Source organism: Glycine soja, chromosome 17, assembly GCF_004193775.1.
Source record: "Glycine soja cultivar W05 chromosome 17, ASM419377v2, whole genome shotgun sequence".
NCBI lineage: Eukaryota > Viridiplantae > Streptophyta > Magnoliopsida > Fabales > Fabaceae > Glycine > Glycine soja.
In genome coordinates, this window is record NC_041018.1 from 8981552 (window position 1) to 9053640 (window position 72089).

Here is a 72089-nt window from a genome sequence, read left to right on the forward strand (position 1 = left end):
GGAGTGCTTTTGCTGACAGATCTCATGGTAAGATTCAACAAGTATATATGAAAAGTTCGATCCATGTTAACATGAGACGATCCAACAGTCAATGAGAAAAGTCATTAAAAAAATGAAAAAGATATGTATGCTAGCATAGCATCTATCAATAATACCAATAGGAGGGTGATGATGAAGCAAAGCGAGTTATGTAGAATTTATTACGCCAGACATGGAAAGGGACTGGAGCTAAATGGGCAATGGAACAATGCTATTAAAATGGCTAAATCGACAAAGAAGAGATCCTAATAATGTTGTGACTTTCTCATTTTCTTCAGTACCTTTATATCTCCCAAGACTTTTTCTTATATATATCTTGTTTGTCTTTTACAATAATTTGGTCTGAACGAAAAGAATTATTTTATCGATGTAATTACCTTCAAGCTACATCTTAAATTGATAAATTCTAATCAGTTTGATCATCCTAGGTCCAGAAATTTAAACCCATGTAATGTTACTAATATAAAGCATTCAACTGCGGAATGAAGACGGTTTTAGCTAGGTCTCAAGTATAAGTCACAAGGTTCATTTATTTTTTCCAAAAAAGCAATAAAAGCTAAAAGCGTGATGTACATGTATATAGCAATTTTAGTGGCTCTTAGGGTTTCAACTGTCATTTGATGTAACTGTTTCGAGGTTTTATGATTGATTTGTTTTGCCCATGGAAACAAAAGCTGCGAGAAAAAGTCGTTAGGAGAAAATTAAAGACATCCCAAGCTAACTTTTTACCACCCAAAATGACAGCAACATTTACTTGATAGTACAGTAAATATAAAATGCGCTGAAAGAAATACCAATGTGTGTGCGATGCATACTATAATCCATACAGAATATTCTCAGAATTCAGAAATGTGATTACGATGCATATTTTATTTCATTTTTTTTTGTTTTTGAGCTAATGAATTGCTAATTTGTGCCACCTATCTAATTATAAGGCTCAAGAAGAGTGTATGAAACACACAATGGGAATTTTTTAATTAATATATTACTCATACAATAAACTTCAACACTTTTGACAATACTATTTTTGTCCGTTAATTTGTGTGACATCAATCATTTTATTGTGCTTTTCTCTCTCTCTTTTTGTTATATATACCAAAAATGTACAAATTTATGATATAAATATATAATTTATGCTTCCCTTGTATACTTGAAAAAAGCCATTAGTGCAAGCATAATTAATAAATCCAGTATCATTCCTAAAAAGAAGATCAACAAGAAAAAGAAGAAAGTCATGTTTTCTTTTCTTTTAAACAGCTATCATTCAGTCAAAAAACAAAAAACAGCTAGCTATTGTTAAAATCTCTGGAGTTATGGAAGAAAGTCACACACCACTATACTACTATTTAATAAATTTTGGATCGCCCCCCTCGTCCGCTGTGGAGTTGCAGGTTTGTCTGAGGATGGGAGTGGTCACTCTCATTCTATCATAATGGTATATTATATATTGTACAGATTTGGTAATGCGGCCAAAACCTTTGCTGTGTTTTGAACTTTTGATACTTGAATGCACTTGATAGTTGATATGCAGTGGATTCTATAAAATTCCATATTAAATGATAACTATTTTAAATTATAACTAAGTATTGGAAATTCCTTTTTTTCCACACCTCAAAATCTGACATAACAATTATAGTTCAGTAAAATTTATATTCTATATTCTATATTTAAACATTTATTTGTGACTCACTAGACTGCTGCCTTTTCTCTTTTTATAAACAAATACCTACCCTAATTGATATTTATAAAAAAATCTAGCACTTTTGCAACATTGAAGTAATCTTTTTTATATTTTGCAAATAATAGGTGATGTAATCAAACTTAAGAATACTAGTTTTTTTGTCTGTTTTTTCATACCCATTTTACAATATTTCTTTTTATTTTTTTCACGAGCTTGCAATTTAACTCATTTATATAGGTTTAATGAGTTATAATAAATCCAGGTCCACACGAGACTCGTTACTCTAATTAAACTTAAAATTGAAGTGCATAAATTACAGTTCAATTTTCTTTATACCCTATTATTTATACTTATTTTACATGTTTCTTTAATTATTATTTTTTAACTTTCTATTTTGACAGTTTATTTTGAATCCCAACTCGAGTTAACTTCTATAAAAGAAAAAGGCTGTCTCATATATATATATATATATATATATATATATATATATATATATATATATATATATATATATAATATGTTATGCTTCTCCTTCGAGGAAGATATTCATCACCTATATTTTATCTTGTCCGATGACAAACCAAATTTAGAACCCAGTATGTTTATGCAGTTTGGATATTCAGTGATTTTTCCTAATAATATGTCTACTCATTATGCCTAATAATATATTTGGATTAAGTGTGTCAACATATAGTTGGGACTTGGGATCCTTCTTCCAACGTACTGTGATGTCTTTGCCCTCTTTTACTAAAAATAAGTAATAATCTAGCTCTATTTTAAGGAAGGAGAAAAAGATGTGGTATGTTTGTTATCTTATTTGGCACGTTGTGGTATGATATATTTGGATTATGCATAATAGTATTTATTGTATTTCAAGTTCTTCCTTTTGATTTCAATAGTGCATACTTTATACTTGATGAAGATTAGATTGTGGACATGATACAGGATCAAGACGAGTTAATGCTTATTTTCTAATTGGTGTATATATGAATCGTATAACTTGTCTCTTTTTATACTTTTGAAATGAACTTATAAGACTTTTATGGGTTAATTAGAGTAAGTCTTATATTTTATTTTTTAATAATACTTTGTCAATAGAAAAAGTATAAAGAATTATATATTTATTATTGGTATATTTTAAAAATAATTATTATAAAAATCAATAAATTTATCATACACATAATAATTTATAATTAAATAATAATAATGTAAAATTATTTGTCAAAATAAAAAACTTTTTTTCTCTAAATTTAATAATTTTCTTTTAACCTTTCTGTCTTTTTCCTCTCTATACTTGAAGAGGTGGTAGAAGAAATTCATTTTTGTGAGAATTATTGGCCACTTGAAGATGGTTTTCCAATATGAACTAAAAACCACTTTCTTTTCCTTTCCCGGTCCCAGCATTCCCTGACTGCCGTGGGCACTACTAAAACTACTTTTTTCATCGCATTGCCTTACCTTACCCTACTCTCTACTCCTCACTGCTTAATTCTTCGGATTCCAAACAAGCCCTTCATCTCCCTCTCTCTACTCTATTTCAATTTATACTACAACAACCCCTAATTCCCTCAACTTTTACTGTCCTCATATACTTATATATATACACCTCCCATACACACCTCAGTATCTAACCAAGAAGAAGGGTTTTAAGAGAGAGAGAGAATAATTAAAAGGCCCTTGCCTTCACCTTTGGTGTCCAAGATATTGCTAGAGAGAAGAACTAGTTGTTCAATTAGCTTCATCCATCTTTCTACCTCCTTAATTCTCTTTCCCTTCTTCTTCTTCCACCCTTCTTGTGTTTGAGTACAGAAGCTTGAGATCAGACATGTCGAGCTGCAGCATCGATGTTGCGCCTGAGCAACTCTGCTACATCCCCTGCAACTTTTGCAATATTGTTCTTGCGGTATCTTTGATTTGAAAGCTCTTTTACAATTTAGTGGGAGATCTGATTTTCAGCTCTTGCATGCTACCTAATTGATATGATATGTTGCTTGTTTTCAAATGTCAAACTAATGTACAGCACACACACACACACACACACTTGGTTGTTTTCTTCTTTTGCCTCTTTGTTTTCTTTCACCTGTTTACATCCAAGGATAAAAGAATTCAATCAGATCCTGAAAAGGAAGCTACGCTGGGTGTGTGTGTGTGTCTGTGTGTGTTTGCGCTTTTGTGAACCAGTGGGTGTGTTATTTTAATTCTCTCTTTCTGGGTTCCTAGTTTTTGTTACAGTCATGTCTCCATCTCTGGACTTTTTTTTCTTTTTTTCCTTTTTTTCTCCTTCTTTTGCAGTCAAAGAAAAGTCATACCCTGGAGGACCTCAAGATGGTTACACACACACACACAAACACATACACACGGTGTTTTCCCTTTCTCGTTTGAGCAAGTTCGGTTGAGGCTAATTGTGCCAACTGTCCTGGCTAGCTGTTTTGAGAAATATGATGGTTTCCTCTTGAAAACGCCAAAATAGGCACTATATGTTAAAAGTGTTGATAGGACTAGTCCTCTCCACCCTTTGAAATCCCATCTCTAAGTTGTAACCTAATTTAACTTCAGCTTCTGCACTATACATCCAGGTCCTTTCTCAAGTTTGTAAAAAGGAAAAACGAAAATGTAAATCTACTCAGAATTCCCAGTTCTAACACACATAAGGAAGAAACCCTTGATGGTAGCACCTTACAAGTTGACAAGTTTTTTTTTTCCTTTTCAAGTAAAACCAAGCTGCACCCTTTTCCTCAAAACCCCACTTTTTTCAATTTATTATTTTCCCCGTTCCCCCTTTTTTCTTTTACAAGATCAAACCATCCCTAGTATGTAACTATGATCCAGTTATATTTAACTTTATTTTCATTTTCTGGGTTTCTTTTGAGTTTTCTTCTTTTATAATGGAATAAGGATTGAATAATATTGTTATGGGTGCAGGTGAGTGTTCCATGCAGTAGCCTGTTTGACATTGTGACCGTTCGATGTGGGCACTGCACCAATCTATGGTCCGTGAACATGGCCGCCGCGTTTCAGTCACTGTCATGGCAAGATGTTCAGGTGAGGTTCAACTAATTACTACTTAATTATGATAAATACTCAGAACTACTAACTAAAAGAAAAGTATGTACCGCAATAAATAAATTAATAAATAAAATAGGGTCTTTGATTTCTGGATCCTAGGGTAGGGTTTCTGGTAGTTATTCATTTTGAGAAAATCGAAGGCTCTCTTCTCTCTCTGGTAGGTTCTGTGTGCTAAATCGAGTATTTCAAAGCAAGCATGTCTGTTATTTCTACCTGAGAAAGAGTACTGAAAATTAAACCCTAGCTACCTGCAGCCGCCATAAGCAAAACCTATTCCTTTTTCTATTTTCACTTTTAGTAGAGGCGTCAGGGCCTGTCCTAACCCATCAAGCAGCTGAAAATAATATACAGCATCTCTCTCTTCGAGATTATATTTATATACCTTGAGGATTGATTTGATTGACATGTATGTATAAGTGGGAAGTATATATGTTAGCCCTTAGCTAGGTTTAATGATTTCTTTTCAAGATCCTTGTCCTCTCCAAGGCAAGCACACCCCTGCGGATCAGATGACTCAATTTCTTAATTTTTTTTTAAAAATGGTATCTTGGTGTAAATCCCTAAATTCTGGGTTTTTCTGCAAGTACTTCATTCATCTGATTAGTTGCATTTCCTGTCTAACTGCTCAGTGATATTAAAGTCACTTTCGTTTCTCTCTATGAGAAAGCCATCATTATTTCTTCTGGTCTGAATCACAGTTAACCCACATTTGCTGCTGCCAGAGATACCTAGTCAGTTATTTATTTATTTATTCACCCTATTTTATTTCATGCAAACTACCTGGTCCCAGTTTTGTTATTACATTGGAAAATTAATTTTCAAACTTTCTAATATAAAAATGTTTTAATGTAAAGTTATGATTATAATATATTTCGATATAGATGGTTTCAAATTAATTTGTCAAACATAAACGAAAAAAAGGTTTTAAAAAAACATTTAATAAGTAAAAAGTCAAGAGTTCTTCATTTTCTTTATATTTTGAGAAAGCTAATAAGTCATCATGGTACGTCCACTTTATTATATATTGGCATGGCTAAGTGTTGATGCTCCTAGTCCTAGCTAATTAACATTTTAATTTTCAGGGACCTGGGCAGTGCAATCCAGAGTACAGGATTGACACTGGCTCCACGTCGAAATGCAACAATAGGATTGCAATGCGTGCACCCACCACTCATGTAACTGAGGAAAGGGTTGTGAACAGGCGTGAGTATATATTTGCCTTTTTCCTGTTTAATATCCAATCTCAAATTCATCATAACCACATATACTATATAGCTAGTTTCTTTTCTTTTTTTTATTTTTTAAATATAATCCATGTTGTTATCTACAATATTGATCTGATCATGAGTTGTTTTTCTCTTTTCCAGCTCCCGAGAAGAGGCAGCGCGTACCTTCTGCTTATAACCAGTTTATAAAGTAACTTAATGCTTTACAAATAATTTTACTACATATATATTCGATGTAATTGGTGCATAAAGCAGCTTTGAAACGTCTTTGTTCTTACGCAGGGAAGAGATTCAGAGGATCAAAGCCAATAATCCTGATATCAGTCACAGAGAAGCTTTCAGTACAGCTGCAAAAAACGTAAGGACCAGATCAAAATTACTGCAAATATTTTACCTATTTAATTATGTATATAATCATAATCATCTTGAGAAAAACATAATAACTTATTGTTTCTTTTTTAGTGGGCTCATTTTCCCCATATTCATTTCGGGCTGATGTTGGAGAGTAACAACCAAGCTAAGATGGATAATGTAAGTATTAATTAAAGCACAATTATTTCTCTTCATATCACTTATATTAAGAGATAATAATTATGATCTCCCTCAGTCAACATTGATTTGATTATATGTATCATAGCTAGGGAATCAAACCCTTGTTCCTTTTCTGTTCTTTCAATTAAAAATAATAAACACCTCATCCAAAAAAAATTAGAAAAAAATAGTATCAATCAAGAGAATTGAGTATTACTTTTTAATATAACATTAAATGTTTAACCGGAGGTTCAGGAAAGGTAAAGGAGTAAATCTTAAAAGAAGAAACTATCTCCATAAAAAGAAAAGTTATAAAAAATAATACGTACTTTCAATATTTATTAAACCCTGATCATTTATTATATTGCACAGAACGTAAATATTATAGGATCTTTGGTACACAACTTTGGCTGATTAGTTGATATTTTATTTCAGGTTTCTGAAAAGCATTTAATGCCAAGGGCTGCGCTATTGAATAAATGAAGGCTATCTTCATCATATCACAGGACTTGATCATGAGTTTCATTTGAGTCTGTCAAGTAAACAATGTCCTGACCTATAATGAGTTTTAAGGACAATCATCTCATTTTCTTCGTTAGTGTACTTGTTACTACTTACTACTTGTTCAATGGATGTTTTCACTTAATTTGAAGCAAGAATGCTAGTTTTCCTTGTTATCTTACAATAAGTTCTATCTTCTACCTGATTGAGATCAAGATAAAACATGTATGCTACTGTTTTAAGCTCGATCGCGAGAACAATTATCCTTATCTTTTTTGGGTGATACGTACTAATAACGAGAATAAAGTCCGAAAATGTTACAATGTCAAACCATAAAAACTATATTTGGAGCAAACTATATTATGTATTTTTTATCGCGAGAAAAATATTGAAGAAAAGATAACGAGATAACGTTTTGTTAAAAAATTCATATAGTAGATAATTATAGCAAATATATATTCAATACATACTATACCCACCTTTTGTTTCTCTATAAGAAAATCTTTAAGTGTATTTTTTATCCGAATTTATAAATAACATAAATTCATTATCAAATTGATGCATTAATTATTAAATTTCTTTTAAACCATGATTTTATCGTGAAATTTATGTTAACGAGGTACTCATTTTTCATATAAATGGATGCATTCAAACTTGAATAATTAGTTATAGGAACAATTTTTGCATGATAAACGGTTATTTGTGCAGAAAAAAATCATTGGTTAGGATTAGAAATTATTAATTTAGTGTCATTAAATACATAAGTCATCTTTAATCCTACAGTATTCTTTGAATAAAACTTAAATTTATGTATCAATTAATTAAAATTAATTGATTTAAATTTTTATTAGTATTTTTTATAAGCATTTATTTTATTAGTATTGAAAAATTAATTATATGTTTCTTATGTGTGTGTGTGTATATATATATATATATATAGTTAACTATTATGCGAAGTTGAACCTGAGGTTGTCGATCTGTCCACCTATTCATAATGTCTTGGTGATTTTGTGAAATAAATTCTAGAATTGAAAATCAATTTCAAGTATGTTGAGTCGTCTTGGAACAAAAGATCAAATATTAATGTCAATCATTAATCACTAATAAATATCACATGCAACTTAGTACATACAACTACTTACATATACTATCTCACAGATTTCTTTCCTGAACGGCGTATAGTAGCATATAATAAAACCAACTTGGTTAAATTAACTTACATAACATGTGACTATGGCACTCTCAAATATAATTAAGTGGGTATTTGTCCTCCCAATTTGATGAATTTAGGTCGCAAATATGGTACTGTATAGTTAACTATTATGAGAAGTTACTTTTACCACTAGAATTAAAATAATAAAGAATATGTTCAAAAGGGCATGAGTAACATTTTTCATGAAAAAATATGCTTCAAACTTGACATATTTTCATTTACCCAGAATCTCATATATAATTAATTAAATCCCCCACTAACTAAATAAAAGATCACTAAAGGTAACTTCAAAAGGTTAGAGATTTGACATTTTCATAGTGGCAATCTTAATGGAAATTCTTAAAATAATGCTTATTAGTTTCTTTAATAACGGAATTTACGAATGCTTATTTATTAATTTACACGTGCAAGTTTCAGCAATGGGATGCTACAAGAAATTAAGCATTATTTCTTTGAATTGCTGAAAGATTTCCAAAAGTACTCGTTTTTCGTGGAAGTTGTATAGATTGTTTCAAAAGAAAAGGTGATTGTAGAGTTAGGTTAGCAATATAGCACTTAAGAAACTAAGCTCAAAGGGCAAAATCTCAAGTCCTAGAGTTTCCACTTAAAGAGAATCTGACCATATTATTTCATACATGAAGATATTAATCTCATACAAAAAATACCAGTACTTAAGAATATTAATTATAAGAAAATATTTTAAATCATGTAATCTAATTCTCTTACCTATTAAATAAATAACATATTAAATATTGATGTTTTGGGCATTAAAAAAATAGCTTCAATTCGTTGTGAATTTTTTCTTTACAAAATATTACTGTTAGAGAATTAATAAAAAAAACACATACATTTTCTTTAGATTTTATTGGATTTCAACTGATGTTAAAAGAAAGGTGGAATTCATCTTCTTTCGGTTGCCATCATTGGGATAACAAATATCAAACGTTCACGAATCTAGGTTTTTAAATGGCCGGGTTTAGTTAGAGAATAAAATACCCTTTATGTTCCTTTTTTCGCTTCTCCAATTTAGATATGTAATGTAGTTTGTTTTTTTTGGTGTGTGTGTATAATGTTTTATGAAATGGACGGGGGAAAGACCAAAAAATAAACGTTTCTTTTTTACTTTTCAAAGTAAAATATCTAAGACAAGATTTGGTCCTGTATCAAGCACACCCCAACTCATAAATTAACAAAGGCCTTTTCGAAAAGGAATTTTTGGACCACAATTTTGGCATTATGGCATCCCCATCTCAACACACAGGAATCTCCATGAAAGCACTAAAAATGAAGCAGCTAGCTACTTTTGCAGGTTGCTTCAAAAAATTGGTTAGAACTTTTATTACTATTGAGTATTGAGCATTGACCAGCTTGTGTGTTGTCCTCCCATTAACAAACTACTCGCGGACAAAAGAAAAAACAGATATCACAAAATGATGATCGCCATTGATGGCTTACAAATATCGCCAAAACTTGTACAAATAAAAGTTGTGAAAAAGTTAACTATAAGTTCGAGGAAATTAATCTCATTGGCGGGAACAAAAGAAACATGTTTCATAGGATAATAACGTTCTACGAGCTAGCATCTTATAGATTCTATGGGTATATTAGGAAAAAGATTCACAACCATAGAGTTTCTTTTATAAGAGTTCTTATTATAGACCCTACTGCTGATGGATATATATAAGAAAATTACAAAATTATAGTACATTTTATTTCAATGAAATGAAAAGAAAGGTAGCTTATTAGCTAGCTAGGGGTGGAGAGTGAGAGTGAACTAAACAAGCTAGACTTTGAGCTTGTTATAAGAAATGAGAATATTAGGGTGTATGGTTCTATATATACTATATACTTTTTAATTTTATAAATTTTGATAGTATAGGAAGGAGTATTATATATTATTTATATTGATGTTTGTCATTCTGACAATCAGAATCTGAAACGTCAAAATCATGTCTGTTAAGCATTGATTTCTTTTGAATGTCATTTCATCTCTGACTTTCCCAGCCCACCACTTACTGCCATAGAGAGCCACAGCAGAAGCAGAGCCCTTCCTTTTAGCACTCGCCCTTGCCTTGAAGTTAATGCCATTTTTGTCTTCCAGTAATGCTACGTATCAAGTTGAAACTTCGCCTTATGATACATCGCAACCCTTCTTAATTAAAACCATTTAATGCATCATATCAATTTATTACCCTATTTATTATTTATAGCTAGATTGCACATTTTAATGCCATCATATCAATTTACTACGGTAGTATTTATTTATAGATTACACATTTTAATGCATCATAGTAGTATTATTTTTTTAATGCTTCTTACATATCTTAAATTTTATATAATTTTTTTTATTTCAAAAAATTTAAATGATTTGTATTCCAAGAAATTACCAGCATCAGGGGGTCTGGACCTTTAAAGAGCATTTATAGAGATATATATTAATTACTTATCAGTAAGATTTTCTTATCAACAACGAAAATCAAATCAATTTTATTTTAGAATATAAATTTATTTCTTAACATTTAGATCAACTTTATTGACAATTTTATATAAATTTTAAAACACCATATATGCGAATTATTCCACAAAGTTATCATTCAAAAAATTGATTAACGTTTTTTGTTCATAGCTACCGGCTATGTATCGACTGATTACTGGATTTAGATAATATTTTTAACAACATTTAACTACGAATAAGGTATAAAAATATGTAGAAACAAAAAAAAATGAGATGTACAATTTGGTACTACCAGATAGCCAGGGCATTTATTTTATTTTATTTTTTTCCGATTTAAGAACTAAATTTTTAATTCGTCTCATCAACAAAAATATTGGTCCCCCTTTATGGACAGGGCATGGGTTATCTCCGGCAGTTCCGCCGCCGGGCATGGGAACATCTGATGCCTGAGCTACTCAATTCTTACTTTTCTTTTTCAATAACTTCTGTCAAACATTTTATTTATTTATTTCACTTCGTCCATTTTAATAAAATTTAAGCGTATAAGAAATTAATGTCTAAAACGTTAACTCTTTAGTTATTGTTTCCTATATATTGAATATGTGGATTAGAGTTGTCAATTTGGCCTAGTTTAACCTAGTTGGTTGGCTCATCTTTTTTGAGTTGGATTAGGTTAAAAATTTTCTACTTCTACTCAATCCATAGCATGCCGAGGGGCCAACAGGTGTTCTATAGACCAATTTTTTAAAAAATATAAAAAATTAAAAGTTCCTATTAAATATAAAAAAATAAGTAAGTTGGATCATATTTTTATTAGACTCATTAAGTATTTGTAGAAGTACTTACAGATATAAGAGTAGTAAGTGGTTAACAAAGATTCTCACATCAATAATGAAATTTAAAATCACGTTTTTATGATATATCAACATTTGACTTTTACAAATTAAATAAATCTTTATTGATAAAACCGGATAAAATATGATAGAACTGAAGGTATTAAAAAAGAAATGTTCTAGTTTCTAGTTAAGAAACTTAGTCTTACCTAAATAGTCTATACTAATAGCACCTAGAAGTAGGAATCCTAAGATATGATGCAAAAGAAGAGTTTGTTTGAGGAAGAAGAAAGCAAGGGAAATTGATGATGATCTTTGGTGGGGTCGAAGGAGTGGGGGAGTTATCTAAAAACAGGAAAGGAGTTGATTGAGTTTGGGTGGTAGTAACACGTGATTCCTTTGGCTTTGGGGGTATGGCATCCCGTTCCTATCGCACCTTTAATCCAAATTCTTCATTTTTGTGATAACCACACTTACGCGTGGCGCTTCCATCTTGTTCCAACCTGTGCTGTCTGTGAGGACCACATAATACAAATAAAATTTCACAGTAACATAACATTCCCTTCTCTCCATGAACTTGTCACTCAGATGCTTGGCATCACCATCACCACCCCAACATGGAAACCGGAATGTGCGCCCATTGCCCCCCCTCAACACATTGTATTGTATTCTAGCTTTACTCTATAATGTCAACAAAGCAACGACTAATTACTAAGTGTGCAAGTGTACATGTGTGTGTTTTTAGAGCATTTTTCAAATTAAACACATATTTAAGAACTTATAATTATTCTTCTAGATATATTTAGGTAATGAAATATATATATATATATTAGTCATTCGTTCCAATAACAATTAGTCATATGATTCCGAACAAACTTTATTAGTTGTTTGAATCTAGAGTCTTCAAAAGGACTTTACCAAATCAATGCCTCGGCCAATTTGGGTTATTCTAATATTATCACAAGTATGCCTATACAAATACCAAATTGAAAATGAAAATGAGATCTTTAATTATTGTGGATAGTGTAATCTTATTCAGCTCAATCCTAACTAGTTAAATGTAAAATATAATGTTTGGATATCGGTTTTCTTCTTGGTGGATGACTATTGGATATTGATCGGATGTGTTTGGATATTAGTACACCACTACACCTACACTAAGAAACAAAACTAATTCGATAAAACACCAAGAAACAAAAAAGAGATGATAAAGAAAAACTATTTACTATTTAAAAATTATAAGTTGCAAAGGTGTTTTTTTTAAAAAAAATATATTTTAAAAACACAATTAAAAAATATTAAAAATATAAGATAAATATGTAAAGTAGTCAAGATTAAGTAGAAAAGGAGTATTTTTTTAAATGATTTAAAAACTTAAGTTGTTGACATTTTAATATAATTTTTTAAAATTGAATAAAGTCATATTTGAAGAAAAAAAATCTTAACATAAAAAAATCATAATTTAAAAAATATTTTTACTGCTTAAAATCTTTTAAAATAACAAAAATAAGTATTAAATAATAGTGACGTTAATTGTCAGTTAGAAAAGGAGAGTGCAATATAAAATTTTCTGACATTTAAGGATTAAGCTTTAGATTTATAATATGAAAGATTGATTTTCACTAATTTAATCAAATCATAATTTTATTAGAGAATAAGTACCAAATTTTCTCACATTGTTAATTGGTAAATTAATGAAATAGAATTAAGTTAATTAATTTTATATTTTCTAAGAAAATCATGATTTTCCTACTTAATTCCTTATTTTTTCTATTTCAGACATTCATAAAAAAAATATTTACCAAATAATTTATCTATTGTTTTCACTTCTCAATTATTGTTTTTAAATATCATAAACTATCCTCTTTTTTCTGAATAAAAAAAAGTCCAATTCATGATATTTAGAAGGAATAAATGAAAACTTTTTATCTGATGAGCTATCCTTTTGATCACTCTAAATATGTTGAATTAAATTAAAAAAATTTTATATGTAAGAAAATATATGGAAAAAATAAACAAAAGAAAAACATTTAGAAGCAAAATGTTTATGATTGAGTCATTTAAAAAAATGTGGAACAAAATAAAAATTTATAAGCTTTTGAGAGATAAAAAAAATAATTAAAACAACAAAATTTCGACTTATTTTCAACTTAAAAGGTAAATTAGAAACTTAATTAAACCAATAAAATATAAATGAATTATTTCATTTTTAAACATAATTAGTTATTTTCAAATCTTTAATGCTCCATTGTTCACTTACGTGGTAAGGGATGTCCTAGTTATATTTTATCCCAGTCGAATGTTCATTTTTTATAAATTAAAAAGATAAATCACCAGTTCACAACCTATTTCTCTGTTCAGCCTTGATCACAAAGAAGCCAATAACGTGGCCAGAAAACCTGTGAGACCGTCACGCCCACAACGCACTAACGTTTATGCTTAATTCAGTATCCAAGGTGGTTTCATTGATACGTACGAATTCCACGTGAGTTCAGGTTTGAATGTTCCATTACCTGCAAACCTATTCAATTTACATCATTACAAAGCCTAACGATATTGTTCCAAACATTCTTCATAAATGAAATTGGGCCTTCATATAACCCAGAACATGCACGCTGTAAATGCTAAAATATGATGGGCTCTTTCTTCCTGCACCCTCAAATTTCTTCCTCACCTCTTTTACATTCTAAAAAGGCTAACCGAAACGTAATTTTATCAGCAAAAAACTTGGAGCAACCAAATACTCAAAATCAAATACAATGCTAATAATAGCTATCATCATCGTCTGCATCTCTAAGGTCAGTCATCTCTTCCTTATTTTTGCTTTCGCCACTATTGTAAACCTATTCTTCTTCATCTTCCATTTCTTCATTACCATATCTTCTTCTTGTACTTGTGTTACTCCCTATCCTCTTCTCTAACATGGAACTCTTTAAAATGAAGTAATTTGATAATTGAAAATTTCTCACATACTCAAAGATACTCCAACTCCACTCACATCATGACCAACTATAAGTCAAATTTAACACTTTTTTTTTTTTATCAGCAAAGAAAATATCATTAAGGATGAAGAAAAAGGTTCAAGCTTGTGGTTAGTGGTAAGTAATAACAGTATGTAGATACACATACACTAAACAAATAGTCTTCCCTCTGGACCATACCTCTCCTAAACAGACTTTAAAGTAATAATAATATTTGCTATTACATGCTAATTCTGTGTAACCATGGTCCTCCCAACAGAATTTATAATTTCCATCCTATGCACCCTGTTACCCTGCGCAAAATAAAGAGCAAAAGTTTGTTGATTGATACGTGCCCCTATGTATGCAAATATGGAGTATGTGATCCATAGTGTTATGGCACTAGTTTACCACTTCACCGGTTGTTCGATTGAACTAGTCCAGTCCGGTTTCTTAATTAAAGAGAGATACTAATACAAATCATATAGAGAAGGTAGATGATGCAGAGAAATTAATCAAAATGAGAAGTTTGACAAAAAGAAAAGCAAGCAAGAAGGAAACTTCCTACAATGGGTATGGAAGTGGCTTAAGCTAAGCTGGCTAGTTATGCTGACGTGTACAAATTAGCTGAGCTACTAGTGATGAAGGGATGTACAAATTGGTTAACTTTGTTACAAATAGTTAGAACTGTAACTTTGTTAATTGTTATCATTAGTGTAAAACTATAAATCCTTTAAAAATTAAAATGGATTGTGAATTGGATTCGATAGTGAGGTATTGATTCAGAGGAGTTCATTCCTTTCTTGATTGAGGATATTTAATCAAGGAAAAAAAATGATTTCAATGACTTAGTTCCTATACTTTCGGTCAAGTATATTGAAGGTTCCATCACTATGTCTAGAATTTTTTAGTCCTGTGACAAATTTTATATTTGAAAAATTATTAATTAAAAATCAATTATTAAACAATTTAAACATCTCATTCAATAATAATTCATTTAATCAATATCTTTACAATATAATTTATCTTAAGTTAATTTCAAAAAATAAATATTTCTTTTGAGAGTGACAATAATTATTAGTATTATTAATAATATTATGTAAACATTACATGTAAAATGAATTAATTTTTAAAATATAATTTAACATTTCTAATAAAATATTGATTTTTTAGTACTTTTTTATTATATTTGTTTCACGAAATAATTTAAGATCATTAATATCAAATTAATATTTATCAAAACTTTCAAAATTAATATAATTTATTTTCTTTTTTCAATTATTATGAACTAAAAGCTTGGAAGGGTTCCAAGGCAATGGCCTTATTAACCTTGTCATAGTCACTATTTTCAAAGTTTCAGTACTTTTTATGAATTTGACCCTTAAAGTTTAAATATGTGGATTTAATCCTACTTCTTTAAAAGTTGTTTATGTCTTTTAAAATTAAGAGAGATTAAATTTACATGTTTTAAATTTCGATGATGAAAATCATCGATATAAAAAATACAAGGACCTTACTACATTTGAGTCAAACTACAAAGAATAAAAACATATTGTTTTCTTTAATCAAATATCCACTTCTCAATTAAAACATTTAGTATTAAGAGGACGTAAAGAGGAAATAATATAGTCAAGTGAGAAATTGAACACTGAAATTGATCTTCAGCGGCAGAACAGAAGAGGAAGACCGGCAATGAGGACACAGCCGCAGAGTTATTGGCTGCGGTTGTCACATTTTGAAGTATATTTTTCTAATATTTATTCCATGAAACATCCCAAAAGATTTTTTTTTTCATCCCCATTTTTTTCTGTTGAAGAAATCGATTCTGGCAAACAGAGCTTCGAGGTAATAGTATCCAAGTATTTCATATTTTTCATTTTATGCATGTTATGTGAAAGGTAAAATTATACTTTTTAAGTTCCCCTTGTTGGTCCTAAAAGTTTTATTAAAAACAATTTTTGAATTGTTGATAATTGAAAAGATTTAAATTCACAATGAAAAAGTTTTATATTGTTATTTAATTAAGATTTGTTATATACAGTAAATTTATTAATTTTTATAATGATTATTTTAAAAAATTATATCTATGATTTCTAATTAGTTAACAGTATAAAAAAGTATGCTAACAATACACAAAAATTAAATTAAAAAAGAACATACTTAAACGAGACTAGTAACTTGAAAATTTGAGATGATCATCAATATCATCAACTTGCATGAATTTCCCTATTAAAGCAAATCTTCAAAGAACTTGCTTTATAGGTTTCTTACCTTTTTCGAATTGGAAGCTTGTGTTCAGCAAAGTCTCAACTCAAACTAGTCTCTTATGAATTAAGAAGATAAGATCCACAATAACACGAGATCCCAATAATTCGAATAATCGCCAACTAGCTTGAATTTAAAATCCCTTTAGATATGAAAAATAATCACTTAAATGATCTTGTTATAGGCAATTTTGAGTAATAATTTCATTGTCCAACTATATTGTAATATAGCTTTAACAAAAATCATTTTATGAAGGTTTAAATATGAATTTACTTCATATAGATGGTCTGATTTAGTTAATTAAACATAATGCATGAATTAATGTAAATTTCTCATACCTGATTCAGGATTAAAAAAATGAATTTAGTCCCTATAATTAAGTTTATACTTTTTTAATTTTGATTTTTATAATTTTTTTTCTTTTTTAGTTTTGTAAATTTATATTTTTTCAATTTTAGTCTTTAAAGCAAGAACTAAAAATGAAAAAAATTAAAATCTTAAAGAAACTAAAATTGAAAAAACAAAAACTTATGAAAAATAAATAAATAAAAAACTTAACCAAATTGGCAGGCAGAATTTAAACTACCTAGCAGTGACGAAATCGTGCATAGTAAGTTTTGTTCACTCCAAAAAAGTCTAGAATCTTTAATCTATAAATGTTCTTAAATAATAGCAATATTAACGTATCAAATTATTATTAACTTACCGCACATGATTCACTGCTTGTTTGTTTCAATAGAACAAGAACTAGAAGAGAATGCTATTCAACATGTCAAGTTTCATCCACCCAAAATGCGTAGGGAACATACCGGGTCTGCATAAAGACTAGAACGAGTAACCAAAGAAACCAACAAATATTCTGTGTATAGCTGATAGTGATACATTCCGCGTTGACACAGAAACACTTCAATTAGTTGGTGGAAGAGCTTTAGCAATTTATTTGACTAAGGAAGAAGGTGCTAAATTTGGTAGCCCGAAACTACTCAAATAGAAATTCGCATTTTGCAAGATGTGTCAAGCATTGGCGGGTATGGTATGGTATGGTATGGTATGATGAAAAGCAGGAATTTGATACTGTAGAAATATGAAGAAATGGACTTAGCGGCCAGACAAAATGACACCCCTTTTTTCAGATAAAACTAGTGGGTATCCACAAAGTTAAACCACAAATTCAATTGATTCGTAAGAAGTGGTTGGTTACTCTCTTTCCCTAGTACTCAGATTTCTTTTTCTTCTTTTAAGCTTAAAGGAGTCTGGCTCCGAACATGGGACATCATTTTAAGTTTGGCTCAACCAATGATGTGTTTGTACTAAAGAATATTCTAATTCACTGCCCAATGAAGTCTTGACAGATGTATGTGATACTATGAGATAAGAATAATTGGGATTTAAAAGGACAAAGGAACTTCCTTTTCACAAGATAGCTCTCAGAGTTACTTTCCCTTCTACACTCATTCCTCGGTGCAGAGGATTCTTAATAATAATCACTAGCATGCTTATCCTTAGATTGTGCATATCTATTTACCTTCAAAGTTTACTAATAAGTCCATTTACTTTTTTGTGCAAATTTGGTGACATTTCTTATACTTCTTGGAATAGGCTTAGAAGCAAACAACCATTATTACTAGATGTTAACAACGTCAATCACAAACTCACATGGGACATCCCAAAATCACGCCACTTAAAATCTTAATGGTAAAGCTCATTTCAACTGGACTGTGTTTAAATGGTGATCGCATAAGACAAAGGGGCAAAAGCTTTGCCCTCCAAAGATAATCAATACCATTAGGGAATAGGGAATATCACTTAATTTTTGTTAGTTTCTTATGTCACATTCTCCTTTTCAACCATATTTAGTAATAAGTAGATAGAAAAAACATGAATGACTACTTTTGTCATTTTCTCACCCAAACCACCCATAGTTTCAATCCAATAATACAAACTTTTGTTCCAATCAACCTAAAATTTGGCAGTTAGCACTTCAAATATATTGGTTTAGGCCTTGTTCCAATCCAATAATGGTAAAGCTATAAGCCATTATTTATAAGTTCCGTCTTTTGTGGACTTGTCAATGCTTTCTACCTTACTTTTTTTTTTTACTTTATTAATTAATCAGCCATGTGTGAAAGACATTAGCAATTTAACCATGAGAATTTGATATTAAGAGATAAGAGATTTATGTCTAGGAATCCTATAAAATCACGTGATTTTCACGTAGAATTATGTGTGTCTAACATAAGATGGTAATATATATAAAAAGAGAGAATTAAAATTAGACTGTATAATTAAACATGAAATGTTAAGATTTAATGTCATATGACTACTAAAAAAATTATGTGAGTTTTTAACATTAAATTTTAATCCTTCATTTATGGTTATATGATTTATATTTAATTATTTTATTCTCATATAAGATATTTTCTCTCTCATAATTAATATATATATATATATATTCCAAGCCCTTAGTTTCAGATCATTTTCTACGACTATTATAGAGTATTCAAACACTTTTTTTTTTATTTCTTACAAGTATCTTCTTTTAAAAATAAAAACATAGTTAGACACTAAACTAAACGTACACTTTTCTCTTACAAAGATTTTAACCTTTAGTTAAAGGTCGTATTTAGATCCCATAAAGAATCACATTGTACTATATTATGAGGATTACTTTGGGTGGGGGAGTGGCCTCATTTATGTAGCGTAGTAGTTACTTCAGCATAGGAGATTGGCTGTCCAACTTTTTACTATAAGAAATACTGTGTAAAGTTGTTTATTTAGGCTAAGCACATAATTTGAAAGCATACCGAGTCACAAGATTTTTAGGTTGATGACGCAATTAAGGCTGAGATTTCCGTATCAAACATGAAACCAAGTTATGACCTTAATTGAGTGAATAATGGATCATTGGCCTGATTCTGGCTACAGATGCAAAACACACATCATTGTCTAAGCGACATTATTTTTAAGGAATATGACCACGTAATGATTGCTCTCTCAAATTTATTTGATTTTTAAATTATATTGGAAGAAAAACTAAAGTCAAAACTATGGAACCAAAAAAAAATAGTTAAACTTGACTCATGTTAAATAATGCAATATGGAGGGCACAATGCTACTGCTCTTAAAGTTGATAAATTCTGTCCATCCAGTTTGTATTACACATCGTTAGGTTTAAGTCTCTTAGCAATCACTGTCATCGAGTACTCGTTTGTCTCCTCCACTGACTAAGATGAAATAAAGAAAAGCTCCACAATCTATCACTCATACAATTAACCAAAAAAATAAAAAAGAAAGAAATTGATGCCTGTTACTATTTGGTGATTTAGGCAACATAGCACTTCGTGTTAAACTTTCTTTTGCAATGTTGTCTTGATGCAGTGCTTTAACTGTGATTGGTGAGCACCATGGACCTCAACAAAGCTACCACCATGTGAAAAAATAAAAAAAAGAAGAAGAAAAAGCCTGGAATAACGGCTAAGAGATTGACCTGAACTGTATAAATTCTCTCTGAAACAGTATCAAATTCTGCTGAGGTAAACTAGCAATTAACCGAGTGACACGATTCAAGGGACCCTTTTTTCTTTTGTGAAATGTCACCCTTGACAAGCCCCTTCTCTGCATGACTCTATTGACTACTCTCACTATAGAGTGAACACAGCCGTTGGTTGGTGGCATATTATTGTTGTTGATTTATTACCTTACTTTTTAACTTGTTCTCAACATCTTTTGCTTTGCAACTTGTGGATAACTCTGGTGCAAGCAAGACAAGGCTTATAGTAAAAGGATCATTATCATGAATTATCAAGCATCCAATTTTTATGTTAATTGAGCGTCAAGTACTAGACATCTTACTCTTACCCATGTGTGACCGTATGACCAAAAGGTATATCTAATATCACCCATTCGTTGCTGTCCCCACAGAGCACAAATTTTCTTATTCATACATTAAGCATATCGATCCATGTCCAACTCCATCAATCAAATGCGTTCGTCTGTGTGTGTGCGTGTGCGTGTCAGTGTATATATACGTATGAAGCCTAGCAAAAGTGTCAACTAGTCCTAAACTAGCTCCTAGCACAAGTAGAAGAACTACCTCACTAGTCACTACCAGTATCAACCACCACTTCCTCTTATATTCCTCACCCTCTCTCTCACTCTATTCAAACATCACCATAGTTTAGCACTTGAGTTATTATATCAACCACGAATGTCCACAAGTTGAGAAGAAAAAAAAAGTAGCAAAAGATGGAAGCTGTTAAGTTGGTGTCTAGTGATCCAAGTGAGAGACCAGACACATACCGAGTCGCTTACATAATTCATTTCTTGCTTGGTGCTGGCAACTTGCTTCCTTGGAATGCCTTGATCACTGCAGTGGATTACTTTGCCTACCTCTATCCAACAAAACACATAGAAAAGGTTTTCTCTGTGGCCTATATGATTTCATCAGTGATGGTGCTTCTTGGGATGATCAGTTGGGGGGGTTGGAGCAAAACAACATTGAGGCTGAGAATGAACTTGGGGTTCTCCATGTTCGTTATGTCTCTTATGGTAGCACCAGTCATAGACTGGACCTCAAGCAGCACCAAGCTCAATGAGAGACCGAGTGGCGCCTACAGCTTGACGGTTGCAGCAGTGGTGATATGTGGTTTAGCAGATGGCTTGGTGGGTGGAAGCTTGATAGGATCAGCTGGAAAGCTCCCAAAACAGTATATGCAAGCAGTTTTTGCTGGAACTGCTTCTTCAGGTACCAAGGCAATTCATTCTGTGCCCTCCAAGTTCAATTCACTTTCTTTAATTTCCCCTTTGGCAGGCTATGTTTTTCTAGATTTGACAAAATTCTCAGGAATATAAGAAGCAGCTTATATTAGAAGTAAAGAAGCTCCTCTAAACAATACCATGATGTGTACTTTTATTCTTTTGAGGATATACATGCTTTTAAAGGTTGGGGAGAAAATAAACTAATGCAGATTCCTGGGTCTTGGTTTCATAGTTTTTAACTAACTAAGCACTGTATCTATGTGACAAGATCTTTTCTTGTGTATTTAGCATATTCTTTCATCTATAATCTATAAAGTAATCCTATCCATCTAGTAATAGAACCATGCTATTACTCACACCAACTGTCTCTTAAATATTATAAATAGTTTTGAAACTATGACTGACCTTGCTGTGTTTCTTGCTTAAATAAGTTGTACTTGGTCAGCCTCTAGTTTTCAAATGAAACAGCTAATTCCTTTTATGCAGTAAAATTAAATATCATAATCTATATAGAGTAAATTCAGTTGTAATTTTGATATCTTGATGTTGTCAAAGTTTGTTCTTATACAAATAATTATAGTCTTATTTTTTTCTTGGTGACAGGTATTATAATTTCGATCTTGAGGATAATAACCAAGGCATCACTCCCACAAACCCCAAAGGGACTCAAAATAAGTGCTCACTTGTACTTCATGGTTGCCACCATTTTCCTCCTATGTTGTATTATCTTTAGCAACTTGCAGCACAAGTTACCTGTTATGCAGCAGTATCATCAGAGGCTTCATCAGGAGAGCACCGTATGCACAGGGACAAAATTTTGGGCAGTGGCAGGAAAAATCAAGGGGGCAGCGTTTGGAATTTTCATAATCTACATAGTGACTTTGTCTATTTTCCCTGGATTTATAGCCGAAGATCTTGAATCCAAGATTCTAAGGGATTGGTATCCTATTTTACTGATAACAGTTTATAACTTAGCTGATCTAATGGGAAAGTCTTTAACTGCCTTCTATGTTATGCAATCTATGACAAGGGCAATATGGGCAGCCACAGCAAGACTACTATTCTATCCACTCTTTGTAGTGTGTCTTCATGGACCAAAGTGGCTGAAAACAGAAGTACCAATGGTGGTTCTGACTTTTCTGCTAGGATTTAGCAATGGTTATCTTACTAGTGTCCTTATGATTTTAACACCCAAGTCAGTGCCCTTGTCAGAATCTGAGTTATCTGCTATTGTCATGACAGGGTTCCTTGGGTTTGGCTTAGTTGGTGGTTCAGTTCTTGGCTGGTTCTGGATCTTATGAAGGCAAGTTGTGTTGCAATAAAATGAGCAAAAAGGCAGTAGTAGCATTCATTGTAAATCGTGAGGCAAGAAAGCCTTAGTAGTTACCTTGCCCCGACTAGGTTGTGTTTGTTTCTTTATTTGTTCTCTGATGTCGTGAGTGCCATATCTTAGCATGCCAGAACATGAGAAACGTGGAGGTTATTAGGAAACTTGTATGTAGGTTAGAAATGTACTGTAAGAATCCGTAAACTGAATGGAAGTTAAGATCTGCGTTAATAGAAACAATATTTTCTTGCAACAAATGCAAAGTTTAATATAATTTAATTTGAATTTGAGTCTAATTCAATTTTAAAAACTAACGCCTGAGACCATACAGCTGTCCACACTCATGTTATTTTGGACATATCATTACAAAATATCCCAACACGTATCGCTCACCTTGAATATTGAACATCTCAAATGTAAAATTTATAGAGTTGAACATTTAGAGGTAGTCCAACAACAGCATAATAACAAGTAGCACCATAAACCTAACAACAATCAACAAGACAGACTTATGATATTTATTTGAGCTTAGACCTATCTCAACCCAGAAACTAACTAAGACAAGAGTTAGCTCCATTTATATACACCATTTTAACTATGTCACTACATAATTGAAATCTCCAACACCAACCATATTCAGAATTCGAAAATTTGCAACTGTCTTGCTCCCTACTTGTCAAGATTTATCAATTATGAACATCTCAAAACCATCTATATTTTAAAAACTGAATGACAAGGGTTGGATCAATCACAGCATTTTCCACAAAACAAAACACGAGAAACAAATGCTCCATTTACGAAAATAAAATTCCACCAAAAACACCTGCAGATCTTGATTTGTCCCTTTGTTACGTTATGCCAGCTATCTGCACGTGTGGATAATATAACTCCGAAACTGTGCAAGCAGCGCTATTTGCACGTGTTGGACATAATACAAGCATGCCAGAAGAGAACGATTTGGCAAATCAATCAAACGGACAAAGGAAAGGAGAATATATATGTCCCTCGTTGGTAAGATTTATGAACCATCTCAAAACCTTCTAAAGGCTGAATGGCAACTTGGCAAGGGTTGAATCTATCGCAGCAGTTTCACAAAGCAAAAACACAAACTAACGCATGCTCCATTAAAAAAACATAATTGGCAAATATAAGATTCCACCTAATACACCTGTGGATTTTGTTTTGTCCATATGTTATGCCAGTTGGGGAAGGGCTCAGAGTTAGATTGGTTTTTTTATGAGATATTTAAAGTGAGTTTGAATGAGTATTGAAAAAAAATTAGTTTTGAATTAAATTGATTTTTAAATCATGTAATAAATAATTTAGAATCTAAATTAATATAAATTTGAATGGTTGTGAATCAAATTTTATGAGTTCAAATCCAATTCAAAGGCCCGGCGGACACACTTGTGAGAGGGGCCTAAAACAAACTTTTCATAGAAACAAAACATCTTTGTTTTATAAAAACAAATAGCAAAAAAAATAAAATTATAATGAACCTAAAGCTTGAATTTTAGTATCCTTATCCTTAGACCAACTCTCATCCAATACCCAAATCAATTGCAATTTTAAAATCCAAACTAAATTACCCAACCAATCCAAATTTCTCTTTCAATTTGATTGGATCGACGACCACTAACTCCAGCTGCCTAAAATATCAAAATTCCAAATCTGCAATCTTCTTGCACGAGTGAATAATATAGCTCCAAAAACTGTTCAAGCGTTTTTCTTGGACATAATACAAGCATGCCAGTAGAGAAAGATTTGACAAATCAAACAAAATGCAAAAACGAAATTAAGGAGAATGTCCCCGCCATCTTTTATTCTCCTGTATCGCTACACGAATCTACAATTGATGACGCAATGGACAAAAACCATTACAACTGTTCTCATCGGCCAAAAATATTACAAGGTTAAGGCAGTATAAACAAAAGTTAGAAAGTTATATATGGAAGCCAGACACCAGTGGAACCAGCTTAAGAAGCAGCAGCTAAAGGAGGAGGTGGTGGTGGAGCAGCTCCATGTAAGAAACTGGGAGATATTTCAGAGTAATCTTCTTGCACTTCATCATCTTCCTCTTCCTCAGCGTCCCAAAGAAAATGAGCGTAAGATGCCAGAACATAACTACAAAACAAAGCAGGCGTTTCATTAATTCACAGAATGAGTTAAACAACAACTACCATAGTAGTACCATATAAGCATTTTAGGGCTAACAGAATCTTTTTCTGATGTACAACCGTGGAAATGAAATTTAAACCTTAAACCTGATGTAAAGTATTCAAACTTCTTATCACTAAGCTAGACCTAACGGGTTGACTAACAGAGTTTCTGAAATGTGTTTGGATTAGGTCCATATGAAAAATAGTCAATTATTTTTTTACAGTGAAGGCAAGGCAAAAAATAATTGCTTCTAACTTTTTTTATGGTAGCACCGTGATTTTGTAGGATAAAATTTATTCTTATATGTTATCCAACCAATAAGGGTCATCCATCCCACATCAATTATTTAACCAAAATTTGCTTCTTTAATATACCAGGGTTTTTTTAACCTTTATTCAAGTGCCCATTTCAAACAGAAAGGAAATTTTTGGCATGAATACTGTGTCAACACAAATAATACTCGATAATTTTCCGTATTCAATTCATGTAATCATTTTATTCCAAATAACTTTTCTTCAATTTAATTATACACTATAAAAGTTTTTATACAATGAATCAATTACTTTTTCTTTGAATATAGTAATTATTAATAAAACAAATCAACAATTTTTCTATATATAACAATCTACAATGATATGGCAATATAAAAAAAAAAAATACATCATCACTCAATTTTAACTTAATCCATCATGTACTTGGTGTCCAAACACGCCATAAACATATGATGAATAATGAATAATCTCAACCATAAAGAGAACAACCAAGAGTTTGATGTTTGTTACCAGTCATCAGGAGCTGCTTTAACCGCTTGATCAAAATAAGTCTCAGCACGCGAAGCATCCTTTTGGCTCTCCCATATCAAATCTGCATACATCGATAGCACCTTCCCATCATTCGGATTCGCCAATATCGCTCTAGAACAGTACTCCTCCGCTTTCACATAGTCCCCTCGAACCTGCCATCAAAGAAGCAACTACGTCCTCATCCATCCACACGCTTTAATCTAAAAGTAATAACTCAATTTGAAACAAACCAGCTTCAATTTTCACGTACCTCTTTCAAGTACCTCGCGTAGTTGCCAAGAAACAGAGGGTTCCCTGGATTGGCTTCAATCATCGTCCGGTAATACAAGTCTGTGCTATCGTTCCCGTTATTCGAATCCCAAAACCCCGAACCTCCGCCGTCACCATTGTCCCATCCACCGCCGCCGCCGCCAACTCCGCCTCCTTCAACAACCGCAACGTCTCCATCGTCCGACTCGTAGAAGGAAAACAAAGCGGAGCCGAACGACGCCGTTTTGGAGCGCGCGGAAAGATCAGTCTCCGACAACGCTCGCGTCATTCTGCTAGGCGACAGCGAACTCAACGACGCGGAGAGCGTGAGCGAGCGCGTCCGCGGGCTCCGGTGAAGGATTTCAGGTTCGTGAGGCGAATCCTTGGGGTTGAGATTCGAGTGAGGGATGCGAGAATTGAGAATCGGCGTGGATGAGCTACGAAGAAGCATTGTCGTTGTTGTCATGGATCTGAAGATCTTGGTTGTTCACAGTGAAATGAAACCCTATTTAATAGAACACTCGCTGACTCACGCATCGGAGAGGGAGGTAACAGTTGATTCACGTGAAGCGGGACCCGCATCTGAGATTTATAACCGTTGGATTGGGTTTTGACGGTGGTGATGCTGTGAAGAGATCAGGTGTGGTTAGTGAGAGAGAGAGAGTGAAGATTTTTTAAGGGTGACTGGTGAGGCTGGGAAACGTTGAGGCACATTCGACTATGTTATGGGTCTTGGTTCAGCACCGCCGCGGAAGATTATTTGTGGGTCCCGCTCATGTCATTTCATGCTTCATAATTGTATTATGGGCTCTTTCTGTAGTCCAGATATTTTTTACTACAAGGCACTGTTGATGTTATTTCATGTTAATAATTAATAGTACTATTGGCTATATTCTTTTAGAAAATAATTTTTTTTGTCTTTGTCTGAATTATTTATAAAAAAAAATTATATATTTTTAAAAGATTATGTTTTTAATTTGTTTTTTTTAATGTAAACAAATTAACCTTTTATATATAGTGATTAGAATGGCCAGCTAAAGTTATGACATCATAAAACTATTTTGAGTTTTTGACTGCATAATTTGTTTGCTTTTAAATATTGGCTATAAAACATTATAATAGTGATAGCAAATTATGATATGCAATAATATTTCTTTTACTTTACTGTGTGACTTTTGCTTGAATTATTATTTTTGAACTAGTACCTTATAAAGGGTCGAGGTTTAATTCTTAATTGTTTTTGTTTTACTGCAATTCTTAAATGTTGAATACCATGAACTCAATTATTCATAAACGAACAGTTTGAAGCATGTAATTTCACACCGTTCTTAGTTTATTTGTGTGGTGCACAAGCTTTTCAGGACATATTGTTAACGCAAAAGAAGTTTAAGATTTTTTTTATTAGAACAGAGGAGTTCAGAGATGAGAATGTAAAGAGGGAGGCACGTCCAAAATTTTTTGCAATCGTGTGTATACTTTAAAATAAAGATTTATTCTATAATAATAATTAACTAAATTTGGAATAAAACCATTAGAAAAGTGGACACAAGCCTACTAAAATGGGATAGATAATGATCAAGACTAAAAATGGAAATGGAAACACAATATCTTATTTTAAATAAACATAATTTGAATTTAAAAATTTTCAAAGATGAATTAATACAAAAACAAAAAAGTCTATGGAACTTTGCGGTTTTGAACAATGTTATGCAGCTTAAAGAATTTCTACGCAATCATTAATTTGATGCATATATACAGACTTCTATAACCCTTGTTTACGCTACAGAATTAGGAAGTGCTACACAGTCTTCTTTTAATATTACACGACCTTTCGTCAAATAAATTTTCAAATATAGTTTCTATTCAAATATTATGACCTGACCCGAATTGCTAAACAACTACTACGAAGACAACGTGACCCTTTCTTTATTCACAAGAAAAATATTAATGCCAACATATAGTTGAAGGTAAAAGATAAACAATCAATATGTTGTTAATATGCTAATGTATTATAATAATTAATAATTAGTTGCCGACGATGATATTCTTATTTTTATGTTAATATGTTATAAAATCTTGTCAAAAAAAATTGATATATGTTATAAAAAGCCATGGATCAATTCTTAAATGCTGGATAGCACATTGCACGAAGGTCATAAGTAGAATGTCACATGCATACATAACAATTCTTAAGCATTGCGTCACTTAAATAAACAAAATTATGAATTTGAATTATTGTTTTCATCTAAATAATACAAAAAAAAAATCTTTTATTTCCGCTCATAATATCTTGGCATTTAAATAAAGATTTAGTGAACACAACAACCACAAAGCCCCAATCTACTTATCTACTTAAAGCTATAAACAATGCTTTAGGCATCAAAGATCCATGGAAGAAGAAAAAAAATCTCTTAATCGTGTGGTGGAAAGTTTCCTTCTTATTGGCTATCAATCAAATTCAAGCACCAAAGGCACTCGAGAAGGAAAACCCCAAACAGTTGTCATTAATGAGTGTTTTAGCTTTTTCAGAGTAAAAACTATTGATTAGTGAATACTATTGGGCAATGAATGAGATATTCCTATGCGTTGCCTAACCTCAATTAGTATTAGTGCGGTTCAAGAGAACTTTGCTCTTAGAAGAGGTCTCCGCCAAGGGACCCTATGTCTTCTTATCTGGTTGTTTTTTTATGGAAAAATTAGCACACTTAATTCAAGAGAATGTGGATAATGGGTCTTGGCAACCATTTAAAACTTCCAGGAATATCACTCTCATCTCCTATTTATTCTTTGCCGATGATTGTCTTCTTTGTGTTTAAGCGAGTTGCTCTCAAGTCAAACTGGTGCAAGATATAATCCAGAAATTTTGCCTGGCTTCTAGGTTAAAGATTAACATGCAAAACTCGTTTCCTTGCTTCTAAAAATATTCGAAGGAGCAAGATTGATAAATTTACTTCTATTGTGGGCTTTGGTCATACTACTAACTTAGGGAAATATTTGGGTTTTCCTTGATTGGCGGGTGGAGTCAAGAAGAGCCACTTTGCTTATATCTAGGATAATATTAACAAGAAGTTGGCAGGTTGGAAAAGCAAAACTCTTAATCGAGCAAGTAGAGTAACATTGGTTAACTCTGTTATGTTGGCTATTCCCATATATACCATACATAATATTTGTCTCCCTGAGGGAATTTGTGACTCTATTGATAAATTTTTTTGGAATTTTATTTGGGGCTCTCCTCATGCTCATTGGGTGAAATGGAGTACCTTGACTCAGACGGAAAAAAAAAAGAAGGAGATAAGCTTTGGGTAAAGATTCTGAAAGATGAATATTTTCCCAACTCTAATCTTTTTCGCGTAAATTTAAAAAAGGGTTCATGGTATATGTGGAACTGTTACGAGCAAAGGAGAAGGGATCTTGGATTCCATGTCAAGGTAACCTTCATAAACTATAAAATTTAAACTGAAATTTTGCTTGTTTATTTCCTCTCATTCATGAGTTATTTATACAAGCTAATACGGTTTGAAGGAATCAAAAGGCACAATTAATCCTAACAGAATTGTTCCCTGCACTATCCTAACAAATTTTGTTATGGCCTATATGCCGTTATGTCCCTCAATGTAGTGCTATTTTGTTACAACTTTTCTCCTAAATACTAGTGCTAAGTATCCTAATCTTTCACATAGTTGGGTTTTGATATCTTCCCTCTGGGCCTTCCTTCATGTGGTTCTGCATTGCTATTGTGACTTCCTTTTTCTCAATTGCTATCAGCACCAGTATTCCTATCAGCTTCTGTTTGCTAACAACACCCCCACTATGAAATCCACCTTGTCCTCAAGGTGGTAAAGTTAACGAAGCTTGTCCCAGTCTTCCCATGTTGCTTCCTCAGGTGACAGGCCAATCCACTGCACTAATACCAGACAAGTTGGGGAAGCTGAAGAGTTATCCATTTTGGAAGATAGAATGAATAATGGTTATGCTATTGGGTGGTTGTTGGCAGCATGAGTTGGTAAAGGGTTTAAGTCACAAACTAATGGTCCATGATGAGGACGTAACAATGAACAAACACAGGGTGGATCTTTGAATTAAGTTAGTTTTCTCAAGGAAGGAGATGGAAATTTTACTTTCTCAAGTTAGTTTTTCTTTTTTAGAGGAAGTTAATTTTTTTTTTAGTACACCAAAAAATATTTTGTTACTCTTATTAAACTAAGGTAATATACAAAGATTACTAACTCTTTGATTCCATAAAATTTATCTGAATATTCACAATGATTAACTAAATAACTTTTACTCATTTTCAGGAAATATTATTCTTGTGATTCATAATTTTTGGGTATGAAAAAACTTCTCCTTCTCAAACACCCCTTAATTTTTTAGGGGCTGTTTGGTTGATTTATTGGAGAGTTAATTTTGTAGAAATTTTAAAAATTTTATACGGGTCCCAGGTTCTTTGATTTTGTTATAAATTTCATATAGATAAGCATACACTTGCGTATGTGATTTTGTTTATACATTTAATCGAACCATTGCAACTTTATTTATGATTATCTCATATCTTTCAATAACCTAACTATATTTTTTGAGAGATCTTTAGAAATGTCTGTCAACCTTTGCAAAAGAAAATCTTACATTTCCGTTATCAAAATTCTATGTTGTATTTTTAAGGCATCCTTATCAATACCAAATTCTGTATTTTGTAATTTTAGTATATTTTTTAGTACAAAGATGTCTACCAAATTCTAAATTGATAAACTTAAAAAATGAAATAAAATTTTTTGATAAAAGAAAATATAGTAAATTTATACATGAGTTAAATTGAATCAAAACTCTAATACTATCATATTTATTTTTAGTCTATGTAAAGTTTTTTTATAGTTACTATGACGTCAACATTAACCTATTTTTATAATGGTGACTATGATAAAAACTACAAATAAAAAATATAAATTTATAAAGATTAAAAATTAAAAAGAAAAACTTACAAGAACCAAAATAAAAAAGGTTAAATTAGTTTTTTAGTCTTCTAATTTATTATTTAGGTTCAATTTGATCTTTTATTTTTTTCTTTTAATTTGATCCTCTAATTTTTAAAATTGAGTCAATTTGATACTCTATTTTTTTTTCAATTTAATCCTCTAATTTTTTAAACTAATTTATTTTTTTAGAGATATGCATTTTATGGCGGTTTAAAACTATTTCCTAACGATTTTAAATCACCACAAAGTGTGGTTCTTAAAAAGACCAAATTAAATCAATTAAAAAAATTAAAGAATCAAATTCAACTTAAAAAAAAAATTAGAGAACTAAATCGAATCCAAAAAATAAATTAAAGGATTAAAAAATTAATTTAACCAATAAAAGTCAACTTATAAGAACGTAGAATTCAAATTTTAATTTTGATTCAATTAAAATAATGAATGAAATTTAATTAATTATATTTTAAAATAAAAATAAAGATAAATAATTCAATTTGTCTTCGAAAAATTTTGATGACCTTTTAAATAATGATGGTCTAATACATGTTTTTTCAGTTCTAATACTTATTTCACTCTTAGTGAGTTGTATTTTTTTTATTATTCGTTGACCTTTTCATTGAAGTGCACTTGGGTTTTGTTTGTTAGTTTCACGTATTGTTCTTTAATTTTGTTGTTTATTGATTTTTGTCACGTTCTAAGGTGTTGTTTTTGCATGCATTGTACTTGAGTTTTGACAGATTATAATTTTTTTTTTCTGACATTTTGTGTGCATGGCTCCTTTGTGCGAAAGATGAAGATATAAGCATATTAAAAGTAAACTTCATTATTTTCAATAAATATACATTTTTAACATCCCTTTATATTTTGTGTTTTACCTCTGCAATATTGGAGTTCTTGTTGTCTTTGTTTTAAAAATATAGAATAAATTAACATAATATAAAATAAAATAAAATTTTGATGTTTAATATTTTAAATCACTATAAGAAAAGATTGATATCATATAAAATTATCTCATTTTAAAATTTGAATAATAAATTTTTTATGTTAATATTTTAAATCACTATAAAATTACATATGTCATCCACAAATTAAAAAAATATATACTTTTAAAATTCAATCAAAGAAATAAATCATTTAACTTCAGTGGAAAATGATAAAATTTAAATTATTGCATAAGATATGACATTATAGTTTAAAGAAGTATGCAGATGAAAATTGATCACAAGAATAAGTTTACTTGATTTAAATAAAAAAATGATTAACTTGGGTAAAAAAAAGTATGTAGATGAATCACAATTAAAATTATATATGTTAATGTACAATTAAAACTAAAATAATTAGATAGTACACAATGTTGACCTTAAACTTAAAACTATAAATCTTTAAACACTTTTTAAAAAAAAGAATTCAAATATTGGTTTATTATGTTATGATAAACTAATCCCTTACTACATTGAGCCAAAAAATACATTTTATTCTGTTATCTAACATAGTTGGATAAGAGAAAAACGTGGTGATGGTTAACATGTGGCCTATTTTAGCTTAAGGGGGAGTTCTTAATCTCAAATACTAAAAATACCTTGAACAAAATTATTTGGTGCCGGGGATGGAATGATAGGTTAGTTTGATTAATACTATAATTGATGGCGTTTATATGTTTCGAAATCTGATCCGCAGAAGGAATAGAGGGGACAATAATTAATTTCTTTTCTGCAAAAGCAGCAAAACAGATGAACCATATGTAAAAGTTTTTTGCTCTGCTTCGGACTTTTCAAGTGATAACGCATTAACGCTTTCGGCTTTCCACTTTCAAGCCCATGGATAGGATTCAAATGAGAAACAAAAGGACGCTACCTTTGCCTTTCACGTTAGATTGCATAACACCCATAACTTATCATCCTTCTTCCTTATGTTGTTAACGCCTGTTTTAAGGATATTAAGACACAAATATTTATTATCAAAATTACAAAAGAACCTAAAATAAATTCATTGATAAAATAATTTTGTGTATTTTAATATTTTTTTAACCAATACTCTACGGATACACTTATTTTTAATTTTTAGCCTGTTTGGATTTCTGTTTATGAGCCACATTTTCACGCTGGAGTAACTTTAAGTTGCTTTGGAAACGACTCCCATATATTTTATTTAGTCTTAAATATAAGAAGAAAATAATTTTTTTTTCTCAAAGAAAATTTCAACTAATTTTATCTTATTTAATTGTAGTGTAGGTAAAATATCATTCATTTAATTGATGTCTTGATTTAAATAACTTTTTGTTATCTTTGATATCAAATTCCAATGAAAAATAAGTTAAAAAAATATCTTTTTTTATTAAAATTAATACAATTAAATATGTCATGTTTTCTTTTTTCCTTATATCTGAAATCAAAGGGGAGTATATTATACTCGTTTTAAATGCACTAGATTATTCAAATAAGTATAAATAAAAGTGAAACCTCTCATTTAATTAGAGAAATAGTTATTTTTTTTCTTCTATTTTTTCATAGAACTCATACAAAGCTCTTCAGAAAAGAAAAAAAAAAACTATTCTCATAAAAGGTGATAGTTAATTAAATTACTTCAAAACTGGCAGTTTTCTAACTTAACAACACTGTGCAACAAATGTTAAAACAGTTTTTATTGTAATTGTTAAAATTGGTACTCTACGAAAGTTTATTTCATCAAATATTTAAAATTAAAGCACAAAATGCATAATTTTGTTAAGTTGATTGAATAATAAGTGGGGAACACTGTGGTTTTAATTTCTTAGGTAAAATTAATATTTTCTTTAATTATTATATTAAGTACATAAAGAAGATAAATTTATGCAGGAACTTTTAATTAACGGTAATAAAGAGTAGGCATAAGTATAAAGTTTTCTTGTATGGGCTAAAAAGAAGCGTAAGATGATGGTGACATTGGCAACTTGTTGCCATACATAGACACACCATCTTATCTTATTCTTTTTGGGAGGAGCTTACCTTAACTCCAATTCTAGAATAAAATTCCTATTCTTCTTCTCATTTCAACTCTTTGCAATTGCGATCTTTCATTCCTTTTTTTTACTCTTGGTAAGCGTAGTTCGGTGTTGGAGAACCAGCTTCCAGTTCCAGAATACTGCTGAACAGAGTTCGGCTTCGCTTTATTGGGACTCAGTTGTGTTTCTACTAGGTTATCTTCTCTGAATTGCAAATGAATGATCGTTGAAAAACCATGAAGAAGGTGAGGAGAAAGATCGGCAAGTATGAGGTGGGTCGGACTATTGGCGAAGGCACCTTCGCCAAGGTTAAGTTCGCAAGAAACTCGGAGACAGGGGAGAGCGTGGCTATTAAAGTCATGGCTAAGACCACCATTCTCCAGCACAGAATGGTTGAACAGGTCCACCTTTTTCTCTTTTGCTCTTCTCTAAAAGTAACTAACTCATGTTTCAATTACAAATATATTCTTTATAGGCTTTACGAGTCATGTTTTGTTTGGTGTTCATACAAATTCTAGTAGTTAATTCTTCATTTGTTATCCAAAATACAATAATCAAATTAAAAAAATCTAGAGATAAAAATTTGATGAGCTAGATCATGTTGTTAGGGGTGGAAGTATGTCAGGTTGCTAGTGGGAGACATGATTTTGAGGCCAATGGCTTAGTCTACATCCGGTTTAGACCAATCCTATTTGCAAAATAAGGCAAATGAAGGTCTTATTAAAAGCCTATTTAGTAAAAAAGTTCAAGCTTTAGATGCCTTTTAGGCCTAACAGAGTGGCCTATTTAAACAAAGACAAGTAATATAATGATAATAATATTGTTGTTATTATTATTGTATTTATATTTTTACTATAATAGTTTGAAATTTGCAGTCAAGGTTCTGCTTCTAATCCTATGTGCTTGCTTGTGCATTTATGGCAGAATAATCATGCAGTTTGCTGTACTGAATGCCTATTGTAATTCTTTCCATCTTTTGCTATTAGCTTTTCTAACATGAACTGTGTTATAGATTAAAAGAGAGATATCCATTATGAAGATTGTCAGGCATCCTAATATAGTTAGATTGCACGAGGTATGTTTAGATATCCTAATATGCCAGGAATTATACCATATTTCTTTCTTTTCTATTTCTCACATTGTTTTCAAATTTTAGGTTTTGGCTAGCCAGACCAAGATCTACATAATCCTTGAATTTGTAATGGGAGGGGAACTATATGATAAAATTGTAAGTTTTGATGTTTATATATTATGGAATATGTTAGAGGTTAATTCTTCTGAACATTGATAATTCCCAAGTCTGACCATTTAAATTAGCAATTGTTGTTGAGATGCTAACAAACTATTGTTAATGATTTGATTTTATTTGTTACTTATGTTACAATTTCACCGCTTCTGAATCGGTAGGTTCAGCTGGGAAAGCTTTCTGAAAATGAATCTAGGCACTACTTTCAACAACTTATAGACGCAGTTGATCATTGTCATAGAAAGGGTGTGTACCATAGAGACTTGAAGGTGAAAGACAATATTATGTGTGTGTTATATATGTTTTTGCTATAGTAAATGTTTTAACTTTTAACCATTTTGTGTTTGTCTTGATCAATTTGCTTTCTTCCCTTTTGATAGCCTGAAAATCTTCTTCTTGATGCTTACGGAAATTTGAAGGTTTCTGACTTTGGATTGAGTGCATTGACTAAACAGGTAAGAATATACTTGTAAAATTGGAGATAATGATTGGTTTCATCACACTTGTCATCTTGTCTTTGCTTTGTCTCTGGATAATGATTTTTGGAAATAGCAGAAGCTGCAGACTAATATCTTCCATCTTTTCCTCTCCGTCTTTCTTTTTTATAGGGTGCTGACCTTCTTCACACCACTTGTGGGACCCCAAACTATGTTGCCCCTGAGGTAAAATTGGTTATACACATCTCTAATGTCATTCTCAAATATTGCCTTGAACTTTTGCTCCTTTTCCTTTTGGTGATGGGCTACTTGGCTTAGATTAACGGTCCGATATAATTCTTCATATCAAGTTTCGTTATGGTCTTTTAGAAAAATCACTGGTGATGAAATAGATCAATAGTATTAAGTTTAGTGTCCTCTGCATTACATTTTTCTGTTTTTCTCTAAATTCAGCAGGAATCTTAAAATATATAGATTAACAGTGAAGATATTCAAAACTGAAAACGAGGATATGTACAACTACATTAGAATATAATTTAAACTCAGTATTTAAAAAAGAGAAATTAAGAATAACATGTCATTCTTTGAGGGACAGTAAAATAAGAAATTAATCCACTTTAAAGTTAAAGTAGTGTTATATAGGACTATAGGAGTAGATATTATACCTTACCGGTAAACCCTTGTCTTGGAAGTTGGCACAAGAGTCATCTTCAGCTCGGTTCATCATTTATATATTTCATATGATTGAGTTAATAATTATTGCACTATTCTCATTTCATGACATTGATGTATTTAATTATATGCACAAGGCAAGATAGTTATTCTAGGTAGCAATTTTGGTTGTGGCAAGTTGCATGTTTCTCCAAGTGATTTGATTATGAGTTAGTATAAATTTGATTTTTTTCGCCCTAGTGCAATAATGTTCACTTACCATTATTTGCTTCGGTTTCTCACTGAAATGATCTTTTGCAGGTACTCAGCAATAGAGGATATGATGGTGCAGCAGCTGATGTTTGGTCATGTGGAGTCATCCTATATGTTCTAATGGCTGGATATCTTCCTTTTGAGGAGGCAGACCTTCCAACACTGTATAGAAGGGTATTCTACCTTTTCCTTATAATCTTGAAGAAAAGACTTGAACGTTGAAAGAGCTAGAAAGAAGTGCGAAAGATGTAGGTAGTGAATGTAACAGAAAAGAAGACTGGTGGAACACCATTTTTAACTACTTTGGAGCTTTATTTACATTTTAGATCTTGAATTAATCCTAATATAGAAAAAATAGTCTCCAGAAATAATACGAAACAAATCTAGTAATTAAAATATTAATAACAATATCTTACATGAATAACCTTAATAACTATATACATAACATAAAAATGAACTACTAAGTCTACACATAGTTTTGGTGGTGACAGTAAAATTGCCAAAAATGAAGAAAAAATTTCAGTGACCACCATCTTTCTTTGTTGTGCCATCCTTGCTTTAATAGTTGTTTATATGCTGTATTATATAATATGAAAGGGTGAGATGCATTGTTCTTATGTTCCTTCTTATTATCTTGTGGTTCTTCTTAAATGAAAACTTGTTTAGAACCTGATATTGGAAAGGTAAATGTCAGAAAGAAATTCTGTGGGACTGAATGTAGTCAAGAATAGAGAGAATTTGATAAGGTGAGGCAGCAGTAGTGTGCATAGGTTTTAGTGGGAGTGAGTGGGGGAAGGGATTCTGTTTTGTATTATTCAGGACTATAGCTGAGTATTGGGGCTGAAAAATAGGGTTCCCCCCTTCCCTCAAAGGGGCAACAGTCCTGGACTCTGGGGTAAGTCAGGCCTTCTGGTTCTTTATCTAGATGTAATAATCTAATTCCAGTGATATTGTGATAATAATCCCTCTGACTTTTGCTCTTCACTCATTATCAAAACTTGATCCTCTTGTCTTTCGTATTAGATACCATGAGGAATCTTTTGTGTGTGTGCTGAAATGTTCATTTTCGACCATTTGGTGATGTAGATTGATAACCATCTGTTAACTTGTTGCTGCTGATTTTTCTTTTTATTTAAACTCGTAGATCAATGCTGCAGAATTTGTTTGCCCATTCTGGTTTTCTGCTGACACAAAGTCATTCATACAAAAAATTCTGGATCCTAATCCTAAAACAGTGAGTACAACTTTCCATTTGTTTCAGACTTATTTTGTTACAGTCTCTAGTACAGACATAGATGCATTATGGTATAATATGAAGTGTGTTTCTCACTGATTATCTTGACACATTTTTTATAATTATAAGTTTGTTTATTCCTACCACTTAATGCAAGTCTATGTATTGTGCTGTGAACAGGTATAATAATTTTTTTTGTATTTTTTGTTTTTTATTTCTCCTTTTCTTATTTAGGAAACAAAAGAAATTGAAAAATAGTCAAAATTGAGACAATAATCAATTATATTCTCATTAAAAGATGTCACTGTCAGTTATGATCTATTATTGCAGTCACCTGATATTTTTATGGTTCTGTAAGGATTCTTGATTTTTGCCTATTCTAAAATAAATACATTTTCTAATATATAGATTTTGTCTACCATATGGTTCTGTCGGAGTATATTATCAACTGTCTAATTAAGTATAGTTGTATAAAGATTTACACTTGGGAAATTTTACGCCTGATTATTGGCAAATACTTATGAATTTAATGAATTATTTTAAATTAATTCCAATATAATTATATGTGCAGCGGGTGAAAATTGAAGAAATAAGGAAAGATCCATGGTTCAAGAAAAACTATTTTCCTGTCAAACTCGGGGAAGATGAGCAAGTGAATTTGGATGATGTTCGGGCTGTTTTTGATGATATTGAGGTTTGCTGTTGTTTTTTGTTCTGTTTAATTTATACAAACAAATTTTTTTTTTCAAATGTATGTGTTAAACCTTTCTTACATATCCAATTATCCATAGCTTCAAATACAATGTGAGTGTACAAAATACAAATATGTGATGTGACTTATCAAGTGAAGGACATGGAAACATGGAAATGTGTTGAGAAAAAAATTATTAAGACTGTGACTGTGATTTTGATACTATTGGGCTTGAAAATGCCAATATATACATTGTTGAATTACTGGTGGAGGATAAGATATGTGCAAATTAAAATTATATGCTTGTGGGTAATGAATTAGTTCTTTCACTTTATACAGAATAATGCAAAATATCTGCATCCAGTTATGCAAAAATATATTGCTCGTGATTATGGAAAGTACATATATACTATTACAAAAAGAAAATTGCCGTGGTTACTGGTCACTCATATTTTTATTCAGCTAAAAAATATAAATTTTTGAAGACTTTAAAAGCTCACTTTCTTCACTTCTTAAGGAATTAGGATTTTCAAAACTTTTTGCCTCTTTATGTACCAATTATACATTATATAACAGTTGGAAGGAAAATCAACTACCTTTAAGATTTTTGTTGTGTTAGTTATCTGACAGTCACATTCATTTCATCCACTAATCAGATGGGCAACTTTTGCATTTATACAGGACCAGTATGTTTCTGAAAGGTCAGAAATTACTGAGGGAGGTCCTCTGATAATGAATGCATTTGAGATGATTGCTTTATCACAAGGGTTGAATCTTTCACCACTATTTGATAGGCATCAGGTATTGTTTTATTTTCATCTTCCTGACCTACAATCCCATGGTTCCTTTATGTCTCTGGTTGCCATGTAACTTTTTATACTTCCACCTGCCTAGTTGGGCATTAGAGGACATCTGATTTCAAGTTTGAATCGAAGTGGTGCAAGTTGGTTCAGAGTCTATGTTTTTCGAGGTTGTCTGATGCGTTACCCCAATTGATATTCTTTTGCTGTTCTAACAGGATTATGTAAAGCGGCAAACTCGTTTTGTCTCCCGTAAACCAGCAAAAGTTATAATTTCTTCAATTGAAGCTGTTGCAGAGTCAATGGGTCTTAAGGTCCATTCTCGCAATTACAAGGTATAACTCGACTTGTCTACTTTACACTGTAAATGTTTAATGGATAACACAGGCTCAAGATGCTTAATTTGATAATAACTGGTGTTGTGATGTACCAGGCATTTTTCACATAATTATGAGCAGACATTCATGTAATCCTATTGTCATCAAATATCAATGTGATCATTGTTATTTGTAACTTTTGCTGTTCCATTTTAGCTATTGTTAAGTTACTCTGCATTATCTATTATGCCATATTATTCACCAAAAAAAAAAATTGTATTATGCCATATTAGCCGATTTACATTTTAAATGAGAATTGTTGTTTCAATAACATTACATCCCTAAGTAGGGATTGCTAATTCAAAATAGGTGATTGTTTGGTTGTCTAATCTTCAGACTAGGTAGAGATTTTTGTACTTGATTCTTAAAAGAAATGTGTAGTTTCTCCTACCAGTTCCCTTAAAGTAATTTGTCTTGTAGGTGAGGCTTGAAGGCGTTTCTGCAAACAGGGTTGGACAATTTGCAGTGGTCTTGGAGGTAGTTTGTTTTTGCTTTTGTTGTGTTCATTATTTTTTGAGAAATGCTAGGAACACACTCTTTTGAACACACTTTCTCTTATTGGTTGAAATTTATTGAAAATAACAATTTTGCGGATCCCATATCATATTTAATGAACTTCTCTCTTGATTTTGTAGTTTTCGATAAATTCCAAACTAACGGAAGAGAGTGTGTTGGAAATTGTGGTCCAAGCATTCCTCTTATTTTTTATACGAAAGTTCTATTTCTGCTTAAGTCTTGGTTAAAACCATCAATTTATTTTCTCAAAAGGTGTTTGAAGTTGCGCCATCCCTTTTCATGGTTGATGTTCGGAAGGCCACTGGGGATACTTTTGACTACCACAAGGTTAGCTTCAGTATTTACATATATCTGCATTTCAATTTCTCAAAATACTTTCAACCTCTTCTAATAAATGAAATGGCATTTATGCTTTGAAGTTGAGAAATTGTTGAATATGGATTAAGGATATGATGAGCTGGAAATCATTTCAATAGAATTTTTTTATAGAAAAAGGACAGGAAAAATAAGTACTTAAAAACAGTTGAAACCTGAAAGGATGGTAATGGTAAGTCTAGCAGTATCAACCAAGACGGCCTTTTTCTGTAAGAGTGAGACAAATATTAACCATTAGATCTTTCTATAAATAGTCAAGATTAATATACGACAGTTAAGACTTTTTAAGTGATTATGTAACTTTTGAATAACTTAAATTTCAATGTATGTATATGCTCCATCAATCCTTGTTTTGATACTCAAATGGTTTTGTAATGGTTATATTAACACTCGGCCAATAGCTGTATCTATTTTTAGTTGATGTATTAATTCGATCATGCTACCCAACATTTAATTCGATCATGCAGCGTCATATGCAGACGTATTTATATTTGCATGCGTATAAATTGACAGTAACATATAGTATTTGTACTTTTGCAGTTTTACAAGAATTTTTGTGGCAAACTAGGAAACATTATTTGGAGACCGGCAGGGACTATGCCAAATTCTAATCTGCGCAAGCAAATGACTTTATAATCCAATTCTTGCGGGTATGATGCAAATCTAATTAGAAGAGCACTGAAAGGCTGAAAGCTTCAGCTGGTCCCCGAACATACTAAAAAGTTAGCATGCTTCTTCTAGCTATCACAATGCACAGCATACGCTGTCAACTTACAACATGGCTTAATAATCTTGGAAGAAGGAAGTAAAAAACCTATTGCAATGCATCTTGTAGCAAATCTACCCCCACAATGGTATACGAAAACAATCCATTATTTGGTTGGGGCAGAAATATATACTAAGGAATAACAGAAAAGAAACGATGATATTGTTTTTCATATCCCCAGTTCTGTATGTAAGGAGCGTGTTTGGGAGTTATTCAAATTCTCAAACACGCGTGTTTGAGAAATGCTGTTTTGTATTAAAAAAAAGCGTGTTTGATTGCAATAAATTAAAATTAAGTCTGTTCTAAAAATGAAAAACTATCACTAAAAATAATAATATAATTTTCTCTGACTGAAAATTTTACGCTGTTTTATCATATACTTGTTTTTAAGATGTTTTTTTTATAAAAAAAATACATTATTTTACTCAGTTTAATTTTTTGACTAAAATTTTGTGATGCTCACTTAAACACAGATTGATGTTGAATTGTCGTTGAACAATTTGGAATTTTAAATAATCATTTGGAGGTATGCTGATAGTTACATGCTCTGAATTGTCAGAACATGAAATTAGTAGGGCTTGGGTCATTGTTACTGAAAAAAATGTCGGGTCATGTTCTGCTAAGATGGTTTATAATTCAGGGGGTGAATGTATCTACTATATATGAACCTCCCCCCTCCAAAAAAATACAATAAAATTACCCACTTTATGGCATTTATTGGAGCGATTGTATAGACAAATACTATTAATATGGATATATTCAACTATTGGAGTAGATTGCATGTGTAAGAAAAATGAATTAATGCTTACAAAAACAGCGGTTGAGACTCGGGGTTAATAAATAATAGCCGAGCGCATTTACACGTGATTGATGATATTCAGAGTTTGATTGAATAGAAAATCAAAATCATTACAGCCGAACTCAAATACATGCAAGTAAATCCATGATTGGTGTCATTATATCTTATATTCATAGTAAGAATGATTTATTTAATTAAAAAAATTATGTTTGATTTTTTTTATAAAATTTTCTCAAGTCAATGATAGTCATACATTATGATGAGAAGAATTAGTCTTTAATCTAATAAATTAAAAATATTTTATAATCTCTGATCCATTACAAAGAAATACGTGTAAGTAGGACACTGGATGACCTTCTATGAAAGGAATCTAAATTCATGTGTATTAATAATTATCAAATTGAAAATATGGTGAATAAGTGTATATTAATAATTATGAATGGAAAAAAATTGAAAATATAATGAATAAGCGTATATTAATAATTATAAATAAAATATTTTAAAAAACTTTATCAAATAAATATTTACGTATCTTGAAAGTCATTTGTTTTAATTTGGTTACATATCATTATTAAATTCAGCTGATTTAAAAAAATATGATGATATTTTATCTCTTAACTCTATCATCAACAGAAATAAATAAATTATTTTGTAATTAAATTACTGGATTAATATTTATATAGCTACAAATATACGAGAAAATAAACACAAACAATATACGCACGATTTCGTTCGTACATGCGATTTCAACTTCATTTAATCCACTTTATAAAGCGAATAGAATACCTTTTATTTTTCTCCAGAAAACCAGAAAAGGGTGATTTTGACTCATCCGCGTCCACAAAAATCTTGTAGTTGTCTGTCGGAATTCCGTAAGCCTTCACTGCGAAGGCTCACACTTGTAGGACGTACACGTAGGGCTTAAAAAAAATCTTTAACATTCCCTTAACTCTTTTCTTTTTATAATTTTTTTTTATAGTCGACTAAACACCAGTAAAATAATTGGACATAAAATACCAGAAAATAATTCATCTTTCACAAGTTTCGGTAAACAACCAAAATGGTTATTTTCCCCTAAGGACAGAAAGACCATAAATCTAATAAAAAATAAGAATAGAGTAAAAACTAAACTAACTCACTTTTACAAAATAATAAATATAAAGTAGCATCACCACGATTATATGTATATGAACAAAAGAAAAATATAGTTAAAGAATGTATATAATTGTTTGGCAACTATATAAAAAAATTCTTCGCTGTTTAAAACGTTTTCACAAATCAATGCTTTACACATGCTATTATGCAATAATATAATATGAGAATTTTCCCAACATTATCTTTTATGAAGTACTCCTTTTTTTATTGGTAAGGTGTCTTGCTGCTTATTTCTGATCCATCTTTGATTCATTTAGACCAAATTAATGCTGGCCAAGTTCAGTAGAGGGGCCAACCATGTTTTATTGCTGAAGCACAGACCAGACCACGGGAGCCTCCTTCTTAGTACATTCTTTAGCATGCCAGGGTTTTCCTTGTTCTCTTCGGATTAATTAACCTAACTATTAAATTATCTGTGAACTTTTTTGCACCCTCTCCCCCCATAAGCTGCTCCAACCAATGCTAAGTTGTTAACCACGTCAACCAAAATGAACAAATTAAATTAAGAATCAAGAAATAAACTTTTATATATATATAGTCAATTTAATATGAGGATTGATTGAAGATCGACAATTTTAGTTCATATTACGCATTAGACACCAAGTACACTGAAATTGCTCAAGCATAAACTATGGGTAAGCCACTATATATCTTAGGCACTGAGTGTCGATCTGACCAAAGGCTATGTTTATCAACTTTCAGGGCTGAAAGAACTTGTTACCGCATTTGCATTTCCATGAGAGAAGATAGTAGCCTTCGTCTCTTTGAACTGTTTTTGCCTTGTGAGTGTGACCATCCCTGTGGTGAGGAGAGATAACCAAAGCAGCCATGCATGGCTTGCAACTCAAGCACTTGTTGACACACTTTGGAGGCCTTGACCCCAATACTAATTTCTTTTGCTTCAGAACCTTGCCACCATCTTTCGCTGAAGCTGACCCTACTGTTCAACAAGTTAAGTCAAGAACATAAAGTTAAGTTAATCACACCAAGTAATGAAATGATACCCCAAGGGTAACTAAATTAACCTTAGAATTATTCCATCATGTTGACATAGAAATATTTGGACAATCATGATGGGTATGTTTTTACCTGAATTAGAAGGAAATAACGTGAGAGAAATTATGAGAATCAGAGTCACTGAAGTTTTTAGTCCATTGAGGTATACTTTTGGCGAATCCATCAGTCTATAAGAAAAAAGAAGTAATGATCAGCAAAAAGAAGTTTGAAGATGGGGTTTTGGGAGAAAGAAGTAGGAAGGAATGAATGGCTTTGTGCAATAATAATAATAATAATAGGGATGAAAAGGAGTTTTGGTATTGAATAATATCGTTTGGTACAATACAATACAATATGCATCCCATCAATTTTTGAATGGTCCCAGATAAAGGAGTTTGGTCTTTGAAGAGAAACAGGTGCTCTGACTCGAGGTTTTCAGCGTGAATGACCGAAGTCACAGTTTCTTTTCATCTTTTGCTGGCTGAATTGACTACCCTATGCAAACTTTTGAAATTATTGAAGTACTACACCATCTTTCCCTTGTCATCATATAAGGAGTGGACATGAGGTTTTGGTCATTTGCACTTGGCTCTGCTCCTCAATAATACTATTACTAATACTACTATTCTATGTTACCAGTCTACAGTGTTTGCCTCTACACAAGAAACAGCAAATGCAAATCAAGAAATCAATTCGATTAGTATTTATTTGCATTCCGAAAGGGACCACTTCATTGAATGGAAGCCTGAATCCCAAATTTGCTAGCTAGGCCTCCCATTATCCCATTGTATTTTTTCTCTGAAAACACGTACGGCTTCATTTGGAACATGTCCTATTAATACTGTTATAAAAGATGTATCTGCATTTAACGTGCAAAACCAACAGATGTTTCTCGGTAAATCTTGAAGAATCAGAACTACCAAGATAATATAATTACTACTTAGGAATGTAAAGAGAGCGAAAAATCTTAATTTCTAATATAATTCCAGCCATAATTCTTAATTAATAACCAACTATATTACAAACAATTATACCACCAAGCGCGTAGATTTAACTGGTGCAGAAGTTATAAACTATATTCTGTTTGAACAGAATTACCTCCAGTATTTTAGTATAAAAAAAACACTAAAAAAACAATTATAGAACACACACATGCAATGCACGCTTACAAGTTACAGATATTAATCACTGATATATATATATATATAATTGATTGTCGACGTTGATTACAGATTAAATACCACTTCAAAATTAAGTTCTCATGAACAACGTGAACGTGTAACAGACAAGGAATATAATTAAGTGTGTGTTTGAGAGTCAATTACGTTGAACATAATTGATGTTTTTTCCAATCCAACAGAAGAATTACTTCTATGTTTAATGTTTCGAAATGCATATAAACGACCATTTAAAAACTTTCTAACTTTAATCTAAACATATCCTAAATTGTGTCATTGTGTGGATGATATTTTTTATTTGAAGTTGGATAACCTGCAGCGCTTTGGTCTTTGGCAGAGATATGTAATCAATGAAGTACTACTATTATTAGATGATGAGAGATTCCACTGACTTGAAGGTGTAGTGGTGTCGCTTCAATGTTTTTTTTTTTTTTGTGTAGTGTGCCACTCGTGTCCATAATATCTGCTCAATGCTGGTAATATTTTTAGTTATCGCGGGCATTTATAAGTCACGCAAGGATAACACCAAGCTTTCAACCTCAAACATCTATTCAAGATATAGGTAGAATCACTATTCAAGACTCGTTGGAAATAAAATTCATTAAAGCATTTTCCTTAAATACATGCATGTAAAATCTGATACTAATGTCTTAAATACTTTTGCAATAGATTACTAACTATAGTTTCACTGTTGTGCCATATATTATTATCACTATTATTACCGGTTGAAAAACAAGTACTCCGTATCTTGAGTTTTAACTGTCTTTTTTTAGTTAAATATAGTTGTAATAATTGTCATATTAAAAAGCTATTAAACAATAATTATTTGTGAGTTTTAAAAGTATTTAAATTAAGGATACATTAAAGATAACAATGTGTATACAAAATTGGATAATTGTTTTTATTAATAGTTATAGATTATTATTATTCCTTAATCTTTCTATTTAAATATTCTCTTGTGTAGAATGCACGAGAGTTTTGTGTTTGGTCGAGTTTTATACTATATATATGCATTGAATTTGAAGGGAAAAAAAGACTGTAAAACATAAATATATTTTTTATTCCTAAAAAAATAAAGAGATTCAATATATGTATAAGATTTAGATAAAACATTATAAGACATAAATTAAAGCTAAATTATACAGAAAATATCACAATAACAAGACCAATACTCATATAAGACATAAAACTCCATAATTTAGAGTCACTAAAACTCATAATTTAGAGTAAATTTTATTCTTGAAGTCACGAGCTTAAAGTCATAACGAGTAAGCACCATTTGATAAAGATAACAGAACATTTCATTTAGAAATATAGATAAGTAGTGATTTTTTTTTGGTACAAGTAGTGATAAATTGACTTTGTGTATCTATATAATTAATTTTAGAAAACAATCTGTTTTAAATTAATAATTATTTTTCAAAAATAAATTGATCAAACACGCACTACATAGTTGACTAAAACCTGAATAATATTTTGTATTATATTTTATATGTTGTGTAATATGGTATCAACGTGGCACTGACCCGGTTGAGGTTATGATAAGGAAAACAGATAAGATTGTTATTACTGGCTTGAGTAAGATGATCAAGATTAGCTCAGCACCATTAGGTTATGTTCTTCTCCAAATCGAGACCTATATGCACAAGTTCCCCACCGGACCCCCGCAATATAATTCCCAACTGTACTCTGCAATTTAGCATCACTTCTTGGTTACGAAAGTTGCATTAAAAAGAAAACGTAAAAGTTATATTTTTAAAACTTTCTTTCTATCATAATCCACATGCTACTCACTCTTCTACGTACGGGGTATAATATGCCATAAGTGAAGTCTTCTCGTTAATCAAATTTGTTCCAAATTAGTACGCAAGACAACTTGTTCTATAATTTCTTTTGTGTAATATGGCATGATTTTAAATTGTGGTTGCAATCACAATCATGATATGATTGCGATGAATCGACCTTTATGTTACTGTTGTAGATTATAATTTAAAAGCTTGTCCTAGGGTATTCCTGTTGAAGAGACAGACTAAATTCTCAAAATATAGAAATTCACATAGAAGATTGACTTTTTCCACTAAACACTCTTTCGTACACATGAATGTGAATAATGAATCTCTAAAGTCTAAAACACTTGCTTAATTTATCTGCCAATTATAAGTAAAACTTGATCTATTACTATTTTGCAAAGAAATGAAGGGAAGAGATGTCAGCATGCATGGAGCCACATGGCAAGAAGCAAACTTATTCAAAAGTAGTAGCCCTGGTAGTGGGAAGGCACAGAGAGCAGAGAGTGATCTGAAAAGTCCATTGCATGTGCAGCGTCTTTGCTCATGCCTTTTTTTTAGTAGGACAAAGTGAAGAAAAGACTATGAGCAGTTGTTGCAGATAATAGTTCCTGTACAAAGTATCATTTTCTAACAGCAGACACATTTTCTCACACAACAATCCCCTCCATATCTTGCCACTCACAGCAAAGAAAGTTTATTGTGCTGTTGTACTATTAATCATTTCCCCTCTCCTTCCACTTCCAGAAACAATATCCTCTCTATGTCAATGTGATTGGTGCACCTTAATTTGTCCTTTTATTTTTTGAAAGTTTGAAGCAAATTGAGACACCTTTTATCACTATTGCCATTCCATCAACGTATGGGCAACCCTTTCTTGGAACCAAAGAGAACCCACCATTGCAAGTCCCAACACAACACAACACAACACAACACCTTAGCACCCCATGCGCCATGATCATGCATGAAGCAGTGGTACTTCTATCGAAAAAGTGGCAATACGGTAACCAAAGGTGTCATATACTAGTAATTAACAAAGGCTACTGTTTCACCTTACCCTCAACGAATTATTAATGTGCGTACTCCTAATTGTAAAGGGTCGTCACTTAGCATTTGAAGAAAAAATACAGACATCACAAATTGTTTTCATACCATCATTGCCTATGATGGCTTTCCGTTTGCATTATATAACTTCTAAACAGGATTTCCGGCCATTTCCATTTGCTATACCCTGAAAGAAATAACTAATGCGGAATGTGACAAGTGACAACCACAAAAGATACTACATGAAACAAAAATTAAAAAAAGATACTACATGAAACAAAAATTAAAAGTTTGTTTGCTTTACTCATTTTCACTTTTCAATGTAAGGTGTAGTATTAAAAAGCTAAAAACACTTTGGTTAAAAAGAAGAGACTAAAAAACACCTAAACCAAATATGCATTTTTTTAACCCTCGGCCGACTAATCCCTCAAGTCCGTTATGGTACTTGTGAAATTTAGAAATCAAATCTCAAATTACATGCTTAAGAGACAAAATTATTTATCAATCATGTCACATCTCTCAAGTTACGACACTTATGAGATCTAGAAATCAAATCTCAAACTACATGCTTAAGAAATACAATTATTTATCAATCATGTCACATCGTCTAATAAGTATGTTCATACAGTAATTGTCTTTTAAATACAATACTATTAAGTTAAATACATAAAATATATGGTGTGGTAATAAGATGTGTTAAACTCACCACGAGTTTCTAAAGCAACAAATAATTTCTTTATGGTAATTTTCCCATGATTTTCATGATGCAACAAATGGTTGCTTTTGTAGTAATTTGATCATGATTTTGTATTTAATTTTCTACTACCCGTACCAAACACACTACTCAAGTCTATCCCTAAAAAGTAAAAACTGTAAAACATGTTTGATCTAAATTCTAAACGTCAAATATGTCAAAAGTAATTAATTTATCAAAGAAGGTTAAGAGTTTTGAACAACAATCCAACCTACCACCTTCTCTGCAATCCAAATTCACTTCACGAGTATAAGATTACATTATTCACAACATAGAAAACAATAAATAATAACGACAAGATAGGTGCAAGTGAAATTGCATTCTTAATTTCTTATTATTGAAGACAAGCAAAGTGGTCTGCTGAGTACAATTCAAAAGCAAGACAAGCCTATAAAAACAAGGACTTGATTTAAAAGGGAAGAAAAAAAATAGCAACAAATGGATGCCCTGCTACCACACCAAAGCCCTTGAATATGAGTTACCTAGCCTTAAAATTGCACAACATAACCACCCTGACAAGACCGGAGTAAAACAAGCTAAAGCCTCTTCCACACTCTAAGTCATGGTGAAGAGCGATTGGTATAAACTAAAAAGACAGAAGACTTAAAAAGACATGAACTTAAGCTTAAGTCTAAGTAAACATTATGCAAATGTGCGACAGAAGCTAAAGCATGTTATTTATTGTCAACATCCAGCAGTACAAAATAAGACCTAGCATAAGCATGCACAAACCAAGACTTAGTAACTGTATTCTCAGGGGACCCTAGTCATGAAAGAAGAGGCCCCAGTAAGCCAAGGCCTAAAGGGTTTAAGTTGGAACAAGCATTTCGAAATGCTTGCGAAAAAAATGGGTCATAAAGGAACAAGCCAAAGTTCCCTGGAAAACAACCAATCACCAAACTGCCACCAATCCACCCTTGATAGAAATATCAGCCAAAATGTATGCTGAATGTGACCTGTACAATTCTATCTCCTTCCCTGATTTAGCCAGTTTTATTTGTTTCTAGTTTCTAACATGATTAAGCCAGAATATCACATCTCCACAACTTCTCCACTAGCAACTCCATTGTGCTGCTGCCAATTGAATTGCAGTTTTGAAGATTCAATCCCAGCAAGGTCTGGCCCAATTTGGTCAGGAAAGGCGCACTCTTGTTTGATACATCAGAACAACCAGACAAGGAAAGCACTTGCAAGCTAGGCAGACTGGCCCTTGAGAGAAGGGCGATACCGGCATCGGAGATTGCACACTTTGACACATCTAGATCATTAAGCACTAGGAAGTTGTTTGCAATTGCAACCAAGCTTGCATCAGTAATTTTCCAGCATCCATCAAGATTTAGTACTTCAAGTGTTCCACCATGTAGCCTGGCCAAGGCTGAGACTACCTTATCTGTCAAGTTCCAGCAACCAGTGAGGTTTACATTGACAAGTCCAGCCTCACAATTCTCCAAAAGGGGGAGAAGACCAGCATCAGTTATGCCATAGAGTCCAGTCAGATTAAGATGCTGAAGTCGGGGACACAATTTTCCAATCATGGCCAGGCTAGCACTACCAAAACCAGGGCACTTTTGAATGACTAAAGATCGAAGAGACTCACAAGGAGAAAGCATACACACTTCCATATCAATATCTTTGACTCCCATGCACTTCACAAGGGAAAGAGATTTCAATTTCGTTTTGATGTTTGCAAGGGCAACAATAATCCCAGACTGAGTGAACCTGTTGCACTCCTCCAGCTGCAAGCTCTCAAGAGATACTGCAGCTTTGGCAAATGCTACCAATCCACTGTCAGAAACAAAGCAACACCGGTGAAGGCACAACTGCTTCAGGTTGATGCAACCCTTACCAATGGCTTCTATGCTTGTATCAGTTATTCCCCTGCAGGAAGTAACAGTAAGTGACACCAGTTTCTGCAGACCTTGAGCAGCCCCCATGACCCAGAACCCTCTTTCAGTGACATTTTTTAGACCAGAGAGGACCAGATTTGTTATCGCCTTTCCATAATGGCAAATCACAGCCAGAGAGAAATCTGTGATTTTCAAAGTCTGAAGCTTAACCCTCGACAAGTTCGAAGCCGACGCCAACAGACTAGACACTCCATGATCCCCAACAAGAGGGCAATCCTTGAGAGAGATTGACTGCAGCTTGGTGCATAGCCTTGCAATAGCTTGCAAGCCTTCATTTCCAATATTTGGGCATGATTCAATAGTTAAGGTGGTCAAGTTGGGGCAACCTTCAGCTATTGCAATCAAACCCTTGTTGCTGATTGAGGAACAATGACACAAGTCAAGCTTCTCCAATATATGACATCCTTTTGCTATCTGAGACACACCCTCATCCCCAATGGTAGACACATTCCATAAAGAAAGTGATCTGAGAGAAGGGCAACCATGAGCAACTGCAGAGAGGCCAAGGTTTGTGACACCACGCTCAGAGTTGCTTCCTCTGATCAAAAGCTTCCCTAGACCGCCACGGCTACTAGTCCCAACTGCAATTGCAGCAAGCCTCACATCAGTGGCTTTCTTCCCATCCAGACACCTTGTAAGGTATCCATCATCTTCAATATCTTGATTCTCATCAGAAGAAACAGTTTCATCAACAGAGGTAGCCCTCTCAATCTCATCTTTGCAGATAGTGCTCATAAGCATAAGCCAGCGTTTAGATACACAGGCACATGAGCTTCGCTCTTTGCCACTAGGAAGGCGTCTGAATATCTCAAAGAGGCATTCATCTGGAAGAACCTCAATACCAGGCTCTTGATAATATTGCTCACGCTCAATGGCTTCAAAGATAGAGCGTGGTCTCTTAGTGGGAGGGTAGTACACATCCAAATTGGAGCCAATAGTAGTGTACAAGCGACCCAACTCCACTGGATTTGGGCAAAAAGAACCCCCAGGGTACAGCTCATCATCACCTGAAAAATCAGTTCACAAATTCTAAAATCAGCCCAAAAAAACAGAATTATAGTGTTTCACATTAACATGATAGGATATCCCAGAACTAAAACTCAACATTCATCTCATATCACCCAAGCAAGATTTAAACTTTCAACAGAATAAGACTTCCTCACGCATGCTCATTCCACCAAAGCAAAACAAGGAAAAATCTTTTCTTTAGAGGAAAAAAATGTTTTCGGTAATAAAGTCATTCTTATAAGTAGTAGATCAAATCAAGCTCTAAGAAAATGGTTCCTAAGCATACCACACAACCATATCCATTGAAAAAATACTAATTGGTTGTTTTGGGTATTTTCCTATTCACTCATATCACAAACCTCAAAGCCTATATATAAATTCAATCAGAACATGCAGACCAAGAGAGCAATCAGAAACTGAAATTCAAGAACAGATATCAATCAAATATATACAAATTAAAAGAAAAAGTCATGAAGTTTACCACTGTAATTGACAAGAGCAGGCATGAACGCAGAAGATAATAAGTCCAGAAGCAAGAGAATCTGAGTTGCAGCAGCAGATGAAAGCCCTTAGGATCTGAGAGAGGAAGAAGAAGAAGAATAAAAAAGCAGATTAGAGAGAGAAGGGTGAAGAGCATTTGAGAGTGGAAACCCCACAAAGCAGGGCAAAAAAGAAAAGGGAAGAGAGGAAGGAAAAAGCCTTGTTTGGAATGGATGGAGTTAGTTGGAGGGAATGAATATGAATGTATGTATTATAGTATGTGTCCCGAAGAAACAAAGTCATATATTGGAAAAGGAAGAAAAGAAAAATAGGTGTCGTCCACAGAGACAGACAACACTACGGCACAGGTGCATTGCTACTGCACATTTCAGTATGCAATGAATCCTTCCCCAAAAACCGGCTATTCCCCACACAACACATAAACCACATACAACTCTCTCTCTCTCTCTCTTAATCCAACCAAACCAACCACCTCAGCATTTGTAAATTCTAGTACTATAATACCACTTCCTCGAAACCAATACCATGTACACCCTCTCTTTCTCTCTCTTCTTTTTTGTCATTTTTTTATTCATTTTATTTTAGTGATGCGTGAACTTTGAGGAAGATACTATGGACGGTACATATACTAATACGGGTGCGTTGCTTCTTATGTTGCACCTAGAAAATGCCCTTTTATTTTTTGCCTTTTATGTCTGTTATTTACACCAAATAATACTTTCATTAAAAAAATATTTTATTTTTGACGCAATAGTTAGCTTTATATGGATGATGATGTTATGTTATATCACAAACATTAAAATAAAATGCATGCCTGCATGTGTTTGTTTTTTCTTTAACCATTCAAGGTTTATTTTCAAATACATAAAATTAATAATTTAAGAAGCAACATCATAATCTATTGACAAAGAATGCCTATTCGGTAATTATATACCGCCTGCAGCTGTCAGCTTTATGTTTATTAAGGTACAACTGAGAAATAATGCAGAGTAGACGGTTTTTCCACCAAACTAAGTTTTATCTTCAAAGTTACTACCAAATTAGCTTAACTTAATTTTTTTTACCAAAATAAGATGCGTCATATTTAGAGTGTATAAAATAGAAAATTATGCAAAATTTATCTTTTAGATATTAATAATTTTACATTAAGAATTAATCAAAACTTATCTTTTAGATTGATATTCATTTTCATATATGCCTTTAACAAAATCATATTCATATATTAAAAATATAAAAACTTTTAAACAACTCGTACATTTACGATACGATTTATACCACTTTTGAGTTTTTAATTGAAAAAAGAAAACACAGAATAACAAAAATTGTCAAATAAGGAATAAGTTTTCAAAATTTATTTTTTGTTATTAAGAAAATTCAAATTCTGAGGCTAAAATAACCATTAAAAAGACAAAGAGTTAACAAAATGTTGCAATTAGATTGTTTTTTTATACAACAGTTGAATATAATTGAAGGAGCTAATCTCAAATCAAGGTGTAAATGTTGTTGGGAGAGGTACTCACATTTTATTTTCAATACTTCAAATAATTTTATTTTGAAGGGAGGGACTTGGGGGAAAAGTTTTTTTTATGATTTTAAATAAATAAAAAATGTAAGAAAATATAAATCAGCAAATGGTGTAACGACTAAAGTGACCTTTTTAAAAAAGAAAATAAATTATTGATTGTATACAAATAAATCATAGGAGTAACTAATTATTTGTAAATTAACATAAATAAAAAATATATATGAATTTCAAACAATAAAAAAGAAGCAAAATAATTAGACGAGAGAAAGAAGAAAAAAAAACTAACTAACCCCTGAAGACGATAAAAATATTGATGCACCGAACTCTCTGCACTTGATAATCAAATGTTTAGGAATGTTCACACCTCAAATTCAACTAAAGTGACAAGCTTTTTTTGTTGGTGATCTTTTTTCTTATGATTAAAACACATGGAGAGCAGCATCCCTTATATAGTGGAAGAAAATGGTTTGAAAGGATATATATGAATCTGTAAACTATAACAAGAAAAACAAATGTACGTTATTGATTAAGAAATAATTAAATAATTATTATCAAAATATTTTTTCATTAAAATTCATAAGAAAAAAATTTAAAGATAATAAAAAGTATAAATAATTTAAAGTAGTAATTGCTACTATGTTCATATATACTTTTATTTCTTTTCTTAATTATGGTTAATATAATTAATAAATTATTATTTTATGATTTAGTAAAAATTAATATAATTTTATTTCATACATTATCTTCAAATTTAGAAAAGAATAACAATTAAAGATAGCTGCATTTGTAAATAAGTTAAAATTGTAAATTATTATAAAGTAAGGTTTATTTTTTCCATATTGATGATAAATATATTAAGAAAAATATATGTTATGTTTTTTTAATAATTGTTGCATTTTAAATTGTTATTTTTTATACAAATAAAGAAAATAATAATAATTACAACAAAATAAAATTTGAAAACATAAAAGTATAAAATCATGTGCGTGTGTGGATATATATTAAAGATATATTAATAGGGTAAAATATTATTGGCATCTTTATAAAATTTGAAAAATATTAATTTTACTTGTCATAATTTTTTTTATTAACTTGATGCTTCTAAACATAAAATGTATTTTGGTTGGTGCTGAGTAACAAGTCTATTGGATGGTTGGTTCTTTGATGTGATTAGTTATTTTTTCTCTATATTTTCATGCACACTCAAAAAAGTATTAATTTCATTTTAATAATTTTTTTTATTAATTTAATCCCTCTAAACATAAAATATATTTTTGTTGGTCTTGAGTAGTAAATCCATTTATCTTCTCTCTCTACCTTATTGAGCACACTCCCACCGAACACCAAAACTCATTGTTTCATCTTTTAACATCTAACACCGTGATTATTGAAGACAAGTAAAAATATGTTTTATTTTATAGAAATTAAATTAATAAAAAAAATATGAAAACAAAATTAATATTTTTCAATTTTTGTAATTACTTCAAACATATTTAACCCATATTAATATTATCTTTTAATAAAGCTATCTAATTTTAAATGTGGTATTCACGTATCATAAATAAAAGGGAAATACTAACAAAGGCTGTCGTTCTTTTTTACCGGATAAAGGTTGTCATATTAAGAAATGAAAAATAATTTTACTATAATGACAATATCAATTACATAACTTGATTTATCATATTTTCTTATGAGTTGATAGATAAAAAAAGAAATAAATAAATAATAAAATTTTCCTTAAATAAATAAATAACTATATATTAAGTTAATAAAAGTTGTGAATATTCACATCATTAACTGATTTAGCATGACATCATTGAAGTGGCGTAGAACTTTTTTAGATTCATAACCTTGGTGAATTAGAATTTAATTCCTTTTCTTTATCCAATTAGAACTCAATTCCTAAAATCAATTGTGTTGAATTTTCTTTGTAGTTAAGATTTAATTTAATTTGATAATAACGATTGGCAAAAACACAACTTGCTTACAGAGATGATAAGTAGTAATAATGTTATGTATGAGCTTTGTCTTGTAAAATAACAATTGACAGCTAATAACTAGAAAGGATAGAGAATAAAAGGACAAGTGCAAGTGCACCAATTTGAGTGTGATTAAAGGTATTCAGTCATTTAACCAGAAAAAGTGTGAATTGAAACCCATTACGGTTGCGCTCAGGCTCCGTGTTTCCGAGTATGCATTTTAGACACTTTTTTTAATTGACAAATTCATCTCCCCCCACTAGTAAACGTATTTTTTAAATTTATGATTTTTCTATTTAACCATAAAATAGTATTTTATTATTTTATATTGAAAAGTTTTCACTTAAATATGTACTGTATTTTTTTTCCTAAATGATAAATCGACAAAAATACAGTTAGATGTCTAAGATGTGTAATTCGCATCTTTCGAAATGATAAAATGTCACTGTGAGAACAAATATCCTTTCATATTTTATAATAAAATAACACTTATGCCAATTATAGGTGGTGTATCATTAAAATTAATTTAATATTATTTACATAATAATTTATTTGCAAGTGCATATAAATTGATATTGATACATTATATATATTTGACACTTACAAATATATCATTTTAAATTATTATTTGGATAAAGTATTTGTTTTCTCTATTTTTTGTATCTGGTCCAATCCGATCCCTTTATAATTTAAATAATTTATTATATAATGTAAAAGTTTTTAATCAGGTCTCTCTGTAATTTATTTTTTAAACGGGATACTAAGACTCGTTAATTATTTAACTATTTTTTTATGCTAATCAGTGATGTAAGTCTGGTAAAAAAAATTTAAAAAAAACCTTGGTAAACTAAATTTCATGAGCTAGACTTTTCTCTGCAGTTCAAAATCACTAAATGTACTAATAAGTATTTAATCCTAACGAAATGACTGGATGAGTTTAACTCAACTCACAATATATTGAGTTTATGTCAAAAAAATTTGAGTTTTATTCCCGAAAAATATATTTTTAAAAAGGGATAATGAGCTTGTAACTAAGTTTTGATTGAGAACTAATTTCATAATTTATCAAAAAAAAAATCAAAACTTATAGAAATATTTTGAGGTATCAATAAAGAATCTAAAACGTTAATTGCTGTGGGAATTGGTCCAATGGTGACATAGACCTAAACCAAATTTAAAGGATTTTGTTTTGCTTTTAAAAAAGTTATATATTAAATCTTTTTGTTAACATATATAATATTTGTATCATGTGACCCTCTTTATTTTATAAAAATCAATAACAAATATATTTTTACTAATAGACATAAAATATAAGTTTTAATTATTTTATTTTGGGTCAATTCCAATTACATTGCAGTGCGGTGCTATCAAATGAAAGAAAGTAGTAAGTCTGATTGTTGTTTTTTGTTCTCACGAGAATTGTGAGAATATGTCATCGTTAAAATTTAGCTCGGTCCAGTTGAAAATGAAAATTAACATGATGCGTAAAATTATGTTTTATGCATATGTGATGAGATGCATGAGTTTGATTAAATTATACATTTTTAAATTTATATTTATTATTATTTGTATTTATTTCTATTTAAAACATATAAATAAACAAATTTATTATTTTTTAAAATATTTAGCATAATATTAAATATAATTATATTAAAATTGAGTGAAAAAATTAATTATATTTTTAATTCAGCGCATATTATCTTCAAACATATTTAATCTATTAAAATTTATCATGATTTATTGTTTCTCTAAGTAATAATAATGATGTAATACCTATGTAAAATATATAAATTAAAAAATAATAAATATAAATTTATGATTATTTAAATTGAAATGTATTAAAGTTGTGTGTTATAAAATATTTAAAATAAAACTGTAGTCATTTTATTATTTATTATAAACAATTCATTCTAAATTGACTTTTAAAATATTATTTGTATATTTTAAAATTAAGCATATTCATTATCAATTTTTTATGAGGTTATCATTATAAAATAAAATATATCAAATAATATATTTATTATAGTAACTTATCAAATACTTCCTTATAAATTATATATTTCATATTTATTAATATTTAAATAAGAAAAAAAAGAAAAATATAAAATAATTAACTTACTTTAAAATTATTAAAAATATGAGTCTAGTTTTATAACACACAATCATCGTCATAGTAATATCTCTGAAAAAAATATAATAAATATGTAAGTAAATTTCACACTTATATAATTTGTTATTCACATAATCAATTATTTTTTATATTAAAGTCTATTTTTCTTATATGAAAAGTATGAATTCAAAAAGAATCTAAAAATGATAAATATGAATATGTAATACTATATAACTATTAAAAATTGTTTGTTTATTTTACTTACTTTTGGTATATTGTTAACATGCAGTAATTTTTAAATGAATTCATTATCAAAATTGAAATTTATTGAAATAGTGGATTGTTTATTAAATAGATATAATTGTTAATTATTTTGAAATTTTTTCATGATTTAAAGATATTAATTTGGATTATGTGATATTATTGAAGTTTTGAATTGATTAGCTTATTTGTATTATAAATTGAATACTCTCATTTAGTATAATTCAAATTGTATATCATTATTGTTGTTGTTATTTAAAGAAGTAAGAACACGATCAATACCAATAGAGAAGTGAGAGTGAATACTATTTTTGAATAGTGATAATTGTCATGCATATTTAGTTTGTACATTTAAATTATATAGTAATTATTTAATGTCTTCTCTTTTAATGTTTCTTTTGACTTAAAAAGATAGAAATTTAACTTATCCTAAGTTTTTATTCCAAGAATGCTAAAGTTGGTGATTTTACAGTGTTTTGATTTTATTTTTTTGTAAAGTGTGACACAACAGCAGAGGTCTAGAAGATGTTGAAGAATTAGAGCAACGTGTTCAGCGCGTCAATGCACACTCGGCGGGAGAAGCCAAGCTGAAAGTCAGTTATATCATGCATGTGCACTAAACATGCATTTGGAGGCTTAGAGCATAACCACTTAAGTTAGTTGTACTATGCATGTGAACGTTGCGCGCATGTGCATTAAACATGCATTTGGAGGCTTAGAGCATAACCACTTAAGTTAGTTGTACTATGCATGTGAACGTTGCGCGCACATGCAGGCTTAGCATTAAGTCATTTTCAAAAAGTATGACTATACATCGTTTTGAAGATGATAAAAGGGTGACATTATGCTTTTTGAGGGAGTTAGTTGGCAAGGACATGAAAGAGAGTTAAACTCACTCACTTTGAAGTTCTTCTTCTTTCATTTCCTTTGTTTCATCTTTTACTTTTTAGCCTCTTGTGACTATGAGAGACTAAATAACTCATTATTGGAGTCTTGGATACCAAAAACTCTTTAATGTAATGATCTTTATTATCCATTTAATATCATTTCAATATTATTGCTTCCTTTCTAAGTTTATTACATTGTTTATGGTTTGATTGTCCATTAACATGCATGTTATAGGGTTTTAATCTTTGGAAAATGCTTTTATCCTAAGAACTTGAAGGAACTTCTAGGTAATCTATGTCTAGGGATAAAATGGTGTTGTTTAACCTAATTTATACATCTTTATTCTTAAAGCAAATTATTTGGTTTAGCTCTTAAGGAATTATGGGTGAAATGAGTTGATTTAGGCTCTTTCACATGAGAAATCATAGTTAGAATAGTTTAGTTAATGAAAGTAATAGTTAGAATAACTTTAAATGGTGAAAAATCTTTAATATTGCATTAATAGTAATTTTGGTAGGTCAAACATTTAATATTTTCACAAAAATTTGCACTGAATATCACCTTCTATACCCCAAGTGTTTGTTTTTCTTGTCTCTTACACCTTGTTATGTTTTTAGGTCCTTTGTCATTGTACACTATTACACTTTCATTATATCCACTTTTAATGTTGCTTAAAATTCGTTATGCACAAACTCTAAGCACAATTAGAGTTTATGTGGATCTTGTCGTTTTAATATTATATTGACACATTGATACACTTGCGCGGAAGAATTAATGGGTAGTTACATTATCACTTATTTTAGTTGTTTTCTCTATTTCTATTTAATAAAAATAAGAAATCAAAATACATCCAATCATACTTATTTTTTATAAAAAAAAATATAGAAAAGATTAAGTTTAAAAAAATTCATAATCTCATGATAATGTTATATCACATTGAATCATAATAAAAACTATTGTTAAATTTCAATTCAATGACTAAAAATATTGAAATGAAGATTAAATAATTAAATTAGATCAACCATTATGAAGTTAAAATTAGAGTCTAATAACTCTCAAAGATTTAAGTGGAGTTTACTTATAATAATAATAATAATAATAAAATTATTATTATAGAATTTAAGATTTGAAAGAGAAAAATATAAAATTTGGGTATTTAAGATTTGAAAAAAATTAAATAAAAATTGGTTATACTCATATATATATATATAAACTTATTATTTAATTTCTCTCCTTAATTATTAATTTAAAATAAAAATATATCATAAATAGAATATTATTTTATAATATTAAAATTATCAAAATTAATATTTAATTATTAAAATTATATATAAATAATATTAATGGTAACAACTTAATTGTTCATTAAATGCATTTAGAAACATTAATAAGTTCAGTTAAGTCCAACGACTATTATAATTTTAAGTATATATATATATATATATATATATATATATATATATATATATATATATATTCCTATAGTTATTTCAAATTTATCATAATTAGTCACTGTTTATTTTATTATTAAAAATTAAAATTTCATATTTTCCAATAAAAAATACACATTTTAATATATATTTGCGACTGAATGACTGAGATTAATTTAGACATAGATTTAATCATGCTACATGACTTAGAATTACTTTCATTAAATCAACTCTATCTAAAATAAAAATAAATAGGACATAGTCGTAGGAAAAAGGAAGGAGCCTTGATACTATTTTGTTATAGGGAAGGAGCCAATTAATTTGCATCATCCACATTCAAAGGAGGTCTGAATGAAGTTTCTTCTCGTGAATCTGCTGGGAAAGAATGAGACAATTTGCTTGGGGTTCGGTTGACTTGGAAAAGAAAATTAAAGTATACTGCTACTATATAGTTTTCAAATTGACAAGTGTATACGCCACTTGAACTTTGATGGTACTCAGTACTCACCATTTGGACAAGATTGTTCAGATGTACAATGAATTTGATTTTTAGCCGTTACATATAGAAAATCGTGTGGGGTCCATTACATGGCCAAAAATGAAAGGGACCAAGGGAGAAAGATTCAAAACTGTGAATAAGAACATCAATCTGTGGGTTAATTAAAATCAATGGATCTATTTTGAGAATTTTAGCTTACCCTATATAATCAAGTAGATATATAACAATAGCATTCCGAGCCTTTCCTTTATTTATGACACTCTAGCTTTCGTTTGATGATGATTAAATTAATTGTTGCTTTTAATTAATTTGGTACTACTTGGTGTTGCTTTTAAGTTATGGTGTTTTGTCAATGGCTAATAGATTCTATATCAAACGGAAGCCATTTCCACAAAGGGACGTTATTTTCCCTAATCAAGTAGTCAGTTGAATCTACAGAAGTCTTTAATTAATGCACGATTTGTTCAACTTATGTATCATCTGCCAAGATTTTCAGTTTAAAGAAACAAATGGATGATATATAGCACATATCAATACTGCAAATTATTTTATTTTATTTTTTTACGAAAATGCACTCATAGCATTTCGTTCAAGATCAAATGTTCAACACAAGATAGTACATGATTAAAATTATAGAGACTAGGTAAAGATGGAAAAATCCTAATTCCATTAACTTGTCTCTTTACAAAACATACATTAAATATAGGATTAAATCTAAGAATTGTTTTGCATCTTTGAACTAGGACACCCAACTCTGTTAGATCTGGTATAGATTTCGATATCCTATCAACAAGTTCCTTACAATTTGTCTCAAACACAACATGATGAAACTCGATAGATTATACGCATTCCAGCGTCGCTACCAAACCCCACGCTTCTTGAGATTGCAAATTGTTATCTATAACTATGACGAGTTCTTAGGTACACAATTTAAATAGCTATTGTACCTTATCCAAACTAATATGAGCGATTAGAACTTGTGCTATTAAATTGAGTGATTGAAATTAATTTATATTAAGTGAACCGTTTTTTTAAGTGAACCATGTTGGAGAATGTAAATAGTAATTGGCTGATAAATATACTCATTTTCCACTTTTCTCTTTCTAAATTCGCAATCGTAGTGTGTCCCCGGAAAAAATAACGGGCTAAGAATTAGACTCGTTAAATAATAACTTTTAATAATAAAATCAACTAAAATATGATGAATTTCATATAAAAAATGTTATTGCTTATTTTTTTAATTAAAATTAAATATAATATAATTAATTAATTCCTATTTAAATTAGACAAATTAATTTTTTTAAACGCTAACTAAATATGTATAAAATCAAACATATCAAAACATTCTATTCATTAATATCTATATTGTGCTCGGGCAATTTTAAAAAATTAGTTAATATATGTAAATGAATTTCTATCTCTCTCTATATATGTGTAAATTTAGTCAGTTTCATTATAATTATTATTTATAGGAGACAATGTAACTATTCTTTTGTAATATTTATCAATAGACATGACAATAAAAACTAAACTTGTGATTATCTGTTTAACTTTGCTCCAACTTTGATGTGCATAATCCTTGTTGAGCAGGGTCGGATTGAGGTCAAATTTTTCCCGATTACGAAAGCATGGTTGGGACCAAGTTCGAGTATGTCATTCTTTGTCCCAATTCGCTATATTTATATTTATAATTAATTATAAATAATATAATTATAAATTTATATATAATTCTTAAAAACCTAATGAGTTTCATTTTTTCACTCCTACCTTTTCTAAACATGAACCCAAACTTGTCATTTGCGATAAGTAATCTAGAAGCCTATTTTGGAATACCTATTCCAAAACATAAAAATCATTTCAGAATACTTTAGGAGAATAGTTATTAGGAGAATAGTTATCCTGTACTAACTCAAAATCTATTTTAGAATACCTATTTCAAAATAGAAAAATCATATTTTAAAATAATTATTTCAAAGTATGATACTCTTTCAGAATAATTATATCATAATAACTAAAAATCTATTTTGGAATACCTATTTCAAAATAGAAAATCATATTTCAAAATAGGATATTCTTTTAAAATAGTTATTCAGTAATATGAGGTGTCTAGATGAGGGATATTTGTGTAAGTTAGAGTCTTTTAGGAGATGAAAAAGTAAAAAATGGGTGAAAAAAAATAAAATTCAAAGTAATTTCAAAATATTTATCTAAAAAAAATTAAATTTTAATATTAATCTTTTTGAAAATGAACATAAGTTAATTTTTAAATTAATTAAAAAACAAGTATTGATAATTTTCATATATATATATATATATATGATCACGATCAATATTTGACTCTTAGATGATGTGATAAGTCATTAAGATATTAGTATTATTGTTATTTCATTAATTAACAAAGTTGTTACTTTATAATAGAAACTAAAAATATTAAATTTTGCAAAAACTAAAATAAAATAATAAATTAAATACCAAAAAATCAAAATAATCTTATTTTACCTTTATTATAATAGTTTTGAGATAAGTTAGATTTTAGACACAAGGCTCAATGTCATTTCTCATAAGTAATTAAGTTGCAATGTTACCTTGTTTTGGTGTTGTAATTAATGTCGACTCAAAGATAAAGGAAATCCCATTGAGTAGTTCCCTATTTTTTTATATCATAAAAATGAAAGAAAAAAGGCTTCTAACTAATTAGTTTTGAATTCGGACCAATACGTGTTTAACTATTTACATATGTATTATAGGAATCCTGCATCCAAGGGAGGTGTTGTTTCAATCAATAATGCAAATTGAATTTGAAACTTAATAAAGAACATATTCAATGCTGAAAAGAAAACAGAAGAAAATCTTAATCAATTATCGACACGCACCATACGCGATCATTGTCGTTAATTGGCCCATACCCAGTCAGTTTTCATTCTCAATTGTGCATGTCTGCCTTCTCAAATCATAAGAGCTTTTCCTTTCTGTTATTGTTTTTAATAAAAATAAGATGAACCTGCAACAATTAAGGAGTTAGGAAGGGCATCATGAACCATATATGCATGGGGCCACTTCAATATAGGTACAGCAAAACTCGTACGTGAGAGGCTAGAAACATTGGATCTCTCTTATTAACCATCTTGCCACCTTCCCCACTTGCCACAAGGTCTATTAATATTCTGTACTATATATATATTTAAAACAATCGAGTTAAAAGTACTCAAGTGCTCGTGCATGTAACCCGCCACTAGGCCACAATTACATGCATCAACTAACTATATAAAAGATATAAATAAGGTTACACTGTCTATCGATACTTATCTAGAGTTATATTATTATTTATTCAAACTTTTTATAATACTTTGCTCTGTTTATTTTATTATATTATATTTATATTAATTTACGTTTCTTTTTCTCTCTTTTAGTTTTTAAAATAGTTATGAAAAAGAAATGTAAGAATAAAATTTCATTTATTTATTATGAATACAACGGTAAATAATTAAATAACTAACACTAGCTATTTAATTTGAATAAAAATATTTTGCAACTAAATAGTAGAGATGTCATCTCACTTCTCTATACCTGACTTTGATTATTATAATAATTTTGCGTGATGCATGTAGCCTTCTTTTGGAATGTTTCTCCAGGACTGCTAGGTCCACAATTATATAACATTGTCTCTTCCTTTGCCAACTTTTTTCCCAATTGGATGTGGAAGTTCAGTATTTGTTTTAATTTCTAAATTCGGATTACCTCTTTAACGTATATATACCCAGTTATGCAAGTTGAAGTAGTGCATCATTGCGATGAAATGCAGGACTAGTTTTATATTTTTATTTTCTGTTAGGTCCCTGGCGTTGCCTTTTTGAGACAGCTAGGCCAACACCTGTCAAACTTTACGGGCCATTATGCTAAATGCTAATGGCATTAAAAAAAAAAAATTATTCGTGCATGCACTCATATGTCCCAAACCAAAATTACACCCCTTTTCTTATAAAATATAATTTACGCGTATTCGTTTCCAATAGCAAAGGCGATCAGTTTCAGAGAAAGTTCTCAAAAACTTCAATGAGAGAATGGTAAAAGATTGTGGCAGGAAGAAAATACTGATTCATAAAAGGCATTGAAAATGATCAAATTCATAAATGATGATGAGATGAGTCTACTCAGAGAAGAGTCAGAAGACCAGATACATTGTAGTCTATTGTATTGTATGTCGTGAATTTTTTGTCAAAGCCACACCTTTTGAAAGGAAAATATGTCTTTTTGTGATTTTTTTTAATGTTTTATTACATGAATGCTTGCGTGAACCAAAACATTTCAAAATCCAGCATTGATAAATTCTGGAAGAAACAAAATAACCAAACACTGTATTGTATAAAAAAAGCCATGCATGCATTATACACAGTTTTGTCCCGTAGTTGCATGGTAATGTTCGTTGTATTTGTAAGTATAGGCGTATATTATTGACTGAATTCGCAGAACTAAATTTCAAAATTAATCCAAACAGAAAATGACTTTATTACATTATATTCATCTGGGGCTCAGCATGAATTTGAATTAGGTTTAGGTTGATAAAAAATTAGCTTGCGAAAACCTTGGGTTAATTTGACCCAACTCATTTAACTCACGATTTATTTAAATTGAGCTCATGATAAGTCAAGTTAGTTCACTATATCAAAACTTGTATTACATGTGACTTGCATTATTATAATTGCATTTTCTATTTTCTTGTTTTTTTCTTCATTTTTATGTGATTCTAAAAAAATATTAAGAGAGTCATGATTTACTAATCTGTTGTTGGTTAAAACAGGTTATCTATTTGCCTATTTCTTGGCTAAAAGCCAAAAAAGAGTCAAGTTACATTAACTTACTTTCTAAGCAACCATGGTAAACCCAATTGGTGAGTTGTATTAACTCCCTTTCACAGTTCTATTTAAAATGTAATAATGTATCCTGGGTTTTTTGCTAAAAAGTAATTGTCGGAATTGGAGATATGGATCGGATCAGTTACTCTCGCAAGAATATATATATATATATATATATATAGAAGTCATATTCATGTGTAACAATGAAACACTGCATATTCAGCGATATATATGGCCTTAAAAATTCTGCAATTAATACAAAAGTATATAATTAAGTTAGCAAGGTTTTTCGTATAACTTTTACGGATTTACCATGCAGCTTGCTGGGACCCGGCCCTTGATGTTAGGAAGAATTTTTCAACTGATATGCGCAGATTCTTCAACTGCTCTTAGATTTCGGCATCCATATCCAGTAACATTAGTTGTATTGTCCTGTTTTTGTTGTTCCTTTTATTTTTCACCCCTCATATATATATATGCAGAGATATTTCTCATTTTGTGTTACGTTCCAATCTATAAGACTAATGTTTAATGTTGCTTCTTTCTTTTTATAAGATTTAATTTATAATATTTCTTGTATTAATTATTTTTAAATTAAAAATATTTTATAATTTTAGAAAAAATTATAAATTTAAGATAAATTATTATCAATTAAATTAATTATTTTTTTAATTTTTTACGAATTAGTTAAATGAATATTATATATAAAAACAAAGGAAGTAACCAAAAAATTTAGTTCATTTGATTAAGAATGATATGTAAATATTATAAATTTCATCGTATTGGGTTGAATTCCTACAAATAAACAATTATCTATCTTTATCACAATTTTTCTTCCAGAGGATTAGCTTTAATTTACCCAAGATTCATCGCACTTAATTAATGATCATTTTTTTTTTTACATCATTACTTATGAGTATCTCACATTGAATCAAAACTGGAGTTGCGTGATCATCGAAAAAATGATTTTTGATTTTGTAAAGATGGGGAGATATTAGTTTCACATTTGCTGTTATATCATTTTCAGACAACGTTTATGGTACAGGATTAATTATTAGCTTTTATGCGAGATTCATCGTACCTATTATTACTACAGTAGTATTATGAGTATGAGTATCTCAAAATAAATCAAAATTGAATTATGTGATCATTGACAAAATTATTTTGGGTTTTGTCAAGATTCATTTGGTGAGCTTGATTTCCTGAATTGCGTTCAAAATCTTCGTCTGTTCGAGCTAGGCGCACTCATAAGCGAGAACATATGGTAGAGGCACATAGGCGAATCTGGGCTTAGAAAATTGAGCAATTGAATTGAATATTCAGCAAAACAAGCCATGCATATCTGACACTGTCCCCATGTTTGATTCAATCAGAGCAGGTTGTGATTGTAAGCTAAGAGATCTTTTCACTTTGGAGAAATTTTCGGATTCTGCTTAATTGGAGTATATATATATATATATATATATATATATATATATATATATATATATATATATATATATATATATATTCTCACTATGCGGCTGAGAGTGGTCTTGCTTCCCTACGAGCCTTGAGAAATGGTCTTTTAAGATATCTTAGCCAGGAAAGGTAGATCATATATAACTTGTTCTCAACGGACACGACACGCAAACAAGCTTAATTTGGCCTCTATAAAAAAAAGCAAATTCTTCCTTATCCCGTGAATGCACTTGTTCAATCAAAATATGTAATACGTAACTAAATTTTACTGGTTACCAAAAATTAACTTTAGGAGATTCAATACTAACAAGATTAATGGTAGATGACTGAGTTTTCTATTTTTCAAACATTATTATTAATAAAGTGGATAAATGATTGGGTTGTTTAAATATGCGGATAGAGATTTGATTTTTTTATTGTGAATATGAAAAAAAAAAACCTTATTAAGAAAGACAACTCATTTCAATAATTTTTGTCTCAAATGTTAATTTTATGATTTTTGACAATAAAAATACTTTACTTCCAAAAAAAAACTTTAGGAATTCCAGGCATAATTTTATTTTGTTGCATCCTATCATTAGCATAAATTTGGGGAAACTCTAGCCCTTTCTTTGGTAAAGGGCCAGGGGACAGATCGAGTGGAGAGGGAAAAAATAATGTGTCTAGATGAGAAGAAATGAAAGAGGAGTTTCCTTAAAAAAAAATGATGAAAGATAATGAAATTTAAAATTGTGGGGTTCACTGTTTCTTTTTATAGGAGGGGTCACTGGTTATTATATTATATTTTTTTTAAAAAAAGACTATATAATGTAAAATAATCTCATACAATCTAATCATAATTTATCATATATAATATATTTATTATTTTTTATAATAATTATTTTAAAATTTATACTAATAATAATTTTATGATTGAATGTCTCTAAAAATGCTTTACATTATAAATTATAAATTTCTGATTATTAAACTCTTCTATTTTTTTTACTTATTTACACTTATTTATCTTTTTTTCTTAAATCAAACACTTTTATTTTTATTCTATTTCTCACCTATTTTCTTGAATTTTATTTTTTAGTCATTTTCCCCTATCAAATGGACTTTATAAGAGTTGAATGTTGAAAGGTGTGATAGAAGAGAGAAAAAAACACACGAATTTTATCCGATTCAATTTCTTTCTCTTTCTATTGGAAAAAATCCAAATCCATCATAGGATCAGGAGGACGAACCGTCACCAAATCAGGTGGTGGTTTGGTAAGCTCACAAACATCTCTATTAACTACAACAATGCTTATCTGCTTTTTTTTTTACTGCATATTTATCTGCTTTATCACTTCATTATTTCGGTAAGGGGGAATAAGGTATCAACACTTATTTTATTTTATTTTATAAGGTATCAACACTAACATTAGAAAACTTCAATATTTCTTATAGTTCCATACCAAATAAACTCCCCACCGTAATCTTGGGGATATTTATGTCTTTAATTTTTATTTTATTTTTTACAACACGAATTATGACATTTTATCAAACACTCATATTTATCAGGCCCTCCACTAATACCCGACGCCGTCCAGAATCGTCTAAGGTAGCCACTGGAGAAATTAATGCCCCTGGCCTAACAATTTTAAAAATTAAAAATATATTTAATTTTTTTTCTCCATCTCAAAGAGGGGAATTGATGTATATATATATATATATTACATTGGTGCAGTGTATAGAACGAAATGAATTAATTTATTATTATTATTATTAAAGAGAGTATTGTAGGAAACTTCACGTTATAATATTGTCTATTGTGCACGGTGGGGTATCCATAATTTTTTTCAGTAAAAACCAAAAAATAATTTATAATATTTTTATAGAAAATATTATAATATTTTACAAAAATACATAATTTCATAACAAAAGAAATTAAAATACTTATATATCTTTAAATTATAATTAAAAAATTTATCAGCAATTACAAACTATTTTTCTCTTTTAAGAAAATAGGGGCATCACAAAGTACTTTGAAAGCGCAAACGGTAATCACTAAGCATGTGAATTAATTGGGGTAACACTATCACCTTCCGAATTGCAATATCGTAATTGAATTGAATTAATCTGACAGCCTAATTTGAATGACGCCAAATTTAATGGCTACTATTGCATCTTCTATCGTTTCAATGATGAATTTCCTCCGAGCTCAACCCTATATAATCTATATCTACATAATAATCAATATGAAATATAAAATAATTAATGTGACTGGGCCAAGTGTGAATTTACCTTTCCTCTCACTACTGTACATTATTATTTGTATCACAAACTATTTTATTGTTGTGTACAAATACTTTCATTTCTACGCTTGCATGTCTCATATTTTGACTCATTTCATCTATTAATCATAAACCAATTTAAGCAAAGGCGTTCATGATACATGCTTCTTTATTTCTATCAAACCCAAAAGTTGAAATGTTATTTATTTAAACTTGAACTCAACCTAGTACATGTTTAAATTAAAGTTTGTAAACATAAATTTGAATCACAAGTATATTGTAAACTCAAATTTGATAAAAAGTAAATTTATTATAATGAGATTTATGCTTAAATATTTTTTTTATTTAAGTATGTTGATAACATGAAATTTGTTTGGATATCAAAAGTGTTTTATTTCATGTTTCTATTGTAAATATACAAATAAAAAATACTTTTACTTTAAAAGCAACCATTTGTTGTTTCTTATCCAAACTCAGGTTTGTCCCAAAGATAGGTTACAAAAGTAATTTTTTTTAAAATTCAAACAAGATATATACTAAGTTTGGGATTCTAAAAGTATGTTTTGAAGTTCCCAAACAGGTATTCTATATTTATGATATTTCCCCCAAAAAGTCATGTAATGTATGAACATCCTAACTAGTGCTAGTAAAGAATTATGTATGAAAATGAAATGGTATAAAGACAAATTTACAGTAAGGAGTAAATGGAAAATGAATCAAGAACGGGCAACTCTAAAGAGTTAGCACTGAAAACATATTCAATAGGAAGAATAGATGCCTAACTACCTCCAGCCACATCATGGAGAGATCCGAGGAAGTGACAGTCCAGACAAGGACCTGACTCATATAAATGCATAGTTACAGCCTTAAAAAGTAACAACTTCTGCATTCAGCAATTCAGATTATAGTTTGAAAATGATATACAGTCATTTACAGGAGGGCAAAAACAAAAGGATTGCCTTTAGTGTTTGAAATTACAAAGGGAGAACAAACTTGTGTTTGATCTTTTAATCTTCTCTGCACAACTATACATGAAAACCTTTCAGGAGTCAAATACATCATTGAAAGTATAAACAAACTTGAAGGCACTCAGCATTTTAACCTATCAAGTTTCAACCATACATCCCTTCACGCTCCCAAACATCCACCAGGAATTCAACCATTTCCTATTTTTTGAAAATCAAATTATCAATTTGTAATTTTTGCATTCTCACCTCAAAAATCCCAGCAAGGAACCATAAATATACACAGCACTTACAGATAAAGGTATGGGCTTGGGGAAAGGTTGTCTAGTTCCAAGCAAACTTTCATAAGTTGCATTCCAACTACAACAAACATAATGACTAATAAGTCATCTACAGGGAGAAACTAAGACAGCGGGAAAACAAATATGATGGAGACTTGAGCTTGTAACAATCAAAATAAACAGAAAATATATCAATGAAACATTGTGTTTTGGATAATGTGTGCTTCAAGATCTAAAAATATGCCTTGTGCTTTCAACTATTGTTAAATTGCACAAACAAGAAAGAAAAATAGACCCAAAAAAAATTGGCAATACAAGCAAAAGGTAAAGGTTACAGTTTGGCAGTGAATAAGAATGCATTTTAATGATTGTCCAATGAAGTTAACAAAGAGCCAAGCAATAAAAACTTGTGATGGTTATTAAATTACTCCTTCCAGCTGCTCGCCCCGTATCAAAAAAAGAAAAGGCAAGAAAGGAGAGAATTTAGCTAAGATCATGGCCCTATGTGTATTTAGAGCAGGTTAAAGATTATTTACTTATTTAGTTAATTGGACCAAATGAAATGCAGTTGACATACTTTAGTCTGGGTTCTCTTTTTTGTTGGCTATGCTTCCTAGATTTGCCACTTCCAACCCACTGAAGCCTGCTCTCATTCCAGAGAAGAAGGCCTGCAATAAGCAACAGTATGTATGATAGAAATGAACCTTATCTTTATTCTCCCCTTAAACGCAACGAAATTAGGAAAGTAAACATACAAATAATATACAACAGTATACAGTAAAAATTGGTATCACAATAATATATCAATCCAAATCCAAATAATGAACAAAGACAAACCAACTGAAAAACCAACTGAAAAATATCATGTCATGTTCCAACATCTTTGTCGAGCAAACCTTGGTTACATGATTGGGCCATATGGGATGGAGTTTAATCCCCCACTTGTCAACTTTCCCTTCCCTATCAAGCTCCCTTTGGGGGCATTGTTATATTACCCAAAAAAGAAAAAACAAACAAACAAACTTATGATTTGCTAAAAGTATAGATGAACATTCCAATATTAATTA

At 30.6% G+C, this 72089-nt stretch overlaps 7 protein-coding genes and 1 long non-coding RNA gene across 10 annotated transcripts in view; 4 read left to right on the plus strand and 4 right to left on the minus strand.

Annotated features, from left to right (window-relative positions):
• The first annotated feature begins 3137 nt into the window (after positions 1 to 3137).
• On the plus strand, positions 3138 to 7246 carry LOC114392590 (axial regulator YABBY 5-like). 2 transcript variants are annotated; one of them, XM_028353778.1, is made up of 7 exons: positions 3138 to 3623; positions 4643 to 4762; positions 5869 to 5989; positions 6154 to 6202; positions 6295 to 6370; positions 6475 to 6543; positions 6979 to 7246. In XM_028353778.1, the coding sequence occupies exons 1-7, from the start codon at positions 3546 to 3548 to the stop codon at positions 7024 to 7026; spliced, it is 561 nt and encodes a 186-aa protein (XP_028209579.1). In that variant the 5' UTR covers positions 3138 to 3545; the 3' UTR covers positions 7027 to 7246. The 2 variants fall into 2 exon arrangements, with proteins under 2 accessions (XP_028209579.1, XP_028209580.1); XM_028353779.1 differs by lacking the exon at positions 3138 to 3623 and adding an exon at positions 4224 to 4388.
• Positions 7247 to 13882: 6636 nt separating this feature from the next.
• LOC114392245 lies at positions 13883 to 18208 on the plus strand. The gene is made up of 3 exons (XR_003662269.1): positions 13883 to 14040; positions 14265 to 14343; positions 17510 to 18208. It is a non-coding gene; the product is annotated as an uncharacterized LOC114392245 (long non-coding RNA).
• Positions 18209 to 20603: 2395 nt separating this feature from the next.
• LOC114393153 (equilibrative nucleotide transporter 8-like) lies at positions 20604 to 23112 on the plus strand. Its single transcript, XM_028354413.1, has 2 exons — positions 20604 to 21514; positions 22132 to 23112. Exons 1-2 carry the CDS (start codon positions 21016 to 21018, stop codon positions 22827 to 22829), a joined length of 1197 nt encoding a protein of 398 aa, XP_028210214.1. The 5' UTR covers positions 20604 to 21015; the 3' UTR covers positions 22830 to 23112.
• Positions 23113 to 24518: 1406 nt separating this feature from the next.
• LOC114393154 lies at positions 24519 to 26760 on the minus strand. Its single transcript, XM_028354414.1, has 3 exons — positions 26069 to 26760; positions 25798 to 25970; positions 24519 to 24979 (listed from the first exon to the last, which is right to left on the minus strand). Exons 1-3 carry the CDS (start codon positions 26531 to 26533, stop codon positions 24832 to 24834), a joined length of 786 nt encoding a protein of 261 aa, XP_028210215.1. The 5' UTR covers positions 26534 to 26760; the 3' UTR covers positions 24519 to 24831.
• Positions 26761 to 33946: 7186 nt separating this feature from the next.
• On the plus strand, positions 33947 to 41692 carry LOC114393550 (CBL-interacting serine/threonine-protein kinase 24-like). The gene is made up of 14 exons (XM_028354904.1): positions 33947 to 34418; positions 35030 to 35092; positions 35174 to 35245; positions 35425 to 35532; positions 35644 to 35718; positions 35872 to 35925; positions 36673 to 36798; positions 37769 to 37858; positions 38430 to 38552; positions 39231 to 39350; positions 39568 to 39684; positions 40147 to 40203; positions 40495 to 40569; positions 41158 to 41692. Exons 1-14 carry the CDS (start codon positions 34254 to 34256, stop codon positions 41251 to 41253), a joined length of 1341 nt encoding a protein of 446 aa, XP_028210705.1. The 5' UTR covers positions 33947 to 34253; the 3' UTR covers positions 41254 to 41692.
• Positions 41693 to 43843: 2151 nt separating this feature from the next.
• Positions 43844 to 44672, minus strand: LOC114392157 (EPIDERMAL PATTERNING FACTOR-like protein 8). The gene is made up of 2 exons (XM_028353200.1): positions 44427 to 44672; positions 43844 to 44277 (listed from the first exon to the last, which is right to left on the minus strand). The coding sequence occupies exons 1-2, from the start codon at positions 44515 to 44517 to the stop codon at positions 44036 to 44038; spliced, it is 333 nt and encodes a 110-aa protein (XP_028209001.1). The 5' UTR covers positions 44518 to 44672; the 3' UTR covers positions 43844 to 44035.
• A 4726-nt stretch (positions 44673 to 49398) lies between these two features.
• LOC114392716 (EIN3-binding F-box protein 1-like) lies at positions 49399 to 52991 on the minus strand. The gene is made up of 2 exons (XM_028353933.1): positions 52493 to 52991; positions 49399 to 52010 (listed from the first exon to the last, which is right to left on the minus strand). Exons 1-2 carry the CDS (start codon positions 52515 to 52517, stop codon positions 50116 to 50118), a joined length of 1920 nt encoding a protein of 639 aa, XP_028209734.1. The 5' UTR covers positions 52518 to 52991; the 3' UTR covers positions 49399 to 50115.
• A 17593-nt stretch (positions 52992 to 70584) lies between these two features.
• Positions 70585 to 72089, minus strand: part of LOC114392189 — a 3299-nt gene continuing 1794 nt past the window's right edge. For both annotated transcript variants that reach the window (XM_028353237.1, XM_028353236.1), the window contains 3 exons: positions 71600 to 71690; positions 71035 to 71101; positions 70585 to 70942 (listed from right to left, as the gene is read on the minus strand). In XM_028353237.1, the coding sequence (XP_028209038.1) occupies positions 70889 to 70942; positions 71035 to 71101; positions 71600 to 71690 (212 nt within the window). In that variant the 3' untranslated portion in view covers positions 70585 to 70888. The remainder of the gene's footprint in view (positions 70943 to 71034; positions 71102 to 71599; positions 71691 to 72089) is intronic.

Bases quoted from the DNA above. Each gene is read 5' to 3' on its own strand.
- LOC114392590 (XM_028353778.1), top strand. From the start codon at position 3,546: ATGTCGAGCTGCAGCATCGATGTTGCGCCTGAGCAACTCTGCTACATC. The intron at 4,763-5,868 runs GTGAGGTTCAAC...TTTAATTTTCAG, and splicing joins TGTCATGGCAAGATGTTCAG to GGACCTGGGCAGTGCAATCC. The intron at 6,544-6,978 runs GTAAGTATTAAT...ATTTTATTTCAG, and splicing joins ACCAAGCTAAGATGGATAAT to GTTTCTGAAAAGCATTTAAT.
- LOC114393153 (XM_028354413.1), top strand. From the start codon at position 21,016: ATGGAAGCTGTTAAGTTGGTGTCTAGTGATCCAAGTGAGAGACCAGAC. The intron at 21,515-22,131 runs GTACCAAGGCAA...TCTTGGTGACAG, and splicing joins TGCTGGAACTGCTTCTTCAG to GTATTATAATTTCGATCTTG.
- LOC114393154 (XM_028354414.1), bottom strand. From the start codon at position 26,533: ATGACAACAACGACAATGCTTCTTCGTAGCTCATCCACGCCGATTCTC. The intron at 25,971-26,068 runs GTACGTGAAAAT...CTTTGATGGCAG, and splicing joins ACGCGAGGTACTTGAAAGAG to GTTCGAGGGGACTATGTGAA. The intron at 24,980-25,797 runs GTAACAAACATC...TTTGTTTTGTAG, and splicing joins AAAGCAGCTCCTGATGACTG to TTATGTTCTGGCATCTTACG.
- LOC114393550 (XM_028354904.1), top strand. From the start codon at position 34,254: ATGAAGAAGGTGAGGAGAAAGATCGGCAAGTATGAGGTGGGTCGGACT. The intron at 35,093-35,173 runs GTATGTTTAGAT...TTCAAATTTTAG, and splicing joins ATATAGTTAGATTGCACGAG to GTTTTGGCTAGCCAGACCAA. The intron at 35,719-35,871 runs GTAAGAATATAC...TCTTTTTTATAG, and splicing joins TGAGTGCATTGACTAAACAG to GGTGCTGACCTTCTTCACAC.
- LOC114392157 (XM_028353200.1), bottom strand. From the start codon at position 44,517: ATGGATTCGCCAAAAGTATACCTCAATGGACTAAAAACTTCAGTGACT. The intron at 44,278-44,426 runs GTAAAAACATAC...CTTGTTGAACAG, and splicing joins GTTATTTCCTTCTAATTCAG to TAGGGTCAGCTTCAGCGAAA.
- LOC114392716 (XM_028353933.1), bottom strand. From the start codon at position 52,517: ATGCCTGCTCTTGTCAATTACAGTG. The intron at 52,011-52,492 runs GTAAACTTCATG...CTGATTTTTCAG, and splicing joins TGCTCTTGTCAATTACAGTG to GTGATGATGAGCTGTACCCT.